This window comes from Nicotiana tomentosiformis, chromosome 2 (genome assembly GCF_000390325.3).
Source record: "Nicotiana tomentosiformis chromosome 2, ASM39032v3, whole genome shotgun sequence".
NCBI classification, from domain to species: domain Eukaryota; kingdom Viridiplantae; phylum Streptophyta; class Magnoliopsida; order Solanales; family Solanaceae; genus Nicotiana; species Nicotiana tomentosiformis.
Window position 1 is genome coordinate 13,566,532 of NC_090813.1, and position 71,692 is coordinate 13,638,223.

The 71,692-nt window shown below is 35.6% G+C and overlaps 6 protein-coding genes, 1 long non-coding RNA gene and 1 other non-coding gene across 31 annotated transcripts; 2 read left to right on the plus strand and 6 right to left on the minus strand.

Annotated features, from left to right (window-relative positions):
- The first annotated feature begins 7,557 nt into the window (after window positions 1-7,557).
- On the plus strand, window positions 7,558-13,799 carry LOC104098774 (calcium-dependent protein kinase 20-like). The gene is made up of 7 exons (XM_009605594.4): window positions 7,558-8,833; window positions 10,941-11,084; window positions 11,184-11,336; window positions 12,328-12,443; window positions 12,791-12,958; window positions 13,117-13,341; window positions 13,468-13,799. The coding sequence occupies exons 1-7, from the start codon at window positions 7,948-7,950 to the stop codon at window positions 13,546-13,548; spliced, it is 1,773 nt and encodes a 590-aa protein (XP_009603889.1). The 5' UTR covers window positions 7,558-7,947; the 3' UTR covers window positions 13,549-13,799.
- Window positions 13,800-14,572: 773 nt separating this feature from the next.
- LOC104098775 (prolycopene isomerase, chloroplastic) lies at window positions 14,573-21,343 on the minus strand. Of its 2 annotated transcripts, none has more exons than XM_009605595.4 (13): window positions 20,679-21,343; window positions 18,924-19,130; window positions 18,728-18,827; window positions 17,809-17,891; window positions 17,665-17,721; window positions 17,440-17,592; window positions 16,525-16,603; window positions 16,238-16,386; window positions 16,024-16,158; window positions 15,803-15,916; window positions 15,541-15,651; window positions 15,333-15,441; window positions 14,573-14,998 (listed from the first exon to the last, which is right to left on the minus strand). In XM_009605595.4, the coding sequence occupies exons 1-13, from the start codon at window positions 21,147-21,149 to the stop codon at window positions 14,925-14,927; spliced, it is 1,842 nt and encodes a 613-aa protein (XP_009603890.1). In that variant the 5' UTR covers window positions 21,150-21,343; the 3' UTR covers window positions 14,573-14,924. The 2 variants fall into 2 exon arrangements, with proteins under 2 accessions (XP_009603890.1, XP_070051095.1); XM_070194994.1 differs by having other exon boundaries at window positions 14,755-14,990; window positions 15,324-15,441; window positions 20,679-21,283.
- A 12,144-nt stretch (window positions 21,344-33,487) lies between these two features.
- On the plus strand, window positions 33,488-41,061 carry LOC104121433 (sucrose-phosphatase 2). Its single transcript, XM_009633433.4, has 9 exons — window positions 33,488-33,629; window positions 35,734-35,816; window positions 35,886-36,185; window positions 36,353-36,454; window positions 36,624-36,818; window positions 36,919-37,209; window positions 38,515-38,701; window positions 40,437-40,483; window positions 40,566-41,061. Exons 2-9 carry the CDS (start codon window positions 35,757-35,759, stop codon window positions 40,659-40,661), a joined length of 1,278 nt encoding a protein of 425 aa, XP_009631728.1. The 5' UTR covers window positions 33,488-33,629; window positions 35,734-35,756; the 3' UTR covers window positions 40,662-41,061.
- Window positions 41,062-41,536: 475 nt separating this feature from the next.
- LOC104121435 (uncharacterized) lies at window positions 41,537-42,455 on the minus strand. The gene has a single exon (XM_009633436.4). It carries the CDS (start codon window positions 42,357-42,359, stop codon window positions 41,718-41,720), a length of 642 nt encoding a protein of 213 aa, XP_009631731.1. The 5' UTR covers window positions 42,360-42,455; the 3' UTR covers window positions 41,537-41,717.
- A 1,558-nt stretch (window positions 42,456-44,013) lies between these two features.
- On the minus strand, window positions 44,014-44,604 carry LOC104121434 (pectinesterase 1-like). Its single transcript, XM_070192856.1, has one exon. It carries the CDS (start codon window positions 44,602-44,604, stop codon window positions 44,014-44,016), a length of 591 nt encoding a protein of 196 aa, XP_070048957.1.
- Window positions 44,605-45,959: 1,355 nt separating this feature from the next.
- On the minus strand, window positions 45,960-48,677 carry LOC104121436 (uncharacterized). Of its 23 annotated transcripts, none has more exons than XR_011413688.1 (6): window positions 48,521-48,677; window positions 47,575-47,630; window positions 47,351-47,433; window positions 47,002-47,262; window positions 46,834-46,909; window positions 45,960-46,221 (listed from the first exon to the last, which is right to left on the minus strand). XR_011413688.1 is itself a non-coding variant. In XM_070194999.1 (6 exons), the coding sequence occupies exons 1-4, from the start codon at window positions 48,606-48,608 to the stop codon at window positions 47,091-47,093; spliced, it is 303 nt and encodes a 100-aa protein (XP_070051100.1). In that variant the 5' UTR covers window positions 48,609-48,677; the 3' UTR covers window positions 45,960-46,221; window positions 46,834-46,909; window positions 47,002-47,090. The 23 variants fall into 23 exon arrangements, 5 of the variants coding, with proteins under 5 accessions (XP_070051100.1, XP_070051096.1, XP_070051097.1 ...); XR_011413687.1 differs by having other exon boundaries at window positions 47,575-47,640; XR_011413680.1 differs by adding an exon at window positions 47,828-47,912 and having other exon boundaries at window positions 47,351-47,630.
- Window positions 48,678-61,839: 13,162 nt separating this feature from the next.
- On the minus strand, window positions 61,840-61,911 carry TRNAC-GCA (transfer RNA cysteine (anticodon GCA)). The gene has a single exon. It is a non-coding gene; the product is annotated as a tRNA-Cys (tRNA).
- A 6,707-nt stretch (window positions 61,912-68,618) lies between these two features.
- LOC104085832 (uncharacterized) lies at window positions 68,619-71,257 on the minus strand. The gene is made up of 3 exons (XR_683960.3): window positions 70,954-71,257; window positions 70,101-70,240; window positions 68,619-69,235 (listed from the first exon to the last, which is right to left on the minus strand). It is a non-coding gene; the product is annotated as an uncharacterized lncRNA (long non-coding RNA).
- Between the last annotated feature and the right edge of the window lie 435 nt (window positions 71,258-71,692).

Here is a 71,692-nt window from a genome sequence, read left to right on the forward strand (position 1 = left end):
GTGAACTTAAGAAATTGATATCCCCTATTAAAGGGTTGAATCTAGAGATAGTAAGACCCCACTTGAGCAGTTATCACTTGTTTTGTGCAATACCCATTTGGACTTGAGAAAGTCAAATTGGGCAAAACCACTAAAACTACCGAGAGGTATAGAGTGGGTAATTGCGTGTGATTGCTATACTACAACCCCGACCAATCAGGCTTGTCCTAGAGTTTTCAACCCATTAGGTAACAACTTAGGTGGAAGTCATGACCCTAGATCTTTTATCATTTGAAAAATAACCAAAACCAAAAATATTGTCTTCTAGTTTTATAATTGTAATCAATAGTTTAAAGTAGAAGTAGAAACAACAAAAAATAATGTGGAAGTGTAATCTAAGGCATATTGTACAATTACACTAAATATATACCTAATCCCAATTCTAACTCCCTGAGGATTCGACCCCGACTTGCGTTGGGTTTTATTATTGCTTCGACCGCCTCACTACCTATATTTGTGGTGTGAGTTTGGGCGATATCAACATACAATATCTTCTTCCGTGGCTACACTTGCATTACTATCTATATCATTATACTTGTCGAATATTTCAGCAACTTGTATTTTGAATATACAATCAACAGTTGTATATTTGAAGTTTGTGGTATGGTTGTACTTTCCCTTCTTTCTCAGGTAGTAGAATATAACATCAATATGTTGTATATAAAATTGAATAAATATCGTCAGTAAATGTTGAATACATGTACTTGTTTAACTGTGCATACATGTTAATACATACTGTTAAAAAGTACTGCAGTAATTAGTGTATACAGTTAAATACATACTGATGAATACATACTACATATAACAAATTGCTAGAAATAACATTGAAAAACAATAAAGTTTGAGATAAAATATTATCATTGATTATAGTGCATACATCAAAATACAGTGAATTCAATGAAAGCATAGAATGCACTAACATACATTGAATACAGTATGTCAATGTATTTCTGTTAAGTTCGAATACATATGAATACATTATGTTCAGATACATGAATAACATGAATACAGACTTTATATTAGAATAACAAAATAGTGAAACACAATGTATTGACAAACCATGTATCAAAATATGAAATAAACTGAATGTACAAGTGTTATATCTTACATCGTCATTCCATAGTTGACCGTCAAATGAGAGAAGGTAAAATTAATTTTTTGAAGTGACTTCATGAACTCCAAAATCCAACTGTATATGCAGTGTTGACTTGTGTTTCTTGTAATGGTCTTCTTTATCCTTTCTACAATGATTTGAAAAAAAATATTACATTCACATAATAATTGATAAAACACATACATTGTAGATCGATGAAATTAACTCACTTTTGATCATGTGTAGCCAAAAGACCATCACGAACCCATTTCTCAAATTCTTGAATGACTAACGTATGATGTGGCCCCGATATTAAATCATCTTCAAAGGGGTATTTCTTATCATATATGGCAGTCAACTTTACTAAGGTACCTGTAGTTCATCGTCGTTATTAGTAGCTACATTTAATTATAGTTATCATGAGAAAATATATCAAAACTTTATAAAACATAGTTTTTGTATATGTATTTACTAACCGGCCGAGTCGAAGTTTGACTTGTAAGGCGAAGAATACCATCGACTTGGACGTCGAGTCCTATGAGAGGGTAAAGGGGTTGAATCAACAACTGTTGTTGCTTGATGTATCATAATTCGAGTGTTTGGAACTTGACTTGAAAGGTACTCATCCGCTAACTCAAATTGTGATACATGTATTTCTCTGGATACATCCTCGTCAGTTTCAGGTGGTATAACAAACGGCACCTCCGGTGGAGTAGGCCCTTCCATTCTTACTTCACCACATACAGGATTAACATCAGTAGATGCAGCTAAAATGTCACCACATACAGGATTTACCTCATTAGATTGTGGGGGTTCATCGGCAAGAATGTCGATGTTCAGCTTCCTTTCCATAACCTTATAATACCCAATATAATATATTAATATAGCACATGTTTTACAAGAATGTCTTTGTCAGATTAGTAAAAAACAAAGAATTTTTCACAATTTCATAGTAGGCGTATAGATGATGATTCTGTTAATGTATTTCCATGTATTGGAATGTATTCTGAATAATGTATTTTGATGTACACTTGAATAAAATGAATGATAATGTATTCTGAATAATGTATTTTGATGTATTTTGTATTATGAATCATGTATGTTGTTGTATACATGATTAAGCTGAAGAATTATGAATGCTGCTTTGCAATATGTATTTAGTAAATCATGAAACATGTGATATTGTATGCACATGCATATAAGTGTATTATGTAACATGTATTGATATACATATAATATTATATTCACATGTATATAAGTGTTTTCAGATTATATTTACACAAAACATATACAGACTTGCATATATATACTAAAGAGGTTAAAAAATATTAACCTCAGAATTCTCCCCAATAGGTATATCATGTTGTGTTTGGCATTTGGAATTATTATGCAAGTTGGCCTCGGTTGACATTTGAATACCACCATCATGTCTCCTAGTATATTTTTTCCTTTGGTAAACCATTTCTGTATTCTGATTGGCTTTTGCATTTTCAAAGAGCTTTTTGAAATTTTCGTTGATCAATGTTCGTAGAGAAGTAAACTCACCCATCACCTAATGAATACAAAAATAATTATAGATGGGTTAGAAAAATATATGAAAGTTAATACATGAATGGTAAAATTTAATATGTTTTAACAATACTTACATAATCCTTGAATGAATTTAGATCCTGCCTCAAAGCATACAAATCATCAGATTTAGAATCTGCCGGCTTCTTAGAACTCAATACAGTTTCCTTGAATTCAATCTTATCAGTAGGAGAAAACTTTGTTTGAGGTATTGCAGGCACATGTGGGATTGGACTATCTGCAGTTGAGGGGTCACTTAACTGATGTTTGCGCTTTTTGTGGGGCGGTGATAAAGATGGACCAACGCTTGCATCAAGTTTTTTCTTAGGTTGAAGAGGCGGTGTTGGACGAAAGTCATCAGAATCATTATCATTGTTGTCTGAAGGAATAAGACTTTTCTCTACATCAACACCATCCGGAGTAACCTGAATAACAACAAGCTTTGTAGCGCTAGGTTGAATGTTGTTGTATTTCATCTAAAAACAGGAACACACTCAATGTGAGTTGTATTATATATTCTAATGTATTCCAGTAAAACAGAAAAATTGTGATACAGTTGTATGATGTATGCAACTGTATTTAATTTTTAATTTCAATATTGTGTCATGTATTCAACTGTATTCGGCTTGCTTATGAAAACAGGGACATAGATGTATTATGAATGCAACTGTATATAATTTTTAGTTTCAACATTGTATTATGTATTCTTTTGTATTCGATTTAGTTATGAAAACATGGGCATTGATGAATGATGTATGCAAATGTATTTGATTAAAAATTAAAAAAAAATTACTAACAGAAATATATGTTTACTAAAATAACATACAATTAAATAATAGTAACTTATCAGATTTCCTTGATCATTGAACATGTTGTTCATCAAGTAAGCATAAGTTGGCTGGTTGACTGTAGATTTTTAATTGAGTATTTTGGGCATTCGGTTATCAACTCGGAGTGCAATTTTGGGGTCAACCTTTGAACAGCACTCATAAAACCATACTTGCATAGCAAGAGGTATCCCAGCTATCCTGTAGTACTTTTTCTAAGAATCCATCTTCTTGCTAATAGATCTGATAAGGGCCTGGAATGCATCCTTACCCCATGGATAATCAGAATATCTCCCGCTCTCGACCAAGTCAAAATGTAGTCTTGGAATGGTTGAGCAGTTCTTCTCAGAGGATAATATGAAAGTATGAATGAAATACAACAAAGCTATATTAATACCATCCCCATCGTTATCATAACCCCAATTCTTGTCATCAAATCACTTCACCAAATCTTTCTTCTTGACATTCTTTGCATCGCCAAAGTATGGATCCACAATCCTATTAGGCTTCTTTGTGTTAAACCGAAAATCTTCAACGTCACTAACACAATTGAGACCAGTGACTACCGCAAACTCCCTGATTGAGAAGCATAATTTTGTACCATTCATATATATTGAAAATGAATCATCATGGCTTTCTTCCAGATGCAGAACCATGAAGCACCTGAACAATTGATGTTGAACCTCGCAGTGCTTCATTTCGATGAAACTTCCAAAATAAGTATTACAAAATAATTTGTACTGCTCTGGTGTAAGCTTCTCTTTGAGGTCGGAGACTATATTTGTGTTAGTGAAGGAACTGATATGTGGTGATACAACATGCGGGTGTTTAACAAAGAGTTTTATTTCCTGCATACAACAAAAATTAAAAAGATAAAATAAATGATTGAAAATACATATGAATACATATATTTGGTATACATAACACATTCATGATTTACAAATATAATGTATTGATAATTACCACAAAAAATGAGAGATATGACAATGACTGTTGTTCTAAATACAACAGAATACAGTTGGCTTGAGAATGATGATGAGAACACTTAGTTGGAATATATCACTAAAGCTAGAACAACATACATCTAAATACATCTAAATACAACTGTGAAAGTCACTGTAATAAATATTTATCAGTGTTGGCACTATTGAATACATATAAATACATTAAAATACAAAGAATAAAAAAATAGTGTATATGGTAATAATCAATGTATGAGGACTAAAGTACATATAAATACATCTACGATTACCTTTTCGCTCAGTATTTCCGAGCTAATTCCTATATCGACCTCTTTTCTCTTAACCCCTGAATCGTCATCCATAAGTTTTCTTCTCTTTTTCGCATCATGAAGTGTTGATTCTTTCGGAAATTTCTCAAATTGGGCTTGTTTCGATGTGTCATTGCATATTTTTGTTCTCTTTTCCGCAACTGTATTTACTGCTGAACCTGCAAATACATGTTCCTCTTGAGTGATTTGTAAATCGAAAGATAGCCCTTCGAAATTGAGTGCTTTGGTCGGTATACCTCGGATAACCCTCTTGTAAGGAGTTGAATCAGCCATTGGAGAAGAAATTCTGAGTTTTCTGTAAAAGCATAACAATGGTGATTATTTCTAAAAATATAGTACAGAGATACAGAAGAATACAGGTGCCAGCGAAAATCTAACAAGTTTAACACTTACAACAACTTTTTTGAGCAATCAATTTTGAAAATTGAGAGAGAGAATGAAGATGAATCAGTTGATAATGGTGGTTGTATTCGTGGGGAAGATACTGGGTTGGGAGAGAGATCGTGGCTTTAGCAAAATTGCATACAATACCGGTGTTATTGGGAGAGAGAGAAAAGAAAGTAGGAGACAGAAAAATATTTCACAGCGTATTTAATGGCTTAACAGTAGGAAGTGACCATAAATACATAATTTGCTATAAAACCTAAAAGGTAGCTATAGAAAATAAATTTTTAAAAAGGTATTTATTTATAATAAATAAGGTTTAAAGGTTTGCTATAGGAGGTAAAATTTCCTTTTTAAATAGTTCATTATCTGACCCATATTTTAGTGGATAATATGGGTGGTTACCTGTTTGAGTTTTTTTACACGCTTGATCCTTTTTTAACTATTATTTAAAAGAATAGCATCATTTATTGTTTATTCCATAAAGAGTACTTTTTTTTTTCATTATTAGCATATTATTAAAATTAAGCTCAACATTTAATAAGTTAACTGACTCACTAATCACAGGAAGTACTTTTTTTGTCCATCTCCATTCTCCTTTTCCAACATTCATCTTCTTCATTTCATTTTTGAAAATCTGATGCATATGTGAATGCCACCTAAATTCAAGATGTATTGATTTATACGTCTTTTTTACTTTGTATATCAAGTATCACTTTAATTCAAAAATGTATATAATTTTTGTATATTTATTTGTATAGTGCCATCCTATTTTAAGTTGTATTTTTAATGTACATTTCAAATATATTTTATATGTCAAGTGCCATTTTAATTCAGGATGTATTTTTTATATATATTTTTTGTATATTTATATGTCATCTTAATTAAATTTAAGATATATTTTTTTATGTATATTTCACATGTCTAAGTGTCATCTTAATTTAAGATATATTTTTTATGTATATTTTATATGTATTAATTCAATGTATATTTTTGATATATATGTTTTGTATATATTAACGTATATTATTATCGAAGTAAGATCTTTATGTTAAGAAATGAAGAAATAAAGAAAGAAAAACTTAAGAAAGATAATTAAAAAGAAAACGAATGGAACAAATTTAGAAAATATATTGGCTTCGGCAGAAAACAAAATTAAGAAGATGAAGAAAAAGAAGGAAAGCTAATAGATAAAGAGAGAGAGAGAGAAAAAAAGGCATGATATTTGTACTTAGAATTATTGACTTTCCATTCAAATTGCTTATGATTAGGGATTAATAATTAATATTCTTATTTTAATGGAACTGTGTGCTACAAATATAAATATTTTCCTGTCACGGCTGTAATATTGGATTTCATGCTAAGAATTTGTTATATTTCTTTTAAACTGTGATAGTTATGTAAAGTTCCCTAACTGTTTTCTTTTAACCATTTTGTCACTCCTAGGTGATCTCTTTAGAAATTTATTTACTACATTCACAATTAAACGCTTGAATGTATTTAGTATCTAATACCTTTGAGTTAAATATTATTATGAAGCTTGCATCTTAAAAATGATAGCATTCACATCCTAAGAATTATTTTTAACTTCACGTTGCAAAATATATAGATATAAATAGTCGTGGGGCTAAAATTTTTATTAGGGGCCCAAAATATAAAAAAATAAATTTACAGTGTAATTTTTCGACGAAGGGATGTCGGTTGACATCCCTTGGATCTTGATTCTTGAGTGCATGTGGCTCTGCCACCGGATATTAGACCGTACCTACCATAGTGTCACGAGTTTGCATTTACTCTAACATCATATTTCTCATTAAATTCACCATAACCAATACCTTGTTTGGATTCAAAATGACTTATCCATCGTCTAGTTTCAACTTGCATTTTCTTATAAATAAACTCGTATAAGTTATGTGGGAATTATGTATTATTTTATTTGGTATAAAAAGTAAAATATATTAGACTATTGAAAGACAAAAATGATTTTAAAGTAAGTACTTCTTGTTTAATAATAATAATAATAATAATAATAATAATAATAATAATTTCTTCATTATATATCAACTCATAATAATTCTTTCATTGTTCATCATCACATAATAATCATATTATTTATTACTACATAAAGAATCCTTACTGCATAATAACTTGTTTCCGAACTAAAAGATCCCTTATATTGTCTCTCTGTTCTATTTTTAATTGTGTGAAAAGGAAAAATAAAAAAACTTTACGTGGCAGTAGGTTGAAAAATGTGATTGCATGCTAATTCATGCATGACAAAACACTTCTCCAATCATCAACAGAATTAACGAACTGATCATCAATATTATTCCGATTGCCAAATCTATCCATCCGATCCATTTCATCTTTCTATTTCCTCACCATTTCCAACAATTTCCTCTCATTTAATTTCTCCTCAATTTCTTCCAAATCCCTAAGATATCATTTTCATTTGCCAGCTTCGATATTTGAGACATCTGTTGTTCAATTCTTAAATTTTCAGAAAATTCAGATTTTTGGTACGTTTTTTGTGTCGAGTGATTTAACATAAGAGTAGTTCGGTTGATTTTGATTTTAGTGGAGTATTTAATTTTTGGGATAAAAAAATTAGGGCTTCATTAAGGGTTCTGTTGAATTTTTATGAATCAGCAATGGCATGTTTAGATGGTACTGGAATTTGGGAAAAGTTGAGATTTTGATTTGAGCTAGCAGTATTTGTTTTGGTATTTTTTTTATATTTTTGGATGGGGAATAATTGTGTAGGACCCAAATTGGCTAACAATGGGTTCTTACAATCTGTTACTGCAGCCGTTTGGAAACCTAATCAATCTGAAAATTTACCACTCCCAAATGAAGGGGATAAAAGAAAAGAGAATTCAGTTGATTCATCAAATACAAATGATGCAAAGGGTTCTGATTATAACAAATCTTGTATTCAAAGTAATCCACCTCCACACCTTATGATAAATGGAGATAATACACAAATGAGTGTTAAAGAGGAGGTTAGGAATAACAACAAGAATGCAGATGCTAATGATAATGTTACTAATAAGCCCGTGGAGGGCGTGAAACAGAACAAGCCCGGTCATGTTAAGAGAGTATCGAGTCTGGGGCTTGAGATTGAATCTGTTTTAGGACGAAAAACGGGTAATTTGAAGGAAATTTATAGTTTAGGGAGGAAGTTAGGACAAGGGCAATTTGGGACGACATTTTTATGTGTAGAGAAGTCGAGTGGGAAGGAATTTGCATGTAAGTCCATAGCTAAGAGGAGGTTGAATACTGAGGAGGATGTGGAGGATGTAAGGAGGGAGATTCGGATAATGCATCACTTGGCAGGACAACCTAGTGTTGTACAAATTGTGGGGGCTTACGAGGATGCTGTTGCGGTTCATGTTGTAATGGAGCTTTGTGTGGGTGGAGAGCTTTTCGATAGGATTATACAGAGGGGGCATTATTCAGAGAAGAAAGCAGCTGAACTTGCAAGGGTAATAGTAGGTGTTGTAGAAGCATGCCATTCCTTGGGTGTTATGCATAGGGACCTCAAACCTGAGAACTTTCTTTTTGTCGATCAGCAAGAGGAGTCGCCCCTGAAGACGATTGACTTCGGGTTATCAGTGTTCTTCAGGCCAGGTATTCTCTTGAAAACACAATTTCCTAAATACTGGCATTAATATCACCAGTGGCGGAGCCACCTTATAGGAAGGGGTGTCATTTGACACCCTTTCGCGGAAAAAATACACTGTGTAGGTAGGTAAAAAAATAAATTATAGTATGTATATATACTATGTATTGACTCCCCTTAATTTTCTGGTATGTTTACTTTTATATATTTTGACACCCCTTAACCAAAATTCTGGCTCCGCTACTGTTTATATCACCCCCCCCCCAAGTCTGTCAATTATCTGTAACTCACTAGAGAGTCTATAATCTAATTTAAATGCTTAAAGATACTCTGCAAGGCAAAAAGTGTTTTCTTATTAAATTCTTGCGTTCAGTGAACTTTCTGCCGCCAGTACTGCTTATGCCTTGGCTCTTTCTCCAATGTATGAACCTATGATTGCTTTGTAACACCAGAAGGGGATTGAATTATTACACAAGAGTGGGTTACATTTAGGTTTAAGGCTTTCTAATATTAAACTCTTATTACCACACCTGATAGGTGTTCCATCCATGTGTCCCTAATAGCTGCAGGAGTTGTTTTTGAAAGAATTTACAAACCAATCTTAGAAATCTCTATACTTTGTTCATTGTGGGAAAGTAACTTCCCCAATGGATCTTGTGAAAGGGAAAAGAATTCTGAAAAGACTTTTATTGAAATTGGTTATTAACAACGTACAAGAGAGGTTCTTATTGGAGCTTTGAGTCACAATAAGTGTTGCTGAAAATCTTTCTTGCCAGAAAGCAACTGGTAATTGCACAGCAGAAAAAGTGATTCTCACTGCACACAGAAAACATCTATCCTCAATCAATGGAAAGACAAATTGTGACTCGAATCTCCAGGATATAGTTCGAATTGGTGGCTGAAGAGTTTCACTGGAGAAGTTGTTTGATGATGCCAAATGACGTTGGCTAAAGACACGATACCACCGAAAAGAGGCACGGTCCAGTTATCCAGAACAGTTATTGTTGAGAGGATGACTAGATTATGGGTGGAATGCTGGTCAGAATAGGAGTTGTGTCACCAGAATATTAACGAAAATAGGCATGGTGTTGTTGGAATAATTATTAGAAAGTGGTACAGTGCTACAGGAAGGATTATCGGAAAAAGGTGTGGTGCTGCAAGAAGGATTATCAGAAAGAGAAGTAGTACCACCAGAACCGTCATCACAAAAAGATAATAATAGTATAACTATGACAAGAAAATAAAACCTTATGGCATAATTCTGGTCATTAGTAGGAAGGCACTCCGCAATTTGAGTTTTGAGATTGAGGTGTAGTTGTTGTAGGCAGATACTACTTAAGTCTCTACCAAAATTGTAAAGACTCTAATACCATGCGAAAAAAGAAAAGAAGAGAGCAAAAAACTCTTTTTGAAGTTGGTTATTAACAACATATTGAAAGTTCCTATCTTAGGAGTTTTGAGCTCCACGATATGAGGAAAATTCTCTAATTCTTGGGATTATTAATTATTATGAAATACTCATTAGAAATATTCTAAAAAGAATCATTATACTTAAACAATATTGTTAATGATTTTCTAGACTTTCCACCATAACATAAACATTAAACATGTTCTATACACTGTTCTTAATGATTCTTTTAAGTTTCCAATAGTCTAATCCTGATTTAATAGTAGCAAAGAGCATGAATGTACTTATAAAGACATCCTTGAAAGTAGTGAAAAAGTCTAAAATGGAGAAAATGGTATTGCTCTTTGTTAGCATTTACTTGCTTGATTTTCGGTATGTTAGTTTGGGCTGTTCTATCTTGTTTCGTAACTTAAGAATTGTAGGGTGTCTGCTTGACATTGCCTTTTCTTAGAGCAGAAGCCACACAATAATATGACCTGCTATTTTCATACCTATTTTCACATTAAGCTTATTAAGGCAGAGTGTTTACTGTTCATATAATAGGCTACTATTATTACTTTCATTTTAATCTTATCTTTTAGTTTTACTTTAGTTATTACAGATAAAATGAAATTATAAGAATCAGTTGCTGTTCTTCTGGTTTCCTCTAGCTGTTTTATGAGCTGTATTCCTTCACCTAATCAAGAATACAAATATGGTGCACTCAGGTGAAACCTTTGGTGATGTCGTTGGAAGTCCTTACTATGTGGCACCAGAAGTGTTGCGGAAGCATTATGGTCAAGAGTGTGATATTTGGAGTGCAGGAGTCATTATTTATATACTACTTAGTGGTGTTCCTCCATTTTGGGACGGTAAGTTTTTTTTGACCTTTCTCCTTTGCAATTTGATTTTATAATCCTTGAAGCAACATGAAGACCATGCGGCTTATGAATTTTGATGTTTTGCACCAGAGACGGAGCAAGGAATATTTGAACAGGTTTTAAAAGGGGAACTCGACTTTGTGTCAGAACCTTGGCCTACTATATCAGAAAGTGCAAAAGATCTAGTCAGAAAAATGCTTGTGAGAGATCCCAAAAAGCGGTTGACAGCCCATGAAGTTCTTTGTAAGATGCAGTATTCACCAGTCTGATCCTTTATGCTCTTCTCAGTGTTATGTATGTTTTCAGTATATAATGATGCTTCTCATCCTTTCTTCTCTGCATCATATGGCCTTGTCCTCTGGATCAATTGCTTGCTAAGATAGATTATCAACTGTCTCGATATGCTTCTAAAGTTATTCTTATTATATAACTTACTTAAAAATTCTTCTGTACTTTTGCTGGAAATATATTCTTATCTGTTGTTGAAAAGTCTTTGTTTTACTATTATTTCCAATGTTATTTAAAGAAAATGGAAGATCACTTAGTTTTGATGAAAGTAACTGGAAATGCCCAATAAATTTAGTTCTTGGAACTGGTAGCACTCAGCACCGACAATAGCTTTTCCTGATTGCAGCATCTGCTATATTAAGGAACCAGATATATTTAAGTTCTTGCATTTTCTTTCTGGATACACATCCGCTCATGTGCAATATGTGCATTGGAGGATATGTAAACATCAAAATTTTCTTCTACCTCTTGAAATCAGATAACTTTAAGAAAAAAAAAAAGAATTAAACCAGTGGTATATCTCAAACTCAGGTTTTGTGCAGCTTAGAGTTTATAGATTTGGAGTTTGGCCAAATTGTTGGCTCGTTGAGACTTGAGACGTGTAATCAGAGGACCTATGTTCCAGGAGTAATAGCTTCTTGCTTTGTTTTTTTGACCTTTTATTATATGTTAAAAAGGGTTACAGTATGAAGATGATTTCAGATCTTCTATATGAGCTTCTTTGAGTGAGATTAACAGAGACCAATATATTGTGTGTGTGTGTGTGTGTGTGGTGGTGGTGGTGGTTGGGGGGGGGGGGGGGGGTTGGTGATGGAAGAAGCAGTTGTATATTGGTACAACTAAGCTTCTCTTTTAAAAGAAAGGGCATCAACTTCTGCTTGTACGCTCAAGGAGCACACTAAAATGCTATTTTACATGAATGACATATATGTATTATCTATGTCAGGTCATCCATGGGTCCGTGTTGGTGGGGTTGCTCCAGATAAGCCTCTTGATTGTGCTGTCCTAAGTCGTCTCAATCAGTTTTCTGCAATGAACAAATTAAAGAAGATAGCAGTCAGAGTAAGTTATTCTAATTGTTCAGACCTATCATCGCTGAATTTACCTGAGTAATGGCATTCATTGCATTTATGCAGAAAGACAAGGGCGACAATCCTTTCAAGAAAGAAAATGTCATGGCTAATCTAATTAGTAACCTTTCCATTTTCTTCCTAATTGGCTTGTATTTGGAAAGAAAATGCCAGCTATATATATATATATATATATATATATATAGCTGTTCCATGCTTATACACATTTCTCACTAATTTTTAAATGAGGAACAGGAAAAGGACATTGAAACATATTACTGTATCAAGTAATACTGGTTTTTAGTTGTTACACTTGAGCAATCTCTATTTGCTTTTTAGGTAATTGCTGAAAGTCTGTCTGAAGAGGAAATCGCAGGACTGAAGGAAATGTTCAAAATGATAGACACCGATAACAGTGGAAATATTACGCTAGAAGAACTGAAAAAGGGTTTGGAAAGAGTGGGTGCCGATCTGATGGATTCAGAAATAGTTAGCTTAATGCAAGCGGTAAGTGATACTTTTTATTATGTTCCAGAGCATGCTTATGTACATCATAGACAGCTTTAAATAGCATTGCAAATCATGTTGGTATATCAGATCTTCTTAAAAATAAACTGTCAGAAAAGATCCTTACTAAACAACCTTTCTGTGTTTGGATAATTCAGGCGGATATTGATAATAGTGGTACCATTGACTATGGCGAGTTTATAGCTGCTATGCTCCATTTAAACAAAATTCAGAAGGAAGATCACATGTATGCTGCTTTTTCATATTTTGATGAAGATGGTAGTGGATATATCACACAGGATGAGCTCCAAAAGGCTTGTGATAAGTTTGGTTTGAGCGATATCCCCATTGAAGAGCTTATGCGTGAAGTTGATCAAGATAATGTAAACCCTATTATTCTTATCTTCAGTGTTCCTTTTTCTAATATCTTGCAGATATGTAAATGTGCATTGTCAAACATAAAAGCATATATAAGATCATAACATTCATGTACCTATTTTCTTTTCCAGGACGGATACATCGATTACAGTGAATTTGTAGCAATGATGCAAGACACTGGCTTTGGTGAGAAGAGAAGCAAAAGAGTGTAAGCATTGGTATACCATAGGCCTTAAAGCCTGGTAAGCTTGATGTCACTGATTACACATAAACTGCTTGTGTATATCATCCACGTAGGTATGTGAAACAAGAAACTTCGATTGCATTATGCTGTAAAGATTAGTCAGGCATTGGTATTACATCCACAGGAGTATGTGAAACAAAAACATGGATTGCATTATGCTGTAAAGATTAGTCAGGCATCAGAGATGAAAGCGAACTTTTATGATCCTTCTTAGCTCTCCATTTTGTATCTTATATTTTTTGTTTCTTTCTGTGGAAAGAATCAATATTCATAAAATCAGCCCACTTAGATTTATGCTTGCTCATCCAGTTGATCACCTTCTTAGTGTGGATTGAGCAGAAACAGTTCAGACAGAACTTTATACCTCAAGCCCGGCTACTTTGGTTCAATATGTATCTTCAACAGAAGTTGTGGTACTGCTACTTGCTCACAAGGATTTTCTTTCCTCTACATGCAGCCATTTATAGGTCCCTCTTTTACCCACCTAGATGATTTTGGGGCAATAACTTAGCTTTCTTTCGTTTAGTAGTATGAATTATTCGTTTCTGTGGAGTTTAACTTTTGTTGCCAGCTAAAATTGGTCTGATGATGTGTAGTAGCTGTTCTTTTTTTTAAGATTCTGATTAGTTGGATTAGGTTCTGAACTGTACATATATAAGTCAGAAATAACATACCCTGTTTTAATTTCAATTTTCCTACTAGGTAGCTAAAAACACACATATAATGTGCATTCAATACTATTTCTTGTGAGTACCTCATTCTAGGGATCTTCTTGAGATTTAGACTTGATTGCTAGGTAACTTGCAGTCATGGTGATTTAATGTTCCTTTTGGAAGATTAACCTTTTGATAATGTACCAGAACAGATGCCAAGTGGACTGAAGGGTGTATTCTTATTGCTATTTAGTACCTCAGTAGTTGAGTAGTTTAGCTACATTTCATAATTGATTCTCATAGAAGAATAACGTTTGCATCAATGTGATATACAACATATACCTGGAAATTTTCTTTTGTTCTATAACTATGGATCTGATTGTTACCAGAATGTTATAGCAAATGATCCACAATAGACATTGAATAGATTTGCAAAATCAAAACAGCTTTTAGTATCTTATGACCTGAATTGGATCTCATTTCCGGCTCATTTACATAAGAAGATAAGAGGTAATAACCCATTGAAGTAAAAAATTTGGCACTAACCAATGCATTGCCCAACAAAATAAACATGTGCCTTATATTAGATGTTTCTGGCAGAAGCCAATCACTTGACTGCCAAAGTATTGTCATATGATTTTTTTTTTTGAGAAGTTTGTCGTATGTTTATTTTTAGCTTAACGAGTAGATATTATGCTAGTGTCCTTAACCAACCGAGTAGTCTAAGAAGACCACTGTCCAGCACCTCTGATTTTTTCTCAAATCCTGTGACAGAAAAAAGAGGATATCAAAATCAGACACAGTTACTTTATGGTGATATGGATATAAACTAAACATAAGGTACATAAATTCCATATTGTTGAGCATATTGTATTAGATTATTGGATGTCAAATAAAACTTTTCATCAATAAACAAAGTAATAAGACCACTTATTGCCGATTGGCATATATTAAGTCGATACCTCCCTAGCGGGAACCTTTTGAAGGCCACAGAGCAAATTATAGTAGAGCTAGTGATATGTGTAATAAAAATATCGCGACAAATGCAATCAGGACTTTCAAGTTCTGAAAATTGAATATCTTGTCAAACCATGTTTACCTAAGTCAGCAGCAACTCGGTGAGCACACATTACTCCTGAAAAGGCAACAGCTATAACACCTTGTCCAGGAAAGCAACTATCGCCAACACAATATAGACCATCTATAGCCTGTAAGCTCAGAAACCATACGGAACAGTTTATTCTGTGCGCTTCTATTTACCAGTAGAGCAGTGAAGCAACTAGATACAGAAGGAATAATTAACTTACAGTGGTATTGAAAGGCATTCCAAGTAATCCCTTTGGAGTTCCGCGTGGCATTGGTCCATAGGTACCACTATCACGAGCAAGGTATCGTCTATGTGTCTTTGGTGTTCCCACCTACAAGAGTCCAATCATTATTATAAATGGATGAAGCCCCAAGGCACGAACTATTTTAGCAAGCATAAGATGCGTGTCGATTTGGTACTGAAGAAAGCTAATTATTGTTCACTATGACCAACTATTCAGTTCATAAAATCATGACTTGTACCTCTTTAAAGACGATAGATGACTTGAGCCCTGGGAAGAGTGTCTTTTCAAGTCTGCTTATAATTCTTTCAGCAACAAGCTCTTTCTTTGCTTCATAGTCTTTCAGAGAGAGTCCCTAGTAAGTAAAAACACCTCAACTTCAATTTCCATTTTTAAAAAAAAAACGATGACAAAGATACACAAGAGGTTACTTTCGACACTGAAGGCATATAGTAATTTTACCTCCCAATCTTCTATGCTTGACGTTGTAAAAATGTGAAGAATATGGTGTCCTTCTGGGGCCAATGATGAATCAAGAACTGTAGGAATGCTCAAGAATATACTTCCATATGGTTTCTCCAAATTTGTCCAATTATCCTGTAAAATCAAGGGATTGTGAATGTGAGCTTTAAACAGGAAAAAATAAACAACAAACCCATTGAAGTGCCAATAGTACCTCAAGGGTAAAATGGTGGCAATCAGTGTCTGGCGGAAGAACATCTGCTTTAACGCCCAAGTGAATAGAAAGAAAGGAAGGTGCTTTTACATAAGCTTTCTGGAAAGCTTCTTCTTCTTTTGGCAGATTCTCGGCTTTTAAAAGCTTTCCTACAATGTACGACACTTGACATGAGAAGACAAGATTTGAAGAGAATCAAATGTGTGCAAGAAAACCGCAGTACTGGCTCTAAGACAAAAGAATCTTAAGAAAACACATGAATTATGCTGGCTTCCTGGAAAACTAACCAAAAGTATCCCATCTGGTGGCATTTGATACTATGGTTTTAGCGTAAAACTTCCTTCCATTGGAAAGCTTCACTCCCACCTAAAAGAAAAAGAAGAGTTTGAGAAAATGGCCTGGCATGCACACTGGCGAACACAACATTGACAAATGCGAAACAAGACATGATTAGGACATTGAAAAATACAATTTCATTATATTGTTACGTAATTTGGTCATGTATGTATAAATACGTAGACACTTTCTGTATAATAATTTCAGGGGCGTAACTGACATCCAACTAAAGGGGATGTAGGACCTACCCAAATGATAAGTAAAATATCACAATATATATCAGTTACAATCAAGTATAGAAACGTATAACATTTTAACATACAGATGTTTGGTCTTCCCTCTTCCTTCGTTGTCGTCACACTTTTCATCTTTTACTATATACTACTACCCAATTTTAAAAATATTTTAACATCCTAACATGCTAATATTACCTTAAATCTTAAAACGGCTCGTCTAGATGCAGTTAGGCATACCGAGGACCTATATAGGACAAGTGTTTTTGATGGTCAAACAGTGGAAAGACGATTTGACGATAGTTAAAAGTGTGTGTGACATGTGTTACTGTATGTCTAACAGAGTGTCGGCAAAGACATGTCCAATACGAACACCAGAACAACAGTTTTGCATATCACAATAGGAATAATCACTCTAAACAATAATTTCACAATGGTTCTAGGACCAAGACTCACAGTGGAAAGACGATTTGACAATAGTTAAAAGTGTGTGTGACATGTGTCACTGTATGTCTAACAGAGTGTCGGCAAAGACATGTCCAATACGAACACCAGAACAACAGTTTTGCATATCACAATAGGAATAAACACTCTTAACAATAATTTCACAATGGTTATAGGACCAAGACTCACAGCTTTGCCGTTGTCCAAAATGATACTTGTGACATTTGCCCTATAAAGTATCTGACTTCCCTGATTAACCAAGCCTTTTGCTAAGGATTTGGCAATCTCGCCAACTCCACCCACGGGATAGTTGATTCCTCCAAAATGTCTGTCACATAGAACCTGCAGAAAGCAACTCATGAGAAAATGGATATCAATAAACACAAGAAGGCCTAAGGTTAAATGCAGAATTACCATGCTTGCATTGATCATTGGTGTTTGTAATGCATTAACTGTGCTCACAATAAAACACTGCAAAAGAGAAAATATAGTTGAATTCTTCAAAAGGTAAAGAAATCATCAAAACTTTTAGTAAGTTGTACAGATTATTTGCCTCACCTCTGCATCTATGAAGGCCAGCAACCCGGGATCTTTTATATACTTCCGAGCAATGTCACCAGCATTCTGGGGCAAATAGTAGGCTGTGATGAATAACATTGGCATAAATTAAGATTCAATAGAAGGATATTCAATCATTCTGTGCTGCACAAATGTCAGCATGAAAAAATGACCCTATAATTGGAGAGTTATTCTTAAATTAGTCCGCAAGATGGATATTGGCAAATGCCAATAATGACAGGAAGAACCTATCATAAGTAGAACGCTTTTGGGTATTAACACATCTATGAAGGAATTTTCCATGATTTATGAGCCATCAGTCGGACTGCAAATTTAAGTAAATGCACTACAAAAATTTAAAGCATGTAAATCAGAACTGTTAAACACAAGAAGGGTGATTTGATAGCATAAGATCTCATTATCTTTATGCAAAAGGATACCAAGTTAATTGGCGTTATACAGTGGAACGAAGTCTGTGTTTGATCAGCGAAAATGACAAAAGCCACCTAAGATGGGAAATGTTACAATCTTTGGTCATGAATTTCTTGATTATTGAGAAAAAGGTCAGAGTAAAAAATCAGAGTAATCTGTATTCAGAACTGTATTAAATTTTGGCAACTACTGAGTTCTACAAGCTTTTTCAACACTATCACTTGAACATATGTTTAATTATGCAACTACAGTTATCGTGCGAGATACAGCATCTCTCTGGACTTGTCCTGCTATTAATGTAAATTTGTATACCAATAAAAGGACATGAAACAAAGTCAATTTGAAACAACTCTCTGCATCCATTTCTAGCATTGCGGGAGCTTAGTGCACTAGACTGCCTCTTTTACCCATTTCTAGCACTAGGACTGAAGGCACAGCTAAAGAAATATAACATTTGAAGTTAAAAGGAAAAGAGAAAAGAAATTACCGAGAGTCAAGCATTCGAGGGGCTTCTTAAAAAACTGGCCAAAAAGGTAGATGGGTTCCTCCAAAGACTTCAGTTCCAAAGAATTCAGAGAATTAAAGATCTGTGCATCCATATTCAACAAATGATTTTGAGTCTAAATCAGGAAGTCCAAAATTTAAAGCAAGCTGCAGTCACCTTAATGTTAATGACCACAAACCTTCCAGCATTCACTGTAGAATTTGATAATCCCTTCTTTTTCATGTGGAAATTTACTCACAAGCTCTTGAATGAAGTCATCATATTCTCGGTGTACACGGACAGAAAGGTCATTGGGTAGGTGGAAATGCACAGTTGTTGGGTCAGGTATAACTTCTAATTTACATCCTACTGCTGCCAATGCTTGAGTTATCAAATTGAGGTTTCCCTGTCAAAATATGTGAAACATCCAATCACATGTAAGCACCGCAGACCACATACAACAGAACAAAGCATACACCACTGCCAGTACAAATTATGTTAATGACAGAGTTATCATAGGTAGTTATTGGGATGACATTCTTCAATTGAAACAGAGTCTCTTCCAGCATTTTCAGACCAAGAAGCTCGGAAAAGATTGAGATACTTCCGAGGCATCAACATGACCCAATCTAGAGCATAAAACATGCATCAGACATACTCGAGGAAACAGGGATGGAAATATTTGACCACTCGCACTTATTAAATCTAAATTTAGAGCTCCAGCTGGGGTAGAAAAGCCCCTCATAGATCCAGATTAATGTAGATAGATGGTCGGCAAGGTGGAATTACCTCACTACAACCCAACCTAACAATGCTTTGTTGTGAACATTGTACGTTGGTTTACGAATTCCCATGTGATATTCAATAGGATGTTATTATTTTCATTCTTGTACACGTCTTCCAGGAAATGAACTACTCCATAGTATGGTCATACAAAACATGAACACATTGTTAGCTATACTAGTGCAGACTTGGTACGTGCACCTTTTGATAGACGTTCCAACTATGGGTATCGTGTGCTTGTTGATGGTACCATGAAAAGTAAGAACTGAAATATAATTGCCAGATAAGGACTATGGTAAGATAACAAGTGATGACAACAGCAACATGTGAACTGATGCAATGAAACAACTATTCTTGGGACTGAAGTTTGAAGAGATAGATCGGAATAAGAACATTATATGCACTACACATACATCAAATACTGGAAGGACTAACCACATAGGAGAAAATATGATATTTGGGGACATCACCAGCTTTGTTAAATTAACCAACCAACTGCAGACAATTACTTGAAGTCTCTTGTCAGTCTGTTAATTAGTTACATATACAGCAAGCTTGGGACATTTGACATGTATGCACCAACTTGACCCAAAATGTTAAAGAGTATATGCACATGGGTAAATAGGTTTTCTACAGTGCTATTCTTCAGAATTTTGTTACTCTATAGCATGGCATATATAAAAGCACGAGGCATAAAGCATTGTATCTGCGAATTGTCAAAATCTATTCTCTTGTTTTTGCAATGTCATCACAAAAGAAGGCTGGGGGCAGGAAACCATATGGGAAGAAGACCTTGTATCATAGTTTAACAGTTGTTATCAACCAAATTCTAGGAGGACCTAAATTTGGGAAAATGCAAGGAAACTTATAACTGATCCGTCCTTAAGTATCAGATATTTCTCCTAGACTAGTGCGTCATTCAAACGGATTTACAACTAGAAAAGTTTGCAATATTTTCTTCTAAACCAGCAGATAATATTTCAGGTGTAGTCCCATATCATCCAAAAGAGGAATAGTTAGAAGAGTACTTGTGTATATAGCTAAGGCACCCAAGAAAAACTGATTTCAAGAATCAAACAGCAGATGACAACATGAGAAATATAGAGGTACTATTCAGTATGAAGGACTATGACTGAATCCAAACAGAAAGAAAGTATACAGACAAACTAACCTTATCACTGAATCCAAACATGACTGAAGAACCAACATCAAAAGTATAACCATCCCTCTGGTAAAACCCAGAGCTTCCACCAGGAATAACATACTTCTCCAAAACTAAAACCTTAGCTCCCTTAACTGCTAGCTGTGTTGCTGCCACTAATCCGCCTATTCCTGACCCTATTACAATGGCATCATAGCAGCAACTCTCATCTATTTCTACATCACTACTTCCATAGCTCTCCACTCCTTTATCTACAACTGCTTTCAACTGTGAAACAATACCCCATTTCCTTCCCTTAGTCTTATTCAGCCCCAAATTCAAGCCATGAAGCTGCTGGACATCAGTACAATTCCCAATTCTCAAAGGGTCAAAACAAGAACTTATCTTTTTACTGTTTCTGAGTTTGCTACCACCCAAGGCTACAATCTTGCAGTTACCATCAAGAAGTGAATTGGGAAACATAAAATTCAAGGTACCCATTTTTGTATTTCTCAAAATTTGGGCTTTAACCAACAAAGACTTGAAATTTTTGCCTTCAATTCTTCACCACTGTAACTGCAAAAGCACTGAATATTACAAAATCTTGAAAAAATATTTTCTTAAAAAATGTTCAAAATCCAAGATTACAGGCACCAACAACTATAAAAATTGAATCTTGACAATTCTTGGACCTCAGGGTACTCAAAAGGCTAGCTGAATAAAGTGTATTAGCAAAGTGAGAGAAGTATTTAGGTGGATTTTGATGAGGTGGGTATGAGCAAAGTGGAGGGTTCTTCACTTGTCTGTAGTGCTTGAAAACGAAAGAGAAGTGGATTGGCATGATTCTACTTTTGTGATTCCCAGTGGAGATGAGACAATATGGTATTTTTTGCTGGACAAGTTTTATTGAAATGTTTAGGTGCTTGCTGGCCAATTTGGTTAATGGTTAGTTATTTGTTACTATGTTAGGTTTCTGCTTGTTGGGGTCTTGGGGAGTGGATTGTGATTATGTAAAAAGGTTGGAGTTTGTTAAAGTCCCAAATGGTCCTGAACTATAAGCATGATGCTTTAATGATCCCATAATATTACTTTTCTTTCCTAATGGTTCATACTCATGTAGCTGCAAATACCGGTTAAATTTATCAATGTAACGCGAGCAACATGAAAGGATTCATATAACTAATCTCAATTTACTTAGAACTGAGATGATATAATAATAATTTTTATTGTTTATGACTTTATGTGACATACAAATGATAACATTAAGGGTTACCTTGTTAGAATCGGCAAAAAATATTTTTATTTCAAAAACAACTTATCGCATCAACATAATCACTTTCACTTTCCATAACAAAAATAAAATAAAGTCAATCTATTCCTGAAATTGTGGTCAGTCTCGCTACCTCTTTAGTACTCTATCACTGAGCAAAAGGGCCTTTTTGATTTAATTCCAGAATTATTCACTATGTGGATAAAATATCTATAAGGTTGGAAAATAGTACGCCCGGTTCACCAGGTTCTACTACTGCAGAGCCATCCGTCTTCTCCTCCTTTCTATTGACGTTGACTCACGTGTCATTTTCAATCCCGGCGTATTTCGGATGCTTGAAGGACCCGAGGACTTAAGCTTTGCTAACAACTTGTTTGGATGGTTGTTAGCCATCGTTTTATAATATATTGTATTGTATCGTTTTATGAATATAACATTTGAATTGATTGTACTGTTTACTGTTGTTAAATAATATTTTGTTATTTGGTTTGACTTTATCGCACTAAACTGTAATTGATAAGTTTACTAAAATAACCTCAATTGTTTAAATATTAAATTTATCAAGAATTATACATAAAAATAATTTAAGAAAATCCTTTTTTACTAATTTATCACCAAATATGTCTTATAAAGAAAGGAACGAGAATTGCCATAACAAAGGAATAAGGAATTGGAGTTAAAATAATTAGAATTGGAGTTAAAATCACATTAGGAGAAAAAACGAAACAAAAAGAAGGCAAACCCTATACCTTTTACGTTAGAGTTGGAAGCCGCAGAAGTTCTGGAAAAAAGGACGAAGACAAAGTAGGTTATAGATTGGGATTTGGAGTTAAAATTTTAAAAAGGTAAAGGGTAAAATAGAATTATGGAGTAATAAGTTAGGGCATAATTGGAAAGAAAAATAGGAAACAATCCTGCCATAGCAAATCAATTGTTTTAAAAAATGGGACTTTTCATTGTTCCGAAATAATGGATTTTACAATACAATACAACCAATTTTAATGAAACAATCAAAATAAACATTATTTTGGGATAACAATACAATAAGATACAATGGGTAACACCCATCCAAACAAGTTGTAAAGCCGTGGAAAGGAGTGGACAATTGTATTTTGGCCTAGTTGGATTGGTTCTCAAGTAAGTTACAATTGAACCATATTGACAAGAATTAGAATTCCGGTAATATTTTGATTGGTGTCGTCTGTAGTAGGGGTGTTCAAAACCAAACCGAAAATCGAATCGCAAAAGTGGATTAATGATTTATTGGTATCGGGTTAACGGTTTAACAGATTGAAATTTTTTTATTAACGGCTTATCGATTTGGGGGCGGATTATTTAATTTTCTTAACGGATAATCCGTTAACCCGTTAAGAGTATATATATATATATATATATATATATAATTTATCTCGTTTACTGCTGCTCTCTAAATATATATTTATCCATATGTTACTATGTATATTAAATAATAAAAATCTCTTCCACACTTCCACTTATCCAGTACTGGATCAGTGTTACTCTATTAGAATTTGGGAACTTACCTTTTAGAAATCTTAAGTCCCTAATAACTCAGCGGGCAGCCAGCTAGCCTCTCATCTCTCGAGTCTCGCCTCTCCCTCTTCCTCTCGCCTCTCCCTCTCGCCGACTCACTGTCTCCCTCTCGCCTCTCGCCTCTCGCCATAGCCAGAACAACAGATGGTAAGTTTCTTTTCTTGTTGATGTCTTCAAAATATTCGGTCCTCACTGTTCTTTACACCTTCAAAATCAGAGAGCATCTCAAAGTATCCAGCCATTTCATGGATATGAAAATAACATCACTCTTGAGGTATCTGTTAAGATTATTTTTGCATCTAGTTTCGTTCTAGTCTGCAGTTAAATCCCTGTAGTATCACATGTATGTTTGGCATTTGCTGCTTGGCATGAAATATTTCTGTAGATAATCCTCTGAACTTTCTAAATTAAAATAGAAAAGGCGATGTTGTATGACCTTATTCTTTTGTATTTACCATTGTTTGCCATTGAGTTTGTCAGAAATATATTCTGGAGGGGTGTGGCTTGGAGTTGGGATATTTCTTTTTATAATTGTTGTTGGAAAAAAAATTGACTATTTAGACCAGCTAGTATAATGTTTGGTAAGGCTCATTTATTTTTTCCTATCTGAACAAACCTTGGTTTGAGTCTTTTAGTTGAGGGTTTTATCTCTTTTAGCTCCTTGCTAATCATTTCCTCAAACTAACTATTGTTTCTGTCTTAATGTGATCTTGTCTTGTGTCTTTCTTTAATCTGTAGTATGGATGAAAATATACAAAGTAATAAGGTGATGGGTGAAAGTGGGGCTTCTAATTCAAATGCAATACGTAAAGCTGAAACAACGGAGTCAAATATAACCAAGAAAAGGAAAAAAGGCATGTTGTGTGGGATGATAAGCCGAATGTGGGTTTAGTACAGAAGGACGTCTTCTTGATTCATTAAGGAGTTCATTAACTCCTAAATTGGAGCAAGCTCTAGTGTGTCTTCAAGATTGGCTTCGAAATCCTAAGTCCCTAATAACTCAGCGGGCAGGCAAGCAGCCTCTCATCTCTCGAGTCTCGCCTCTCCCTCTTCCTCTCGCCGTCTCGCCTCTCCCTCTCGCCGACTCACTGTCTCCCTCTCGCCTCTCGCCATAGCCAGAGCAACAGATGGTAAGTTTCTTTTCTTGTTGATGTCTTCAAAATATTCGGTCCTCACTGTTCTTTACACCTTCAAAATCAGAGAGCATCTCAAAGTATCCAGCCATTTCATGGATATGAAAATAACATCACTCTTGAGGTATCTGTTAAGATTATTTTTGTATCTAGTTTCGTTCTAGTCTGCAGTTAAATCCCTGTAGTATCACATGTATGTTTGGCATTTGCTGCTTGGCATGAAATGTTTCTGTAGATAATCCTCTGAACTTTCCAAATTAAAATAGAAAAGGCGATGTTGTATGACCTTATTCTTTTGTATTTACCATTGTTTGCCATTGAGTTTGTCAGAAATATATTCTGGAGGGGTGTGGCTTGGAGTTGGGATATTTCTTTTTATAATTGTTGTTGGGGAAAAAATTGACTATTTAGACCAGCTAGTATAATGTTTAGTAAGGCTCATTTATTTTTTCCTATCTGAACAAACCTTGGTTTGAGTCTTTTAGTTGAGGGTTTTATCTCTTTTAGCTCCTTGCTAATCATTTCCTCAAACTAACTATTGTTTCTGTCTTAATGTGATCTTGTCTTGTGTCATTCTTTAATCTGTAGCATGGATGAAAATATACAAAGTAATAAGGTGATGGGTGAAAGTGGGGCTTCTAATTCAAATGCAATACGTAAAGCTGAAACAACGGAGTCAAATATAACCAAGAAAAGGAAAAAAGGCATGTTGTGTGGGATGATAAGCCGAATGTGGGTTTAGTACAGAAGGACGTCTTCTTGATTCATTAAGGAGTTCATTAACTCCTAAATTGGAGCAAGCTCTAGTGTGTCTTCAAGATTGGCTTCGAAATAAAAAAATTAAAATAACCTATTAGTGTTGAGGAAGATCTTGATAAAATCGAGCAGCTTGAATAAGGTAATAATATTATTACTATATTTGTTGTATATAAGTATTGTGGATATGCTTATATTTATCGCACGACTCGTTATTTTAATTTATTGTCTTCAGATTTAGCTATCAATGGAAAAGACCTTTCCGTAATTGACGTGTAGTGTTAATATATCTGGTAAGAATTCGAATTATGGATGTGCATCAGTCATATTCCTTCCCTATGGTTTATAGCTCTGTGAAGCATATGTAATGGCTAATATCATGATAAGTGCAAGTTTATAACTCTGTGAAGCATATGTAATAGCTCTATCTAGCTTGCATTTCTTACCCATATTGGAGCCCAACAAAGAACTTTTTCCGTGTGGCACTTCTTTTATAGTATGTAGTAAACATGGCACCTACCGAGACACTTTTACCTTTAATATTTCAGTGATGGCCTCTCTTTCAATGGTGATTCACCAATTAGCAATTAAGTCTCGTGGTGAGAGTTAATAGGCACGATATAAGTACTAATTATAACGTACCTGGAAAATGATCTGTTGTACTTGGTTTCAGTCTAGTCTTACCCTTTAGATGCAAATCATGATTCTTCTGTATTATTCTTCAGAGAACAATTATGCTTCTAATACTCAGTTTAAACTGCACTACTGCTCTTGTTATCTTCTAAAGTATTCTAAGGTATCCTATCTATGAGTTTGCTGAGAAAATATTCTAAAGTTCATACAATATACTACTAGTATTTAGGCAGAATAGTATTCGATTCCTTTTCTTTTTACTTTGTTTGACAGAATATCTGATTTCTGGACTCAATTTGACAGATGTAATTGCCATGTTTGGAGAAGTAAGAAGAAGTGACAGAGAGATGATGAGGTTTCTCAGAGAATAGTCGAGGGTTAATTAGTTATCTGGGCAGAGGGTTAATTAATTATTACTCCCAACTTGTATAAATGACACATTTAACTTTGAGTTTTTGACCTAACAGGCTTGTTCACTCAGTGAACTTCACCGGAACGAGTTTTATATTGAAGAAAGGTCTCAAACGTGATGCTGCTGCTGGAACTCGTGCATATCCGAAATGCTATCTCTCTGTGTGTCTTAGATTTTTACTTCGGTTTATTACACGATTTACTAATTAAAAAGGCACAATTTAAACCGATAATAGCTAAACAGATACCAATCCGCCCGATATCTTATCGGGTGGCTAGCAGATTAATATATTTAAAAACCGATAACCGATAAATCAAACCGTTAAGAGTAAACAACTGTCCGATCCGCCCGATAAGCAGCCCTAGTCTGTAGACAATAAATTACGCCGACAAAATAAAATCAAGACAGAAAAAATTGTAATAATTGTAGTATTTGATTTCAAATAGTTTGAATGTTACAATCTCTATGGTTCCTCTCATTTTACTTTTCCAATATAAATTCAAGGGCATTTGAGCTTGATCTTTAATTTGAATTTAATTTATCCGTCGTGAACGCTTTGATTGTTGCCATGAATTTTATCACAAACAAGTAGCCTTGATCTTGAATGCCTTGTATTTGATTTGACTTTGTTCTTGATCTTGAATACTTGAAATTTTGTGTTGAATTGCTTGAATGCTTGAACACTTGCAGTTTGCAGATAATTGTGACCTTTGATCTATGAGCTCCCTTGTGTCTTCTTGTTATAACTTTTGGTACCTTTTCTAAATTATGAAGACCCCTCCCTATTTATAGTTGTGGGAGGGAAGAATTGTGATAAGAACAAACTTTTTTCTCACCAATCAGATTGCAGAGTGGCACGACCACATTTGATTGGCCAGAACATGTCACTTGCACATGTGGCGCAGTTTTATTGGCCTTTTAATTTGGCTTGGCATGCCTTATCATTTTGACATGTGACACGCTCCTATTGGCTCTTTCGTTTGACTTGGCATGCCACATCATTTGACATGTGGCACCAAAGTGGGCGTCTAGGGATGACATCTTGAGCTTAATAAAATTGGCTCATCATTTGTAGCCAACTAAATGGGCTAGCCCAGTCAATATTTATTGGACTTAAATAATTAATTTAATTATATTAGCCCATAGTTTATTTGGACTAGTATATGTAAAATATAATTCAAATTATTTATTTAATTTGAATCGAATAAAATTTACATATCTACAAATGCCCTTACTTCGAAACTTGTCATAGTGTCAATATAATGACTAGGCTTGAAGTATGATTCTGCCAACATTTAATTTAAACATTTTTATCCTTCTCTTTTGAAAAGCTTACATATGACCATTATTGAATAATGTTTCAACAATAAATTCATGAACTCGTATGCTCACGTGAGACAATTGTCATCGTACCAAGAATTGTTCTAAAGTCAAAGTACCATATCCCTTTGTTACCTTTTTATATGAACACGTGGATATCAAATAAACATACTGCTTTGTCTCCAATCTATATTTGAAGCTTTATCTCCTTCATTTAATTTAATTCACATAACATAAGATCCTTTTCCTACATAAACTTGGACAATTTACTGGTCCAATCCTCCAAAGAAGTGAAGCCGTAGTACTGTCACAGCTAGTCAAATCCTTTTAGGATACAAATCGCAACCATCCCACATCGTGCATAGCTTATTAGTGCCTCCTCTCCAAAATATATATAAATCCCATACTACTTCATCAATTAATCTTTGGTTCTTGCAAGCCGCTTTGAAAAGCATTAACGAGAAGGTAATTTCTTTTTGCTTTTTTTCTTCTGCATTTTCTTTGCTTGTTCTTTTTTTTTTTTTTTTTTGTAAGCCAAGAAAAGAAAAGTTGTCGAGTGCTAAGTTGACGGGGAACTTCATGATATCCCATAGAAGGATAAATTCATCATAACATATAGATAATTAAATTCTCAACACCATATAGAAGGTCAAATCCATCGCAACATATAGAAGGAAAAATACATCTCAACATATAGACGAATAAATTCATATCAGCATATAGACGGACAAATTTTCATCACCATATAGACGGATAAATTCACATCATTATATAGACGGACAAATATATATTATTATATAAACGGACAAATCCCTATCACCAGTAGACGGACATATCAATATCAACATATAGACGGACAAATTCATATCAACATATAGAAGATTAACCCCATGACAACATATGGAAGCAAAATTTCTTAATCGCATCTAGAAATTTGCCTAAAGCACAAAGGACTAGAATTTTCTCCTCCTTTTGTCAATTGTCATTGCCAAACAATATTTTAAAACCAACTTTATATTGCACCATGCTGTCAATTTCAGATTTGTACAGTCTCATAAAATAATTCGTATCTTGGTGTAGAAATGTCGAAAATACGAACCGTTTGATTTTTTGGAACTAGACTTCAAAATCTAAGACATATCTAAAATTCAGAATCAAACACTTTCAGAATCGTACCAGATATTATTTTGAAACTAACTTTAAATTCCGACATGTTGATAGTTTCAGATTTGTGCGGCTTCACCAAAAAAATTGTATCTTGGTGTAGAAATGTCAAAATCATGAACCACATAATTTTTCGAAAATTAGACTTCAAGATCTAAGACATATCCAAAATTCGGAATCAAACACCCTCAAAGTTGTCCCAGATAATATTTTAAAATTAACTTTAGATTCTGACACGTTGACAGTTTCAGATTTGCGCAGCTTCACCAAAATATTTGTATCTTAGTGTAGGTATATCAAAATCATGAACCGTTTAACTTCAAAATCTAAATCATATCCAAATTACAAGATTTAATACCTTAAGTATAGTTTCAGATAATATTTTGAAATCAACTCAAAATTCCGACACACTAACAATTTCAAACTTGCACGATTTCACCAAAAAACTTTATATCTTGGTGTATGAACGTCGAAATCACGAACCGTTTGATTTCTTGAAAACAAGACTTCAAAATATAAAACATGTCCAAAATGTAGGATTTAATACCTTAAGTATAGTTTCAGATAGTATTTTGAAATCAACATTAGATTTTGATATACCGACAATTCTGAATTGGCGCGACTTCGCCAAAACTTTTATGTTTTGGTATGGAAGCCTCGGGATCACAAAACATTTTTCTTGCTATCAATAAAAATTCAAGAGCTCCATTCTCACAAATATCTTGGGTTCAAGTCTCACTGAATTTGAAACATTGTGCCAAGTAATCTTTCGTCTTATAGTTGTGTCCTTTTGGCGCCTCTCTTCTCTTCCCTTTTTTTAGGGCAGTGAGCGGATATGAAGACTAACAAACTTGAAAGTTATGCGAACATGAAGACATAGAGAATTTTCAGACTTCAATGTAAATACTTTGTAACCTCCTAAAAGACTATAATCATTTTATTGAAGACACCAATTTACCATAGCGGCTTCCCTCCCTTTTAATCAAACGGGATCCAAAGTTTAACAGAAGAATGATATCTCAGCTCGATTTTCAAGTGCTGAGTGAATAGATTACATTCCATCATACTTCATTCGAACAACAATTGTGGCTCTATGTATCTTTCGAACTCATGCGACTAAACTTAGAATGAAACTCTAAACTGCCTACGTACCTCGGTAAAGACGATCAAGTCATACCGTAGTTCAGAATAGGTGAGTTTTCTTTTTTCCTTTACTATTATTATTATTATTATTATTATTATTATTATTATTATTATTATGTCCTAACAATTGCCTAGGCCGCCTCTTTTGATATTTTAAACCTAGAGGACTTTATTTTTGGTGGGCCATACACAGTTTAGATTCATGCGGGCCAGGAGTGACATGCAGTTTATACTCTTGAAAGTTTGGCGTAGTGACTTGCAATTTAAGCTCGTATTTTGATAAGCTTTGCAACTTGAAGATTTTGCTCAAATTTGAAGAGCTTCATGACATACGGTTTAGGCTCGTGCATCCAGGAGCATTGTAACTTGAAGATTTTGCTCGAATTTGAAGAGTTTCACAACTTGAAAACTTTGCTCAAATTTTAAGAGCTTTGCATCTTAAAGTTTGGCTCAAATTTGAAAAGCTTTGCAACTTGAAGTCTTAGCTCAACTTTGAAGAGCTTTCTACTTGAGTCTTTGCTTGAATTTGAAAAGCTTTGCAACTTAAAGACATTGCTCGACTTTGAAGAGCTTTACGTCTTAAAGTTTGGCTCTAATTTGAAAAGCTTTGTGGCTTGAAATCTTCGCTCGACTTTGAAGAGATTTCGACTTGGGTCTTTGCTCGAATTTGAAGAGCTTTGCAACTTGAAGACTTTGCTCGAATTTGAATAACTTGATGTCTTAAAGATTTAGTTCAAAATTGGGGAGCTTCGTGACATATAATATAGACTCATGTGCCAAGAAGCATTACAACACGCAGTTTAGGCTCGTGCGTTGAGAAGCATTATAACTTGCAGTTTAGGCTCATGCATTGAGGAGCATTATCACTTGCAGTTTAGGCTCATGCATTGAGGAGCATAGTGACATACATAGACTCTTCGATTTTATTTCAGATGAAAAGTTGCCCCCATCCTTGCCTTCTTGTTTTTCTTCTTCATCGTCGTAAGGCTTAAAGACAGGTTTGGTCTCCACTTGTGGCCATAATTAGTTCCATATCATGGGCACTAGTTTCTAGTTCTTCGAATATTTTGGGCTTTATGTCTTGTAATATATAGCGAAGACCCCAATGTATGCGTTGAATGCACATTTCGATGCCAGAAGTTTCGCTAAGGAGATCTTTGCAGTTGAAGCTTAAGCTCATCCAATGGTTAATGAAGTCAATAACAGGCTCATCCTTTCGTTGATGAGAGTTTGTGAGTTCGATCATGCTTACGATACGTTTTGTGCTATAGAAGCGATTGAGAAACACATGCTCTAACTACTCCCAACTATCAATGGAACCAGATTTCGAGATCTGTGTACCAATCTAATGCATTACCTCTAAGAGATCAATCAAATTGTTTGACAAGATAATCACCATACGTTCCAGCATTGTTGCAAGTTTCAACAAAGTGTGCTATATGTTGTTTCAGATTTCCCTTCCCGTCTAATTGTCGTAACTTAGGAGGTTGATAACCAACATAAATCTTCAAGTTATCAATTCTTCGCGTATACGGCTTTGCATACTAAATATTTTGGGCGACGACTCAGGAATCAGGGTTATCTTTGATCCACGAGCTCCTGTGTGTCTTCTTGTTATAACTTTTGGTTCCTTTTCTGAGTTATGAAGACCCCTATTTATAGTTGTGGGAGGGAAGAGTTATGATAAGAACAAATTCTTTCCGACCAATCAGACTGCAGAGTGACAAGGCCACATTTGATTGGCCCGAATATGTCACTTGCACATGTGGCGCAGTTTTATTGGCCTTTTAATTTGGATTGGCATGCCTTGTCATTTTGATATGTGGCACGATCCTATTGGCTCTTTCGTTTGACTTGGCATGCCACGTCATTTGACATGTGACACCAAAGTGGGCCTCTAGGAAGATGAGTAGGCTCATCATTTGTAGCCCAATTAAATGGGCTTTGGACTTAAATAATTAATCCAATTATATTAGCCTATAATTTATTTGGACTAGTATATGTAAAATATAATCCAAATTATTTATTTAATTTGAATCGAATAAATTTTACATGTATACGAATGTTAGGTCTTCCTTATGTTTTTGTTAATTATAACTTTAAAAAAATATTGCTACCTTTCCCATTTCTCTTTCCTAATGTTACTTTAAAAGTTAATTTTTTTTCCTTTTAAATAAGATTTTCTCAAATACCTTTAATATCTTTTAACATTTTATATGGTTTTATCTGATTAGTAATGGTTTTGATGTAGTTCTTTTTATTTTTAAATTTTTAAATTTATAATTTATAAAATTATATAAAAGTGATTAAATTGATCCCCTTGACCACCCACTTTTCTTTCATTCTAGTGAAGAAATTAATGGACGTCACATATATAGTCATTAAAGTAGTAATGGATGTATTAGATTATGGTCACTAATAGGTGTAATAATCTTTTCTGTCTTGTACAATGATTAAGAGATGAAAATTTACATCGTAATTGTTTGATCCAAAAACTAAATTTGGAAGACATAATTAAACTTATATTTTGAGGTCTCTAGCAATTAGTCCGATCCAAAAGTTGAACAAAACGATCGATAATCGTAAATAATGAATGAGATAAAATAAAGATAAAAAAAAAATTAATCTTATTAAATGTAAGCCTCGATGAGCTATAATAACAGTTGCGTTAACAATCTACGGGGTAACTAAACAAAGCTTACAACAATATAAGAAGAGCCTCAATTATATTCTTTTTCCTTTTTTCCTATGCTCCTCTTTCGAGATACAAAGGTGATACTTATAGTCGTGGGGAGGAGGATCGTTGCCGTTACGAGTTTTGAACCAGCACGTCGAGAAGTTAGGTAGTGGGGAGCGAGAATCTCGATAATGGTAACCAATTTAACGTAACGTTCGATGACCACACAATATCCCGGCGCGGTTGACTGCGTCTTCCAATATACCTTTTTTAAATTTTATTCTTATCCCATTTGATCACCTTTGTTGGAGCTATTGCTCCTTTGGTGAATCGAATCCACAACCCTGAACTTGTAGGTGAGGGTCCGGAGCAATCCCCTCTTGTCCCAATACACTTTTTTATTCTTCGAATACTACGTGGAGAAGGTAAATTTTATCAATACAATAATATCACAAGTTCCTCACTTAATTTTCTAAAAGAAATAAAAAAAAATCATCTATTAATAATTTTTTTTATTACATAAATACATCAGTTAGAAATTGAAAGAGAGAATTTCAATAGTGAAAAATCAAACTTATACATATTCCCTTTATCAAACTTATACATCTATTGTGTAAAAAGTTTGTATCAATATCACTACTACAATAAGCATCACTGATAATAAACAAGCATATTCCCTTTTATCTGAAATTAAGATTAAAAGAATTTGTTTGGCCAGGAATTAAAATAAAATGATCCCTTTTGGCTTTTGGGTTGGGTTACAAAAGAAGCGCCAAACAATTTGGATCCACTTGGCTATACGCAAATAACTGTCCATTCTCTCTGTTACGCTAAAAAGATTTGGAATTTCTGCTTCCCTTTCACTTCACATTACAATTTCATTCTCACTCTCCGTTTCAATCCACCCCAATTCCCATTTCAGGTAATTCTCTCCCTCTCTACATCTGTATACATTTTATTGTTATCTAAGTATCTGCTGCCTCGTACCAGCATAGGTTGGTTAAATTTGTCCACCAAGGTTTAGAAAATGGTTCTAGATATGTATATATACACCAATTGTCTGTTCAATCTTTATTGGGTTTTGTGGGATTTCTTGCTAGAAACCGTTTTTTGATAGAATCTGACGGTGTCCGTATAAATTTGTGTATATAGAGGGAAGATGTGATAATCAACTTAATTGATTTGGATCCTTTTTTACCCATAACTTGAATGTTGGTGTTGCTCCACTTGATTTGGAGTTTCTTTGGTCCCTTCTAGGAAAGATTGTAATTTGATTGTAACTTGGGGTATAATCAAATTTTAGCCTTAAGTTTTTTCGCAAGTACTCATATCCTGTGCCTTTAACTGTATGCAATTGATTAAGATTACAAGTTTCATGCGTAGAGGATTTGGTACTTTTACACGATTAGTTTGTGAATCTGTTAAATATTTGCCAAATTCAAGCTTGTTCAAGTAATTTCTATATTGAAGTAATCTGGGCTGTGATGTTGAAATGTGTCAAAATTTTGTGCTGTTGTGGAATTTGCCCCCAGATATTTAGGTTTTTATGGTCGGAAATGGATAGCTCATTGCCCATAGACCTGCATTACACTGTAGTTTCGAGTTAGGCGTGAAAAGTTTGAACCTTTTTGGCGCATTTCCTACTTTTTGAGAGTAAATGATACTGGCGCTAGCTAATTCAATTCTTTAGTTTGTGGCAAAGAGTTTTAGAAGATTCTCGGTTATTAAGTCCTGATAGCCGTTGGCGTACTAAGGAGTTACGTATTGGAGCTTACATGTTTGCTCCTACGGTAATGAGGACGGTCCGACGGGGGGATAAATAATTTTAAGTTGGGAACTGAAAAGGCCAAAGGGGTAATTAAAAAGAAGGCTGGATTTAGTGAGTTGTTTTTCGTCATTAATGACAAGTAAACAAGATAGGTATGATAAAAGAAAGGGTTTGTTTTGCTCTAGACGAGTTTGCATGAACATGAAATGACTGAGGCTCAAAAGGTTATAATATATCTTTTTGTCTCTCTCTGTCTCTTGTTTTCTTGTTGGTAGCCATCTTTTTATGTGGGATGCGTTGAGTTCGATAGAGCTTATACATTTGCTTGATATGCAAAGGACTATTACTCGCTCCAGACAACTTCTCATTCTCTGGGTTCTTTTGGTTTCTGGATAATATCATTGAGACTCATTAACCCCACCGGTCCTCATATGATTGAAGTATCTTGTATTTGGGGATTGTGTTGGGATTCTATAATTCCACTATTATGGATTAGGGGTGACAATCTGCCCCTTCTCACTGTCGCTGCATGCTTGACCCTGAAAGCCTATTGTGTCCTTCATGGGTCAATTTCTTTTAATTCGGGATTCATTTTTTTTTGTGTGGACTGAAACATGTTATAAAAACGAAAATATTCTATCCAGTAACCCATATCTAGTTGTATAATCCTGCCAAATCCCAGTCATGAACCAAACAATTCCCATAGGTTTTTCAAATAATTATGGACAAGAGTGGGTTGCTCTAGTGGTGAGCACCCTGCACTTCCAACCAAGAGATTGTGAGTTTGAGTCGCCCCAAGAGCAAGGTGGGGAGTTCTTGGAGGGAGGGAGCCGAGGGTCTATCGGAAACAACCTCTCTACCTCAGGGTAGGGGTAAGGTCTGCGTACACACTACCCTCCCCAGACCCCACTAGTGGGATTATACTGGGTTGTTGTTGTTGTATGGACATGCTGTAATCATGGCACAAGAATACATAGTGCTTTATAGGGAAAAAGTTAGCTTCTATGTGCTAATGGATTTCTGTTATGGGCTTATTTGTAATTAACAAGCTTTTGGTCTTGCTTTCTTCAATGCTATTTGAAAGATGATAAAACTATAAGCCATAAAGAAAATGTGTCTCTACTATCTAATCTAATACTGCTTCTATCTTTCATTGCTTAGTTTTCCTTATTGTTGCATGTTCCAGAGGATAGGCAAGTTTAGCAACAATTCTGAACTTCGTCACCTTACTTTCCTTTTTCCCCACTTCTTGTTTCAGAGCGAAGCTAATTTACATCACTCATGGATCGCCTAACCAGTGCTGCACGTCTCATGATAGTCTCAGATCTAGACCATACAATGGTGGGTTTGTCATAGTTGTCATTTCTCCTGCATATGCTGCTGTAACTTACATGAGATTTTGCTTTACAGGTAGATCATCATGATGCCGAGAACCTTTCTCTGCTTAGATTTAATGCTTTATGGGAGGCGAATTATCGTGATAACTCTTTGTTAGTGTTCTCAACTGGGAGATCACCTACACTTTACAAGGAGTTGAGGAAAGAAAAGCCCATGCTAACCCCAGATATTACTATTATGTCGGTGGGAACTGAAATAACATATGGTAACTCTATGGTGCCTGATGATGGTTGGGAAGCTTTTCTAAATAACAAGTGGGACAGAAAGATAGTAACAGAGGAGACTAGCAAGTTTCCTGAACTCACTCTACAGGTACACTTATGGGTTGACATGAGATCATTTGTTACTTCAGTTTCGATTACAAAGCTTAAAGTTAATAGTAGAACTTGAAAATCAGTTATGTTTAAAAATAGTATGTAAACTGAAACATAACTTCAGCAACTGATATCTGTAAAAGCAACTTCTTTTAATCCCTGCAGTCAGAAACGGAGCAGCGACCACACAAGGTCAGTTTCTATGTTCAGAAAGACAAAGCACAAGATATAATGAAAACTCTTTCCAAGCGCTTCGAAGAACGTGGGGTACGACACAACTTTTGCACTTCAGATTTTGGCATCAATATGAATAAGTTCATACAGCAAGATGAGAGCATGTCATTCTTTCTACGCTTCAGTGAACTCAATTCATTTAGATTCATATTGAGTTTCATTTCTTTTCTATCTGATTTTTTCTGTCTTTTGTGGTCATCAGCTGGATGTCAAAATAATTTACAGTGGAGGCATGGATCTAGATATATTACCACAAGGTGCTGGCAAAGGACAAGCACTTGCATATTTGCTTAAGAAATTGAAGAGTGAGGGAAAATTACCAAACAACACCCTTGCCTGTGGTGACTCTGGGAATGATGCTGAGCTATTCAGTATCCCAGATGTGTATGGTGTAATGGTTGGTGGTTCAGCTGTTTTCCAATATATCCTTATAATCCGGTAATATATTTTCATGTTTGTGGTCAAAAGTACTCTCTAAGTGTACAGTCACTTTGCAGGTAGCTAATGCACAGGAGGAATTATTGCAATGGCATGCTGCAAATGCGAAGAATAATCCTAAAGTAATTCATGCAACAGAGAGGTGTGCTGCCGGTATCATACAAGCTATTGGTCATTTCAACCTAGGTCCAAGTACCTCCCCTAGAGATGTTATGGATTTGTCAGACTGCAAGATGGAGAACTTTGTTCCCGCCTATGAAGTTGTCAAATTTTACCTATTTTTTGAGAAATGGAGGCGTGGAGAAATTGAGCATTCTGAGCATTACCTGTCAAACCTTAAAGCAGTGTGTGTATGTTTTAGTACCCTATACCTACTGTTATTTCATTTTCTTATGTGTATTTTGTGTTAGGAATTTGACTGCGGATTCTAGAAATCTTCCCTCCCTAAGTACTCCCGACCCTACACCGACCCTACCCCCTCCCCCTCCTCCCCCCCCCCCCCCCCAAAAAAAAAAAAAAGAAAGATTTTCCCCCCAAGTCTGAACAGAATATAGGCACTTTTAATTTTTTTGGTATCCACATGTATGAATTTTAAATAACAAACTGAAGTAGTATCTTATACTCAATAAATAATTAAAAAAAGTGGTATCTTGTACTCTCCATGTACTCTCTCTCTCTCCTCATGGTTTTGATTTCTGGTTGAGTGGGAGGGCGAAGGTGAGTGGTGGGTTTAAACCAGGTGATTATTTTGTCATTGTGGTTAGCGATCGTATCGGAGCTTGATGAAGATGTCACGCATCATATCGGAGCTTGATAGATGAAGTGGAGGCTCGCTTCCAGTGTCTTATGTGATAAGAATGTGCCGCTGAAACTTAAAGGTAAGTTCTACAAGATTGTAGTTAGACCGACTATATTGTATGGAGCAGAGTGTTGGCCGGTCAAGAACTCTCATACCCAGAAGCTAAAAGTAGCTGAGATGAGGATATTGAGGTAGATGTGTGGGCATACCCGGTTGGATAAGATTAAGCATGAAGTTATTCGGAAAAAAGTGAGAGTGGCCCCTGTGGAGGATAAGATGCATGAGGCGAGGTTGAGATGGTTCGGGCATGTTAAGAGAAGTATAGAAGCCCCAGTTAGAAGGTGTGAGCAGTTAGCCTCGGTGAGCGGCATGCGGGGTAGAGGTAGGCCTAAGAAGTCTTGGGGAGAGGTTATTAGGCGGGACATGGCGCAGCTGGAGCTGACTGAGGACATGACCCTAAACAGGAGGGTGTGGAGGTCAAAGATTAGGGTAGAAGGTTAGTAGGTAGTCGAGCGTTTCTCTTTGTCTTACTAAGTTCGCTAGCATTAATGTTAGTAAGTTTTCTTTTATTCATAGATGGCTATTATTACCTAGAGTTTGATTGCATTCTTGGATTCGATCTTATTTCATCTTGCTGTTATTCCTGCTTGTTGCAATTACCTTTTCTTTTTCGGTCATTCTCTAGCCGAGAGTCTATCGGAAACAACCTCTCTACCCTTCCAAGGGTAAGAGTAAGACTGCGTACATCTTAACCTCCCCAGACCCCACTCGTGGGAAACTACTGGGTTTGTTGTTGTTATTGTTATTGTTGTTGTTGGTTAGCGATCCTTATTTGCCAACTCTTCTATTACTGCAGAGACCATCTGGTACTTTTGTCCACCCATCTGGTGTTGAGAAATCCCTCCAGGAATGTGTAACTTTATTCGGGACATGTCATGGTGACAAACAGGGGAAACAATTTCGTATTTGGGTCGATCAAGTTTTACCTGTACAGGTTGGTTCGGACTCATGGTTAGTGAGTTTCAAGAAATGGGAGCTCTCTGGTGAGTATCTTTTACCTCATGCGATGGTCTTTCATTTTGCTCTCAACTTTGTACATGCTCCTAGAAGTCAGTGTGTTTCTCTTCACTTTTATAGTCTATCACATGCTTTTCCCAGACTGGGCCTTTCACGTAATAATTCGACCTCATTTACTAAATTCTGTCCCTCCCTTGGTGTTTTTGTGTGCTAAGTTGCTCGAACTCTTCACTTTCGTTCCGCACCCGTGTTGACACGACGTGGGTGCGGGATCCGTACCGGATCTGGTCAACCGGTTGTTTTGGGTACTTTGATCAAAATCGACGGAGAAATTTGGGACAGATACAATAATTTTTTAAATCAAAACAAAAGCTAGGGTGAAATTGAAGAAAATGGAATATCTTGTATATAGAAATTGCAATGTCATTCCTTTTCCTTTTATCTCCTCGGATTCTCCTCTTGATCAATATATTATCCTTCTAGGAATACCTTGTAAATTATCCACATAGTGTCACATAATTTAGACATATTTTATAACTCTAATTTTAGATATTTGGACTATCTTTAGCCAAATCCCTACACTCATATCCGTACCTGAATCTGTCTCAAAATTTAGATCATGAAAGGATCCAACCTCTAGATCCACAACCGTATCGGACACTCGTATCCCATTCCGAGCAACTTAGTTTGTGTGGCTCAAACACCCTTTTATGTGATTTTCCTCCATCTTAATGTAGATGTGTTTTTCTTCCTTCAATGGTAGTGAAGTAATTTTCTGAATAGGCTTAAGGAGGAGCTGAGTATCTGTAGTTATTTATTGTAACTTGTTATTAGACCTGCTTGCATTTCAAATTCTATCTTAAGCTTTCGAAGGTTTTTGAGTTTTATTAGTTGAAGAACAAACTAGGAGGAGGGAAGGTGTGGGGTAAAGAGATATTACTTACGTTGTTGAAATAGAAATCTTTTGTTTGCTTCAAGCATGCAAACATGTTGTTTGAAGTTGTGTTCCAGCAACAGAGACGAGCCATTTGGAACAGTTGATGTCTGAAGCCATACTTTAAATATGCGTCAACGAGATAATAATTTGGGTTCTTTCCTTTTGGAATACTTTGGCTAGCTATCTCAATCGCACAGCAGTTTTATATACTCATTCCTGCAAATCACAGCCACAGTCTACCAATTGTGCACTGATTCTGTTCCTTGCCTTACGAGACTTCTTGAGCATACACCAAATCCCACGCTAAGCCCTTACAAAACCAATTGAAGCTTCAGTTGTGAACATTAGTAGTTGGAGCATTATAATGAGTGAAGTATCTAGCCTTTCCATTTTCGACCTTAGGTGAGGTTTAGGTGCTTGTAATATTTGAGCCCCTAATCTTTGGATTACAGTGCCCACACAGCTTTGGTCTACTAAGAAGTCTAAAAAGAATAGTTCTTATCAGAAAAATAAAGTCTAAACAGAACAGTCTTGCAACCAAAGAGTCTCCCTATTTTCCTTTCTGATTTCGCAGTAGGAATAGATAAAAAAGGGCAACCCGGTGCACTAAGCTCTCGCTATGCGCGGGGTTCGGTGAAGGGCCGGATCACAAGGGTCTATTGTATGCAGCATTACCCTATATTTCTGCAAGAGGCTATTTTCATGTCTCGAACTCGTGACCTCCTATTCACTGGCTGCTTGCCTTTTCCCACACCTGCATTTTCGTTCTCATAGCTCTTTTATCATTTTCACATTGCTATCTTATAAGTTGCTTATTCCTGCAGGTGAAGACAGGCGATGTTGCATAACTACAGTCCTATTAAGTTCAAAGGTAAAATTTCAAATTTGCAGACTAAGGATTTTTCCATGTAAATTTTGCAACTGAAGCCTAATATAATCTGTCGTTGTCCCAGAATAAGACTGTCGCAGATGGACTCACTTGGACCCACGTACATCAGACATGGCTGAATGGAGCTGCAGCAAGTGACTCTACGACCTGGTTCTTTTAGATTGTCATCTCAGTTTAACTCTGAAAAGTCAGTACTCCTTTTACCAATTCACCCATAATAAACACAAAATACAAACTATATCAATATGCATCAGTGGCCGCTGGTGGCTTCCGCTTCTTCCTGGCCCATTCTTGTCTCACTCTTCTTCATTGATAATCAATGTATAACCATCTACAGTCTAAACCGTGAAGATGGCTTCATCTTTTGTAGTATAAAAGTTTATATTAGCTGCAACAGTTGTACTATTGACAGTTGTAGCTGTCATTTCTTATTCACACTGAGATTGTTACAAATTACTGCATAGTAGCCTGTGTAGGTTGTGGTATCATCTTTAAGCCTGGATTACATGTATGTTTACTACGTAAGTTATAGTGGCTTATAACATACTTTGCCTCCCTAATGATTTTTTTAGTCACCTACCTCGAAGAAACGCAAGGTTAAACTTTAGTCATTACAATAGCTTTGCACTAATCTTTCGCTATGCGTGGGGTCCGGGAAAGGGCCAGATCACAATGTTTATTATACACAGTCTTACTCTGCATTTATGTGAGAGACTGTTTTTACGGCTCGAACCCGTGATCTCTTGGTCACATGGAAGCAACTTTATTAGTTACGCCAAGTCATTACAATAGTAAAGTAAAAATATTATCTTTTGTCATACTAAGGTAACTGAACTTTTTCCGAGTGTGTCTCATCTTGAGAAACATTGACATTGTACCGAATGCGCCTCCCCCTATTTTGACAATGACACCGGTAATTTCTTAATTCTCTTGAGGAAATTCTTATTATTTTTCACTAGGAAAAGGAATTTTGCCTAAACAGGATTGATATCAAAGCATGCGAAAAATTCATGGGAAAAACAAAAGGCACCACGGTTTGGAAATAGCAAATTAAAAGATCAAACACTACTAATTATAGTGTTCCTTCATTAATTCCAAGTGTAGGTTAAAAGATTATTTATCGCCAAATCTTTCCATGATTACAACGCAAAATACAATTTATAGAAGTAGAAAGAGTTGATAACAAACTCTTGAAATATTAAGATCAAATACCAATTTAACTGCTTTGGCCAGTAATCTTATCAAGGCAATCACTAGCAATCCCTTGTGCCCAATTGTCAAATTTCTTGAACTCAGGATCAAATCCATATATAGAAGTAGCACATTCATTGCAAGTATCAATGTTTGTTGACATTGCACTAACATCCACATTAGCTTTGTACATATTTCCTGCTTTGACATCTTCCTCAGTCCTCTTCATTGCATCCTTTGCATCTTCAAAGACAGATTTGCATGTCTCAAGACAATCCTTAGCATAAATATCTGTGTTTGGTTCAGCCAAACGTTTGTCAATGACTTTGGTAATAAATTCGTCGGTCTTGGACATTGTTGCGTCCATGATAGCTTTTACAAATATCGAGACATCCCCTGTTGATACAACGGGGATGTTTTTTGGAATTTCAAAAGTTGTTGTAGAGGCTACAGAAGCAGTTAGGGACGACAATGAAGAGGCCGAGGCAGAGGATGAGGATGAGGATGAGGATGAGGTCGAGGTCGAGGAGGAGGAGGATTGTTGTGGGGAAAGGGCAGGTGCATGGGATTGTGATGGAGTGGGGTAATTTTTGTATGCCTTAGAGGGGAGGGTTGTAAGGAAGAAAGAAATGGCGAAGACAAGAAATATTTGGGTATAAAACGCCATTGTCCTTTTTTTTAAAAATTTATTTAGAAGAGAAAAAAGATGGCAAAAGACGATGGGGAAAAGAAAGTGGTGAATTCAAGGAGATTCATTGGGTGTTTTTATACGTAAAATTGAGTTATAGCTTCATTGGCTATGCTAAAATATAGATTTTCAAGTGCATATTAACCAGCATTTGACAATTTCGTTTTAGAGATTCTAGTTCTCTAATTTATTATTGAAGGATAGAATTTTTTGGCCCCATAACTCACCCGGCCACACAACGTTGAATCGAATTACAAAATACTTTGTGCATCAAACAGTTTGATTCAAACTGCTCTTTTATTATAGATAAGTTAAAAGAATTAGACAAAAACTTTGTTTTTTTATGAATGTGGGTATATTGTATTAATACTAATATTATTCAAAGCTATTACAGATCATAGTACTGCCTCTTAGGGTATTTTCATTGCCAAGTTCAATCAGCCTAGTACATGCGTTATATGTAATTAGTTTAACAAAGCATTTCCCACTAATTATGTTGATTAGTTTAAATTAATTAGAATTTGGTAGTTTATGTTATGAAAGAAGTTATGCCGGGATAACTTTTGTGTAAATAACACGATATCTATCATTTGAAACTTTATATTATTTTATTGAAGTGACCTAATAAATTTCAAAATAAAGACTTTTAAGAAAGATAATGTAGGTCTTTAAACTCATAAACAAATTAGCACTTTAGTTTTCAGACACATTAAATAACCTTATCATAACTCTATTTGTCACCCCTAAGCTTTTGAAAAGAAGAATACTCCAATTTGAAGGCAAAAGGTTTTCAAATGACAAAAAGGGGATATATTTACTAAACTTTTCATCCAGATGAAAAATTCACATAAAATTACATAAAGCTTTTTAGCACTTGGTTCTCCTACAGCGAAAGCCCAAAAAGAAAAATACTATAAGCTAGACTTGAGTGACAAGTCAAAGATCCTTACACTTGTGGCAATATTTTTTTTAAGCTTCGTGTAAAAGACATATGTCATGTAATCATTTGTTTGGTTAATACAATGAGTTTTTTTCCTTTCCAAAATAAGGTTAATTATCTTCTATAAACTGTAGTATAAAATAATTTATAAATATCAGGTCATTCTAAAAAATAATTGCTAATCAACCATATAAAATATGATTAGTACCTGAAAAGTGATATAGGTTACCAACTACAACATGTCAAATTATGCTAATAGTATAAAAATTCTTTACAATTATCGGTGCATATAAATTAAATCCTTTCAAATTATGGAATGCTTGATATGTAAATGATCTAACACCAATTTTGATTTCCAAATTGCTAAAACGTGTGTTTGAGAAATTTTTAATCAAAGAAGAAAAGAAATTACAGTACAGCAAAATTGTTACCAATATAATTATTAGTTAGCCAAGAGTCTTGACCAATTCTTTCCCCTGAATTACAAACCCAACAAGGTAATAAAAGAGAACACTAATTAAATAAACATTAGCCAGGTTATTAATTATTAATATTCCACCCAAACCACCTGAATCCTCAGCTATAAAGAACAACCATATAAAAATTGTATCTTTATGAATTAATAGTCTTATATTAATTTAACATATGCACTGACTGTCAATGCATATAAGTTAAATCCAGTCTTTTTATAATTTAACTGCTAAAGCCCACAATTTTTTCCAAGGCATCTTCAGTAATTTTCTCTGCCCAATCATCAAATGACATGAATTCTTGATCATCACCATATATCTCCTTAATACAATCCATACAAGTTTCTAAATCAGTAGTCAATGCACTAAGATCAACATTAGCACTGTAATAAGAACCTCTGTCAACATCTTCAATTGTCTTTTTCATTGCATCAACTGCATTCTCGTACACTTCTTTGCATACCAAAAGACAGTCTTTAGTAAAAGGATCAGCTGCTGGATCAGATAATCTCTTTTCGACAACGGTGTCAAGGAAATCTTCTGTCTTAGACACTGATTTTTCCATTAGTGAATCAACATAATGGTTTACAGAATCTTTGTTTCCAAGTGAAACTTGATCATTTGTTGGAATTTCAAGATTTTCTGTGGATGGTGAAGGAGATGGTGATACATTTGGTGATGAAGAAATGTAAGAAATAGGGGTAGGGGTAGGGGTAGGGGTAGGGGTAGGGGAGGGGGTAGGGGTAGCAATGTTGAGTTGAAAAACAAGAAAAGAAAGGGAAATGAGAAGCAAGAGTTGGTTATGAAGAGCCATTTTTTTTTTCCTCCCTTTTTCTTCTATTTTTATTGATTTTTCAAGGAAGAAAAGGGGAAAATTGATAATGGTGTTTTATTATGAGGAAAGATGAAATGCTTTAACTAGGGTTGTATTTATATTGTAAAGGCAATGAGAAGTTTACTTGGCGATCCAAGAAAATAGATTGTCTAAAGGTGAATATTTGTCTCTTTGTAATACAAGTGTATGTTATAGGTCAAGGTGTCGTTACAATTTTCAATCTGTTTGTTACTATAAAATTACATGGCTAGTAGGATTTCTCTAGTGCAAGTTCAGCAAGTTTACATGTGTCAAAACTTTCACTATACTTTTTTAAATTGTCTAGAAATAGAAACTTCTTTTATCCATTTAATTCTTGGGTGTTATGGATATATACAACAATACGAGTTCACGTAACTTCTGCGTATTGACAGTATAATTAAACATGTTAGGGTAAAATATTCTGTGCATAGCTTTTTTCCACTCAAATTAGCTGTATAAAAAAGCCTAACTTGGTAACGTGGATAATAAAATAAATAACCTTTTGTAATAAGTAAAAAAATAGTGATAGTATAAATATTTTTTAACAATCGGTATTACTAGTATAATCTAATTGGATTAAGACGAACTCACAAGGTTTTCGTTTTGCACGACGCTACTGCTATCCTGTAACTACAAGCCCACCCCACAGCAGAGAGAATCTTAATGAAAAGTGAAAGTATAAACAATTTTTAAGTCAATATATTTATTATACTAGCAATGCGATAATACATTTATTGAAAATGCATAGACATAATAGTTTTGAGACCAATTAGCTTAGCATTTTCTACTCCTATTGCTTATATCCCAAGGGCGGCTCAAGCACATACAGGGTCTAAAGCCATAGTTTTTTGAGGCCTAAATTTTTTTTAAAAAGTTATAAGATATATTTTTATTTGAAGTCTATTCTACTAACTTTTTGATATATCTACAAAAAAGGCTCATTTTGTGGGGCTTTTTTTTGTCAATTTGTGGCAGTTTTCAACCTCCACAAAATGAATTGTGGCGGTTTTAAAAAATGTCATAGTTATATTCTCCACGAGCATTTTTGTAGCAGTTTTCTAAAACCTCCACGACGACCGCCACAAAATAAATTTTTAATTTGTGGCGGTTTTCAAAGGCAATTAGTGGTAGTTTGTAACCCCAATAATATGATCTTAATGTTTAAGAAAAATTATTTGTGGGGATATATAACCCCCACAATTTAAACTCAATCGTTAAAAAAATTATTTAATATTGGCAATTTATAAATGTCGCAATACCTATTTCAAGATTTTAATTTTAGGATTCAATAAATAACTTTACTAAATAACTCATACAACAAAAATCAAATTTCATTAAAATATCTATTGTAAGTTTTTAACAAACATTACAAATCAAATTGAAATAAAACTAAAGTTATACAAACACATAAAGTATATAATAACTTTAATGTTAGACAATCTAGAGTAGTTCCTCAATGAATAAATATACAAAAATCCAAAGTACTTGCTTGGTGATTCACTAATTTGTGTTGCCGTCACTTGATGATACTCTTACACCCACGGGTGAAGCAGACTCGCTCTTCACATCACTATGCTGAAATAATTAAACAAAAACATTCGATGAATAAGTTATAAACGAGTAGCATAGTCTAACAATAGCATTATACACAAGTTGTTGGACAAATCAAGTTACATAAATAAACAAAAACTCCAAATCTTCTAACAAATAAATCGGTCACTTGGTTTAACAAGTAAAAACAGCATTAAACAGAAGTTGCTAGATACTCTCACATGAACAAGAACTAAAGTACAAAGTTGTTTCCTCGTATATTATCACAAAACTTACAAATTATTCTACTCGGCGGCATAAATTCTAGCTATATATTCATGAAAAAGACCACATATGTAACTATTAAAGTATAAGTCAACCTCGACAGGTCTTCTAACATTAGAATTAAGAAAATAAAGTATAAGCTTCAATCCAGCCCCATGATTAATAGAAGTTAAACTTGTACCAAAGTTGACCGCTAACAACACTGGAACAATGAAGTAAAAGAAATAAACTGATAAAATAGGAGGGGGAATAATAATTAGTTAAACAAACAAACGAGTTTCAAAATCTTATGGAGCTAACTTCAAGCAAAAGAAGCAAAAAAAGTGCCAAAACTTTAACAAAAAATGTAGAATTTATATACTACCAGCTTACTTGAACATCTTGTTTCTTGAGGGACTTAATCAATCTTCTAAGGCATGAATTCTACTAGAATCTGTATTAGCAATAACTGCAAAAGAATATGAAACAAAGTGCTCTTACTTACTTAACATAACCTTGGGAAAAGAAGTGCAAGGATTGAAAATGTAGGAGGTAACTTACTTGACATCTCAACAATTGAATTCCAAAACTTTTGTTTGATTAGTTTCTTTAAGTTGTTCTTCTTCATCGGTTAACCATCTCAATATCCATTAAAACTTTAGGAAAATAAAATTAAACCCGGACAAAGTTAACCATCCTGTAGCCACATATATAGCAAGATGTCAATGAGCCAATTGTGTTAATTGTTCACAAGGCTACCATTTCTTTGTAACTTCAACTGGTGTTCAATGCTGCAAATGTTTTTCCAATAATTGTAGCTTCCTATAATGCAAGAAGTTTGTTATATAAAAAGTAAACTTTCTACGAAACGAATACTTGGTCAAAAGACAAGTTACGAAGCATAACTTACCCATCAATACTATCATATCAGTAAACAATCCTGAAACTTTTGCATACATATTCACCAGCGAAATATATTCCTTCACCATGCATCTTTGCACCGAACAGATCATGCATTATAAAAAGGGAAATGGGAAGGAGTATGATAGAAGTATTTCTTAAACTATAGTAACAAAAATCACAGATTCAAATACATATATCATAACAAATGAAATATATATACAACTAGCTTACTTCAACATCTCATATATATCTTGAGGAACTTAATCAAATCTTCTAAGACATGAATCCTGCCAGTATCTATATCAATAACAGTTGTAAGAGAATATGAAACAAATTACTCTATAGTACTTAATGCAACTGATATTCAATGGAGCAAATGGTCTTGAATTATTGTAACTTCATGTAATTCAAGAAGCATGTTATATAAAAGATAAGTTTTCTCTTAAAAGAGTGTCTTGCCAATAAATGAGTTAAGAAAACTCACCCATCGGTGCTATCATACCAACCCACCAATCTCAAAACCTTTGCATTGGTATTAGAGCATTTAATCTTCGATGGATGTGCATCACCTTGTCATTACAACTAAATAGAATGTAAAGCACAAAGAAAAAATGACTGATAAAATAAGAATCATGATAAATTTAGTTTATCAAAAACTCATAATCTGAACACCATATCTTTTAGTATAGAAGATAAACACAAGGAGTGCCGAAAGATTAAGAAAACTCAACGGAACAATTGCAGGCACCCAAAGGTATTTCTATTCTTCTTTCGCTGCTCAATAATAATCTCCCCCCCCCCCCCCCCCCCCCCCAATTTCCACACATCCTAAGAAAAGTTATGGGCAATCAGTCTGTGATGGTATCTAAGATGAACTCACATGATTTCCTGTTATTAAAATCTAACTATCTGAAGCAAAATTGAAGAGCAAAACACATAGTAAAAAAATCTAGGCTTTTAAAAGTACACACTCAATTGTAATCACGAACTCGAGAACAATGGACCACACAATAATGAATCACAATTTAACCCAAAACCTGTAATAATATACAGATCCACAAGAATATTTAAACAATTTCGGTTACAAATTCTACATCGAAAAATAAACAAAAAATACCGTAACAGAAAATAAGAAAGAGCATGACAATTCTTTATTTTTTGAATTGCACCGACTTACTATGTAGAGAAGATGATGAAGAAGGGGAATTGAGCCTCCTGAAAGATTTCGTGAGTTGGGGAGGGGGAGTTGAGCCCTTCTGAAACATATCGTGCCCTGTGAAAAAATGAGGGAGAAAAAGAGAAGGAATTTTGCCCGCTTAGTTCTGAAATTTTTGAGGATGATGTCCAATATTGTCTTTTAAATATTTCTTTTCTCTTTTATTTATTTCTTTTTTATCTATTTAAATATAATAAAATTTAGGCATTAAAGCTAACTTATTACTAATAAAATATACTTAAACATTATTGACATATATACTACACACAAAAAAATAACACATCCAAACAAATAATAAATTAAAATATAGAAAAAAATCACAAAATATCATTAAATTAAATCATTTAATTAAAATTATAAATATCCTTTATTAAATGTAAGAAAAATTTAAAATTACTACTATTATTTATTTAAATTCAAAACGTCTAATATTATGAATATGAGACATATATTTTATAATTTTCTTTTAATTTTATACTTATGGATTAGTGTGTATGTAGGTTGACGTAAGACATTATTAAGCCATCTGAAGCTACCTCTCATTTGATCCTCAACATGTGCTACGTGCAACTTTTAGTGAATGTAATCATTTTTATCTAGTCTAATCTTGTTTGACCGTCGTGCATCTTAATATTCGCATCTCTCCAACATTCATCTTGGGGATATATTGGGTTTTAGTGACTTAACACTCACTACCATACAATATTATCGATCTTATAACTATTACTTACCTTTCACTTTGATAGATATTCTTCTATCACATAATATGTAGCACTTCTCCATCATAACAATCTGATTTTAATTATATGAGTAACATTTTATCTATTATTTCATTCTCTTGAACAATGAACCTATATATCGATATTAAATTGTTAGCATTTTAGCACCGCAATCTCGTCTAGTTTCACCTCAACTTCGCTCTTCACATGCTGATTAAAGTTATAGTGCGTATATTCGCTCTTATTTATATTTATCCTAAAATATTTGCTCTCTAAGATGTTTCTCCATAATTCAAACTTTTGATTGACATCCTAAATTGTGGGGTTATTAAACACCACAAATTGTATTGAATTATAGCATTTTAAAAATCCCCACAATTTGATGCAATTTGCAGAGGTTATAAAAAACCTCTACAATAAAATCGCCACAAAAAGAAATATATAGCGGGGGTTAAAATAAATGCCATAAAATGATCTTATAGTGGGGGTTCTTATAACTCCCACAAATAAACCTACGCAATTTAGCTTATTTCTTGTAGTGATATAAAGTTGTTAATAATTTTTTTATAATCGATTTTCTCTAATAGTTCATGTTCCATTGATAATATAACCAACTCATTTAATCTTTCTTGAGATATTATTGATCTTAGATAAGATCTTATAGAGTAATAGAAGTATAGAACTATTGGAAACTTAAAAATATTGTTGAACACTTGAACTAATGAAATCTTTGAGAAAGAAGGTGAGTAAGAATATCAAAGAAAAAGACTGAAAATATGTAGGTGTCACGATCCAATTTCACCTATAGGTCGTGATGATACCCAACACTATAGCTAGGCAAGCCAACTAATAAATTAAACATGTATAAAAAAAATTTAAATCCAAGAAAAATAATAAGACACCAAATTCTACTATTGTGTGTGCCAAGATCTGGTGTTACAAGTATATGAGCATCTAGTAGATTATACAAAATCACTAATACTGTCTGAAATAAAAATAGATAGAATGAAAAATACAAGGAGAGACAGTGGTAGCTGCAGAACGGCTCAGAAAGGCAGCTCACCACTATGCCCCTGGATAACGTGGGTGTAAGACGATAGGTCCCCCACTAGTACTTGCCTCAGGTCCTACACAAACAGTGTAGGAAGTGTAGTATGAGTACGTAAACAACGTGTACCCAGTAAGTATCAAGCCTAATCTCGAAGTGGTATAGACGAGATGGCCGACTTTGACACTCACTATGGGTCAATAATAATAATTGAAATAAAACTAGAATATCTAGATCTACATGATTCACAGAATATATCAATAGTTTAATTAACCAGCAGAAATAATTATATTTCTTTCAATTTCAATAAATTTCTAAATTTATCAATTAGTCTCATTTACAGGAATAACAATAATTCCTTAACAAGTAGGAATAATAATTCATTAAATTTCAAAGATTTTCAATTCATCAATTAGCTTCACAAGCTGCAATAAACTATCAAAGTATCATGTAATAATTATTATTAAGTACGATTTCTACCGAGGTCGTACGGCCCGATCCAGAGTTTCGTGTACATTGCTGAGGGACGTGCGGCACGATCCATAGATGCATCTATCCTGCCGAGGCGTTCGGCCCGCTTCACAAGAAAGGAGTACATTTTCTTATGTACCTCCGGAATGAGAGTATATTTATTATAAGATAAATTAACGAGGAAGAACAATTTCTCTTAATAATTAATTAATTTAAACAGAAAATCAAGTATATGAGATTTTCATCCTTTAATATTTTTAGCTAACAATTCACAATATATATATATATATATATATATATATATATATATATATATATATATATATATATATATATCAAGTAATATTAATTAAACAAGGAATACAATTTACACAAGTAATTCATGCTTTGAGTCCTAAACTACCCGGACTTTAGCATTAATAGTAGCTACGCACAGACTCTCGTCACCTCATGCGTACGTAACCCCCACAATTAGTAATAATTATTTAATTTTAATCACCTATGAGGTAATTTCTCCCTCACAAGATTAGACAAGAGACTTACCTCGTCTTGCTCCAATTTAATCCACTAGAAGGTCTTTTCCACGATTATCCAACTCTGTCTTGCTCGAATCTAGCCAAAATAATTCGATACAATCACTAAAAATATTATAGGAATCAATTCTATAAGAAAATACTACACTTTTAATAAAAATTTCGAAATTAATTAAAACTTTTTCCGTAGGGCCCATATCTCGGAATCCGGAGAAAGTTATGAAATCCGATAACCCATTCAATTACGAGTCCAACCATACTAGTTTCAATCAAATCCGACTCCGAATCGATACCGAAATCTCAAAAATTTATTTCTATGAGATTTCTAAAAATTTCCCAAATTTCAATCTCAAAACTCTAATTAAATGATGAGAACAATAATATATTTGTGTTTATAAACCAAATCCGAATTAGAATCACTTACCCCAATGTATTTTCTTAAAAATCTATCTAAAATTGCCTCTGCTCAAGCTCCAATTTGGTAAAAATGGTGAATGGGACGAATTGCCTCTTTTTATAAAACTGCCTAGACAGCCTTCAGAACTGGGCCTCGATCGTGGCTTCGATCATGGCCCTCGAGCCTAGGCCTCGATCGTGGCTTCGATCACAGGCTCGAGCCTGGACCTCGGTCATGGCCTCGATTATAGAATCAAGCCTGGTCCTTCGATCATAGCCTCAATCATGGCATCGAGCTTGAGCCTTTGATTGTGACCCTCGATCTTGGGTCTCGATCCTGGCCCTCGAGCCTTGCCTTCGATCATGGCCCTCGAGTTGGACCTTCGATCATGGCTTCGATACACAAGCTCGAGCCTGAGCCTCGTCAAACCTGGGCTCGATACCTGGGCTCAATATCTGGGCTCGATACCTGGGCTCGATATCTGGCTCGATATCTGGGCTCGATCACAGCCCAGAATGTCCAACAGAAGAGGAAAAATTGCAGCAGCTTTTTAAGTCCAACTTTTGATCCGTTAACCATCCGAAACTCAATCGAGGCCCTCGGGATCTCAACCAAATATACCGACAAGTCCTAAAACATCATACGAACTTATTTGAAACCTCAAATCACATAAAACGACGCTAAAATCACGAATCATGCTCCAATTCAAGCTTAATGAAACTTAAAATTTCCAACTTCTACATTCGATGTCGAAACCTATCAAATCAAGTCCGATTGATCTCAAATTTTGTACACAAGTCATAAATGACATAACAAAGCTATAAAAATTTTCAAAACTGGATTCCGACTCCGGTATCAAAAAGTCAACTCCCCGCTCAAACTTCCAAATTTAAATTCTTGCTTTAGCCATTTCAAGCCTAATTTCACTACGGACTTCCAAATAAAATTTCGATCACGCTCCTAAGTCCAAAATCACCATACAGAGCTGTTAGAATCATCAAAATGCTATTCCGGGGTCGTTTGCACATAATTCGACATCTGGCCACTATTTGAACTTAAACTTTTAATTTTTTATCAAAATTTCATATCTCGGGCTAGGGACCTCAGAATTTGATTCCGGGCATACGCCCAAGTCCCAAATCACGATTCGGACCTACCAGAACTGTCAAAACACTGATCCGAGTTTGTTTGCTCAAAATATTGACCAAAGTCAACTCAGTTGAGTTTTAAAGCTCTAATTCATATTTTATCCATTTTTTACATAAAAACTTTTCAGATTATTTTACAGATTGCGCACGCAAGTCGAGGAATGATAAATAGTGCTTTTCGATATCTTAGAACACAGAATTAATTATTAAATTTAAAGATGACATTTTTGGGTCATCACATTCTCCACCTCTTAAACAAACGTTCATCCTCGAACGGGTTTAGAATAATACCTGGAGTGCCAAATAAGTGTGGATATCTGCTCCGCATATTTTCCTCGGCCTCCCAAGTTGCTTCCTCTACTGGTTGGCCCCTCCACTGGACTTTTACTGCAGAAATCCTCTTGGACCTCAACTGGCGAACCTGCTTATCAACAATTGCAACTGGCTCCTCTTCATAACCTAAGCTATTATCTAGCTAAACTGTTCTGAAGTCTAACACATGTGATAGATTGGCATGATACTTCCGGAGCATAGATACATGATAAATCGGATGAACTCCCGATAGACTGGGTGGCAATACAAGCTCATAAGCAACCTCCCCAACTCGTCTCAACACCTCAAATGGGCCTATAAACCTTGGGCTCAATTTTCCCTTTTTCTCAAATCTCATGATTCCCTTCATCGGCGAAAATTTCAAGAGAACTTTTTCACCTATCATAAATGATAAATCACGCGCTTTCTGATCCGCGTAACTCTTCTGTCTGGACTGTGCTGTAGGAAGTCACTCCTGAATCAACTTTACCTTTTCCAAGGCATCCTTCACCAAATCAGTACCATATAACTTAGCCCCACCGAGCTCAAACCACCCGATGGGCGAACGACATCGTATAAAGCCTCAAATGGAGCCATCGCGATGCTGGATTGGTAACTGTTATTATAAGCAAACTCGGCCAAAGGAAAGAAACGATCCCACTGACCTCCAAAGTCAATCACACATGCCCTGAGCATATCCTCCAAAATCTAAATTGTCCGCTCTGACTGCCCGTTGGTCTGCGGATGAAAGACTGTGCTGAGCTCTACACGGGTCCCCAACTCACTCTGTACTGCTCTCCAGAAATGTGAATTAAACTGAGGGCCTCTATCTGATATGATAGAAATTAGCACACCGTGTAACCGAACTATCTCCTGGATATATATCCGGGCCAACCTATCTGAAGTATACGTAGTCACAACAGGAATAAAATGTGCCGACTTGGTCAGCCTATCAATAATGACCCAAACTGCATCAAACTTCCGCAAGGTCTGCGGCAACCCAACTACAAAGTCCATAGTGATGCGTTCCCATTTCCACTCTGGTATAGTCATCTGCTGAAGTAGGCCACCTGGCCTCTTGTGCTCATATTTAACTTGCTGGCAATTTAGACACCTAGCTTCATACTTAACTATGTCCTTTTTTAATCGCTTCCACCAATAATGTTGCCTCAAATCACGATACATCTTCGTAGCACCTGGATGAATAGAATACCGAGAACTGTGTGCATTCTCTAGGATCTTTTTCCTCAGTCCATCCACATTAGGAACACATAGACGATCCTGGAGTCGCAGAACACCATCCGCTCCAATAGTAACTTCCTTGGTACCACCCCGTAGTACCATTTCTCGAAGAACCATTAAGTGTGGATCATCATACTGGCAAGCCTTGATCTGCTCAAATAGTGAAGATTGAGCTACAACACATGCAAGAACTCGGCTGGGCTCTGAAATGTCCAATCTCACAAGTCGGTTAGCCAAGGATTGAATATCCAAAGCTAATGGCCTCTCCTTTGCTGTAATGAAAGCCAAACTATCCATACTCTCCGCCTTTCTACTCAAGGCGTCTGCAACCATATTTGCTTTATCCGGATGGTATAGGATAGTAATATCATAATCTTTCAGTAACTCAAGCCATCTGCGCTGTCTCAAATTTAGGTCCCTCTGCTTGAACAAATGCTGCAAACTGCGATGATTAGTGTAAACTTCACAAGACACCCCATAAAGCTAATGCCTCCAAATCTTAAGAGCGTGAACAATCGCAGCTAACTCCAAATCATGTACCGGATAATTTTGCTCGTGGGGCTTCAGCTGACGTGAAGCATATGCAATAACTCGCTCTTCCTGCATTAATACACAATCCAAACCAACGCGTGAAGCGTCACAATACACTATATACATTCCCGAACCGGAAGGCAATGCTAACACTTGTGCTGTAGTCAATGTTGTCTTGAGCTTCTGAAAGCTCACTTCACAATCATCGGACCATCGGAACGGAGCACCCTTCTGGGTTAATTTGGTCAAAGGTGCTCCAATAGACGAAAAACCCTCCACGAACCAACGATAATAACATGCTAAACCCAGAAAACTCCCGATCTTAGTCGCCGAAGTGGGACGATGCCAATTTTGAACTGCCTCAATCTTTTTGGGATCAACGTTAATGCCCTCGCCCGATACAATATGCCCTAAAAATGCTACAGACTCAAGCCAGAACTCACATTTAGAGAACTTAGCATATAGCTTTTGTTCATGCTATGTATGAAGCACTACTCTCATATGCTGCTCATGCTCCTCCTTACTGCGCGAGTAGATCAAAATGTCATCAATAAAGAAAATGACAAACGAATCAATATATGGCCCGAATACCCTGTTCATCAGATCCATAAACGCTGCCGGGGCATTAGTTAAATCGAAGGACATCACCAGAAACTCATAATGACCATATCTTATCCGAAAAGTAGTGTTCGGAACATCCGAATCCCGAATCTTCAACTGATGTTACCCCGACCTCAAGTCGATCTTAGAGAATACCCTAGCACCCTGCAACTGGTCAAATAGATCATCAATACGCGGCAACGGATACTTGTTCTTAATAGTGACTTTGTTCAGTTGACGATAATCAATACACATCCGCATTGTTCCATCCTTATTCTTTACAAATAATACTGGTGCACCCCAAGGCGATACAATCGGTCTGACGAACCCTTTGGCTAGTAACTCCTCAAGTTGTTCTTTCAATTCTTTCGGAGCCATGCGATACGGTGGCATAGATATAGGCTGGGTATCTTAAACCAAGTCAATACAGAAATCAATATCACGATCAGGTGGCATACCTGGAAGATCTGACGAAAATACATCGGAGAATTCCCGAACTACAGGCACTGAATCAATAGCCGGAGTCTCTGCAGCAGTATCCCGAACATAGGCTAGATAAGCCAAACAACCCTTTTCAACCATGTGTTGAGCCTTTATAAAAGAAATAACTCGATTAAATGAACTAACAGGCGAACCATTCCACTCCAGCATAGGCAAAGATGGAATAGCCAAGGTAACAATTTTGGCATGACGATCTAGAATAGCATGATATGGAGATAACCACCCCATACCCAGAATAATTTCAAAATCGGTCATCTCGAACAATAATAGATCTGCTCTAGTTTCATAACCACAGAATGTAATAATACAATACCGGTAGATCCGGTTCACAATAATAGAATCGCCTACAGGAGTGGACACATAAACATGAGTACTCAAGGACTCACGAGAAATACCCAGGAATGGAGCAAATAGAGATGACACATATGAATACGTAGATCCTGGATCAAATAATACTGAGGCATCTTTGCCGTAAACAGAAATAATACCTATAATCATGGCATCTGAGGCCTATGCATCTGGTCTGGCTGGAAAAGCATAGAACCGAGCTGGAGCGCCAACTGGCTGGCCTCCGCCTGGCTGACCTCCACTTCTAGGACGGCCCCTACCCACCTGTCCTCCACCTCTTGGTGGTCGAACTACTGGTGGAGCAACTGGTGCAGTAATCATAGGCTGCTGACCCTGCTGCACTGGTCTACCCCACAGTCTGGGGCAAAATCTCCGCATGTGACTGGGGTCCCCGCACTCGTAACAACTCTTCGGTACGATGGGCTGCTGACTAAGTGGTTGGCCCTAGGGACCTGAATACCCACTGGAAGGACCCTGAATAGCTGGTGGGCGATAAGAACTCTCTGGTATAGCACTGAGATAAGGTCGCACTAGAGCACCTCGAGGAGGCGGTGGTGCTGGATATGGGGGCCTGCTGGACTGCCCTCTCACGAACTGACCTCTGCCCCCAGATGGAGCACCTCTGAACTCTCCAGAATACCTAAACCGCTTATCTCTCGTAACCTGCTCTCGGCTCCGCTGACGTACACCCTCAATCCTGCGGGCTATCTCCACGACTAGCTCATAAGAAGTACCCATCTCAACCTCTCGAGCCATAGTGGCCTGAATGCCAGTATGTAAACCCGCAACAAACCTCCGCACTCTCTCTGCCTCAATAGGGAGTATCATAAGTGCATGTCGAGATAAATCAGAAAACCTCGCCTCATAATCGGTCACTGACATCTGACCCTGCTGGAGCTGCTCAAACTGAAACCTCAACTCTTCCCTCTGGGAGGGTGGAATATACCTGTCCAGGAAGATACGGGTGAACCTGTCCCAAGTCATAGGAGGAGAGTCTGCTGGTCTGCTAAGAATATAAGACTGCCACCATCTACGGGCTCTGCCCTCTAGCTGAAAAGTAGCAAAGTCTACCCCATGAGACTCCAATATCCTCATGTTGTACAGTCTATCCTTGCACCGATCAATGAAATCTTGGGGATCCTCATGTCGCTCACCCCCAAAGACAGGAGGATGTAGTCTAGTCCATATGTCCAATAGTTTCTGAGGATCGACGGCTACAGCTGGCATGGGCTCAGGTGTAGCTGCTGCCACTGACTGGGCTCCACCCACGGGTAGTGCACCATGGGTCTGATATACAGCAGCTGCATGTCCATGGGCCAGTGCGGTAGGGGTCTGTGCTCCTCCACCCGCCTGAGATGTGGCTGGGTCTGCCGGAAATAAACCGACCTGAGTCATATTGTCCATGAACCGCAGCATACGACCCATGACGTTCTGAAATCCTGGTGCATATATGAAATCCACCGGAGCTGGCTCTGCCACAGGCACCTCACCCTATTCCTCAATAATGGGATTCTCTGTTGGACCCATTGGCGGCATAACTGGAACAGTCCTGGGACGTCCTCCCCCTCTACCACGGGCTGGAGCCTTCCCTCGGCCTCTAGCAACTGGGGGAGTAGCTCTTCCCTGGTCTAGAACCTCATTAGAGTGCGTTCTCACCATCTGTGAGAGAATAAGAGAAGGATATTTAGTATTACATTAATTGCACGATGGAATATGAAGAAAGATAGTTTCCTAACACCCTATAGCCTCTCGAAGATAAGTACAAACGTTTCCGTACCGATCCGCAAGACTCTATTAGGTCTGCTTATAACTTGTAAGAGCTACGTGAACCTAGAGCTCTGATACCATGTTTTCACGACCCAATTTCACCTATAGGTTATGATGGCGCCCAACACTATAGCTAGGCAAGCCAACTAATAAATTAAACATATAAAAAACAATTTAAATCCAAAAAAAATAATAAGACACCAAATTCTACCAATGTGTGTGCCAAGACCTGGTGTCGCAAGTGTATGAGCATCTAGTAGATTATACAAAACCACTAATACTGTCTGAAATAAAAATAGACAGAATGAAAAATACAAGGAGAGACAGTGGTAGCTGCAGAACGGCTCAGAAAGGCAGCTCACCACTATGCCCCTGGATAACATGGGTGTAAGACGATAGGCCCCCTATTAGTACTTGCCTCAGGTCCTACACAAAAAGTGCAGCAAGTGTAGTATGAGTACGTAAACAACGTGTACCCAGTAAGTATCAAGTCTAATCTCGAAGTGGTAGAGACGAGATGGCCGACTTTAACACTCACTATGGGTCAATAATAATAATTGAAATAAAACTAGAATATCTAAATCAGCATGATTCACAGAATATATCAATAATTTATTTAACCAGTAAAAATAATTAAATTTCTTTCAATTTCAATAAATTTCTAAATTTATCAATTAGTCTCATTTACAGGAATAACAATAAATCCTTAACAAGCAGGAATAATAATTCATTAAATTTCAAAGATTTTCAATTCATCAATTAGCTTCACAAGCTGCAATAAACTATCAAAGTATCGTATAATAATTATTATTAAACACGATTTCTGTCGAGGTTGTACGACCCGATCCAGAGTTTCGGGTACACTGTCGAGGAACGTGCGGCACGATCCATAGATGCATCTATCCTGCCGAGGCGTTCGGCCCGCTCCACAAGAAAGGAGGACATTTTCTTATGTACCTCCGGAATGAGAGTATACTTATTATAAGATAAATTAACGAGGAAGGATAACTTCTCTTAACAATTAATTAATTTAAATTGAAAATCAAGTATATGAGATTTCCATCCTTTAATATTTTTAGCTAACAATTCACAATATTAATTAAACAAGGAATATAAATTACACAAGTAATTCATGCTTTGAGTCCTAAACTACCCGAAATTAGCATTAATAGTAGCTACGCACGGACTCTCGTCACCTCGTGTGTACGTAGCCCCCACAATTAGCAACAATTATTTAATTTTAATCACCTATGAGGTAATTTTCCCCTCACAAGATTAGACAAGAGACTTACTTCGTCTTGCTCCAATTTAATCCACTAGAAGGCCTTTTTCACGATTATCCAACTCTGTCTAGCTCGAATCTAGCCAAAATAATTTGATACAATCACTAAAAAAATTATAGGAATCAATTCTATAAGAAAATACTACATTTTTAATAAAAATTCCGAAATTAATTAAAAATTTGTCCGTGGGGCCCACGTCTCTGAATCCGGCGAAAGTTATGAAATCCGACAACCCATTTAATTACGAGTCCAACCATACTAGTTTCACTCAAATCCGACTCTGAATCGATACCGAAATCGCAAAAATTCGTTTCTATGAGATTTCTAAATATTTCTCAAATTTCAATCTCAAAACACTAATTAAATGATGAGAACAATGATATATTTGTGTTTATAGACCAAATCCGAGTTAGAATCACTTACATCAATGTCGTTTCTTGAAAATCTATCCAAAATCGTCTCTGCTCAAGCTCCAATTTGTTAAAAATGGCGAATGGGACGAATTCCCTCTTTTTATAAAACTGCCGAGAGAGCCTTCGAAACTGGGCCTCGAACGGGGCCTCGATCGTGGCTTCGATCATGGCCCTCGAGCCTAGGCCTCTATCTTGGGTCTCGATCCTGGCCCTCGAGCCTTACCTTCGATCCTGGCCCTCGAGCCTTGCCTTCGATCATGGCCCTCGAGTTGGACCTTCGATCATGGCTTCGATATACAAGCTCGAGCCTGAGCCTCGTCAACCCTGGGCTCGATGCCTGGGCTCGATATCTGGGCTCGATACCTGGGCTCGATATCTGGGCTCGATGCCTGGGCTCGATATCTGGCTCGATATCTGGGCTCGATCACAGCCCAGAATGTCCAACACAAGAGGAAAAATTGCAGCAACTTTTTAAGTCCATCTTTTGATCCGTTAACCATCTGAAACTCAATCGAGGCCCTCGGGACCTCAACCAAATATACCAACAAGTCCTAAAACATCATACAAACTTATTTGAAACCTCAAATTACATAAAATGACGCTAAAATCACGAATCATGCTCCAATTCAAGCTTAATGAAACTTAAAATTTTCAACTTCTACATTCGATGTCGAAACCTATCAAATCAAGTCCGATTGATTTCAAAATTTTGCACATAAGTCATAAATGACATAACGGAGCTATGAAAATTTTCAGGACTGGATTCCGACTCTGGTATCAAAAAGTCAACTCCCTGGTCAAACTTCCAAATTAAAATTCTTGTTTTAGCCATTTCAAGCCTAATTTCACTATGTACTTCCAAATAAAATTCTGATCACGCTCCTAAGTCCAAATTCACCATACGGAGGTGTTGGAATCATCAAAATTCTATTCCGGGGTCTTTTGCACATAATTCGACATCCGATCACTATTTAAACTTAAACTTTTAATTTTTCATCAAAATTCCATATCTCGGGCTAGGGACCTCGGAATTTGATTTCGGGCATACGTCCAAGTCCCAAATCACGATACACACCTACCGGAACTGTCAAAATACTGATCCGAGTCCGTTTGCTCAAAATGTTTACCAAAGTCAACTCAATTGAGTTTTAAAGCTCTAATTCACATTTTAATCCATTTTTCACATAAAAACTTTTTAGAAAATTTTACGGATTACGCACGCAAGTCGAGAAATGATAAATAGTACTTTTTGAGGTTTTAGAACACATAATTAATTATTAAATTTATAGATGATATTTTTGGGTTATCATAGTAGGATTTTCTGAAATATGAAGAGATTAGAAAGAAAAAAAAGATTGACTTGGACAAATTAAGGAAGAGAGCAAAATTTTTAATGAAGGAGAAAAAAGTGAAAAACTTAAATGTTGGGAAAGCTATTCATCTATCCATTTTAAGTAAGTTAAATTATTACTTTATTTATATATCCAAAAAGTTTTCTTTCCTTTTATATTAAAAACTCTATTTTTATATTAAAAGTACTAAATATTATTTTTGAAATATTTATGAACTTATTATTTTTTTAAAATGGAGCCCCTAAATTTGGGGGCTAAGGCAGAAGCCTTACCCCTCGTAACTTTGGAGCCGACCCTGCTTATATCAATCAAGTCATCTTTTGTTTCAATTACCTCTAATAAGTTATAAACGAAGTTTTCGTCCTTGACTAACAGCTGAAAGAAAAAGAAAATAAAAGCATTTATATCTTCGCTAATTCAAATAAGGTACTTGTAACTCATTATTTTTGTCATGAACAATTTTTTTTTCTCCAGAAAAGAGGAAGTATCAAATGGGCTAAATTCGTTGTCCCAGTAAAATACAACCAGAATTTCTCAAGAAACTAAAAGAAAGAAAAAGGTAAACACATCGGCCGATTTAAGAAAATAAAAAGTAATGTAAAAAATCCAGCAATAAGGGCCCAACCGGGTTCGAACCGGTGACCTCTTGATCTGCAGTCAAATGCTCTACCACTGAGCTATGGACCCGTTGTTGAATGGTGTATTATTGTTATAATAAATATTAGATCTATATTTTTGATTTAATTCTTTCAGCTAGGAACCAGAAGCCAATTATCCAGGAAATGCTAAAGGTTATCTTTGATTAAGATCTGGTTTGATTTAATTACGCCAATATACTCCTTAAATAGTTAAATTGATTATCACCCCAATTACTCCTCCTTTAAGTTATGTTTAAGTTTTTTTATCCGGTCCCTAGAAAATTAGGTAATATTTAATTCCACTTTTTTCAACTTAAGTATTTTATTCATGATCCAAATGAGGACATATCTTATTTCAAAATTTGATTTTAAAGGGCAATTGATTGGTGATTTTGTAAATACAGCGTTTACTTTTACTCTCTAAATTTTTATTCTATGTATCTGTATTCTTAATACTTTAACATCTTTTCTTTCTGTTTAAAATCTATGTTATTGGGTTCGTGTAAGTAGATCGACTTTTATTTATAGAGGTAAAAACTTGAATAAATAAAAATTACATATTAGAAAAAAATTCTTTCGCCGCCGCCACCAATTTCCCACTCCTCCAGGAATATCACACAGCCCCATTTTCATCTTCCGCCGTGCAGGGGCAAAGCTACATGTTTTAAAGGAAGTCAATTGACCACCGTTCGTTAAATAATTATACTGTGTATATAGATAAATATTAGGTTCTAAAGGTATAAAACCTATAGTGAACACCTTTTTTTTGGAATTTTTTTAAATTTCTTTCAAATTTAAATATCTTTGAAAAAATTCCTAGCTTCGATATTGCGGCCGTGCATCTAATACATATCCACGCCGGGGAGAACTGAAGAATGGACCCATTGGAAGCTGGTGGCTGACCCTTCTACCCAAGACATCTCCAAGCAAAGACAACATAAATTTATATATTATTAAAATTGAAATAAATATATATCTGGACTCATTTAAAACTACAATAAATTGAATCATAAAAATCGAATCTATCAAGTTTACTATTGGATCTACCTCTAACAAAGACTCTAAGGTTGTGGAGTCGCCTTCGGGCACGACCATACAGTGATACAGTTAATTTCTTATAGTGACGAATTTAATAATTTTTGCAGTTCAATATAATTCAGTGTTTTAAGATCGAACTATATCTGAATCCACGCTTTCAACTCGGAACATAAAATCAAGAAAATATATGTTAATGTTGGATTTTTAATAAGGTGTTGTTGGATATCGGGCAGGTCGCTCATATGGACCAACCCAACCCATTTAGAAAGAATAAAGACATAAGGTTTAGAGAAGTTAAGAGGTAACTTCCTTAAGGAGAAGTTACAAAATAACACAGTTATTTTATTTAATGGTGAAAATAGATTTTATCATAGATGGGCTCTCTTCTCTTTTTTTGCAAGAAGAGAAACAAACGTCCCTTTTCTCTCCAATCAACAGAGAAGTGTTCTTCTCTTGTTCTCTGAAAACAAAACACACACATAAGAGAGATCTTTAGTTTGTGGCATTAAACTTCGTTTCCTAGTGAATCAGAGTTCGACTTGAGGTAATTATTTTGGCGGTGAGTTCAACAATCTCCGTTGCATTAAAAGGTACACAATTCGTTGTTCTCGCCCCTCAGTTTAATCTTACATTGGTATCAGAGCCATTGATCGTGTGTTCCGTTATTTTGAATATACTATCGAATATAAATCTGCTCCGTGATATGAATATCTTAAATTTTTGTTTTGGCGTGAAAGCTAATTCTGGTAAAAAGAAGATTGCTGAAGTTTGATTTTGTTTAAAAAAAAAGAAAAGAAAAATTGGACATGAATCTTCTTCAAAGTCTTTCGAAAAGGCCGGTCGAATTCGTTTGTAGGCTTGTGAGATTCAGAATACCGGCAACAAAACTTTTGTTTATGCCCGGCTCTTTAACCATCTGTATGGTAACTTTTTTTTGGACACCAATTAAAGGAAATATTGTTTCCCATGTATTTGAAGTTTTGAATACAAGTCACAAGAATTTTAGAAAACTCACGTTGCTTTTTTTTTTTTTTTAAATTATAAACTGTGAACTTTCTTCAAAGTTATGACACCTAACTATTCTTTAATGACTTGGCTATATTTTTACCATATTTTGGCAGAACTTTGGTTGTCAAAGAGAGTGCCGGCAAAAATCTTTTTACTGCCTACAAAATGTTGAAAGCTTCCTGAGAAGTTTTCTTTTAACTTCATTAACTTGGCTAATGGAGAAATTATTTTATAAGTGAAAAGAACAATGGGAAGAGACTATTATGAGTTCTCATTAGAATATTGTGTAATGACCCAACCGGTCGTTTTGAGAGTTGTAGTCCCGTTCCCCCATTTACTGCTCATTTATGCTTTATATCTGCTATGTGACTTGCCAGGATAGTTAATTCGGGTCCGGAAAGGCTTCGGAATGAGTTGAGACACTTAGTCTCAAGGTTGGAAGCTTAAGTTGAAAAGGTTGACCGGATATTAGAATGTGTGTAAATGGATTCAGAACGGAGTTATGATAATTTCGTTAGTTCCGTTGGGTGATTTTGGACTTAGGAGCGTGTCCGGATAGAAATTTGGAGGTCCGTAATTGAATTAGGCTTGAAATGGAGAAAGTTAGAAATTTAGAAGTTTGAACGAGAGTGAACTTTGTGGTTACTGAGCTCGGATTGAGGTTCCGGGAGTTGGAGTAGGTCCGTGGTGTCATTTGTGACTTGGGTGCAAAATTTGAGGTTAATCGGACGTGATTTGATAGGTTTCGGTATCGAATGTAGAAGTTAGAGGTTTAGAAGTTCATTAGGCTTGAATTAATGCGTGATTCGTAGTTTTAGCATTGATTGATGTGGTTTGAAGGCTTGACTAAGTTTGTATGATGTTTTAGGACTTGTTGGTATGTTTTGTTGAGCTTCCGGGGGCTTCGGGTGAGTTTCAGATGGTTAACAGATCAATTTTGGACTTAGAGGTTGGCTAAAGTTTTCTGGTGTCTCTGCATCTGGTTTCCTCTTTCGCGATCGCAAAGAAAGGGACACGATCGCGAAGAGTTGTTGCTGGCAGGTGGTGATTTATTCTTCGCGTTCGCGATATTTGGCCCGCATTCGTGAAGCTTTGAGAGTCTCAGGTCATCGCAAAAGCGAGAAGGTTCACACGTTCGCGTAGAGGAGTGGTCAGTTGGGGCATCATGCTTTTAGCCTATGCGATCGTGAAGAGTCAGGTCGGGTAAACATCGCGTTCACAGTAGTGTCTTCGCGTTCGCGTAGACTATTTTGGAGGCTGTGATTATTTGTTCTTCGCGATCGCGACGTAGGTTCCACGATCGCGATGCATAACGTCTGGGCAGAAACTTAAATATTTCAAAACGAGAGTTTGAGTTCATTTTCACAATTTGATTTTGGGAGCTCAGTGGGAGGCAATTCTTGGAGAGATTTTCAAAAGAGTGATTGGGGTAAGTGATTCTTACTTAGTTTTGGTTAAATTCCATGTTTATATCTATAATTTCATCATTTAATTTGTGATTTGGGTTGAAAATTGAGAAAAATGGAGGAAAGTCCTTGGATCGAATTTTTGGGGATTTGATCAAGATTTTGATATCGGATTCGAGTAATTTTGGTATGGTTGGTCTCATGGTTGAATGTGTATTCGAATTTCTTTAGCTCGTGTTGATTGTATCGAATTATTTATGGCTAGATTCGAGGCATTCAGAGGCCAATTCGCGAGGCAAGGGCTTGCTAGCGGAGTGATTTGAGTTGCTTAAGGTAAGTATCGTATTTAAACTCGGTTGAGGCATAGTTGCCTAAATTGTTGTGATAGCCACGTGCTTTTGGGTGCGCACATGCGTGGGGATGATCCCATGTGCGGGCACCGGAATTGTATATTCATGTTTGGATTGTTCTGAGGCTCCTATAAGCCCAGAAATGACTGTTAAGCTTTGAGCTTCGATATCTAATATGTGGTAACAATTTATGTGATCTAATTGAGCCATGATGAGTCTACTTAGAGGTTTAATCCCTAAACAAACTTGAGAAATGCCTTTCATTTATGAAATTGCCGGATTGAGCTACAATAACACACTTTGAACATGCCTACACTTTAGCATGTTATTTACACCAGTCCAAAGATAGGAGAAACTTATTTCATTCATTATATACATGTATACTTGTTTTGTTGCTTCTGTATGATATTTTGGACTGGGGCTTGTGGCTATGCCGGGCGGATTATGTTATTGACACGTGAGTTATCCATGCAGCACGTGAGTTATCCATGCAGATCTATGTATTGATATTATTGACACGTGAGTTATCCGTGCATCAATGGAAGAGTACATGTATTGATATTTAGTTATGGTCCTTTTTTTGTTTAGCAAATATATCACCAGGCATGCTGCCTAGTAGTTTTTATATTAATAATAACGGAAAAAACCACAATGGAAGAGTACAAGTAAGGGGGGTAAAAGCTTCAATAGTGTTGCCTCTATGCCTTGGCTATATAATCACTCCTATGCGCCTCACTTTGCCTTATGGTGGCAGCCTCATGTAGAGGATCATGGTGTAGTTGCCGGCAAAGTCTTACGAGGGCATATAATCTCATAGCCGCTTGAATACAATATCAAATGCATAGGACATAAGCAAACACCTACTGAGCTAGACCTTACCGTACAAATCCTATTGAGGTATGAACAACCTCGTCTATACTTGCCAGCATGTAAAAAAATAAGAACTAGAACAGACTAGATATTCTATGATCATCACAGAGTTTATAACATACTCTGTGATGATATTACAAATGATGATACTTAAAAATTGATAAAATAAAATAAGGTAAAAATTTGAGTCTTGCCCCTCATTCTTCAACCTTGTGTAATCTTCAATTTGTAGATACTTGGCTTCTTCTTCAAACCTCTTCAATATGTATTCAAAATTCATTATTAATTCTTGGAACGATTGGACCTCGTTGACGTTGTTGCTGCAGCCACCTTTTTTGCTTTGCAACTCGCATTGGGAGTTGCCTAATAACAATTCCTTCTTTCATGTTAGGTATAAAGGTTGAGGCTTGAGATTTAACATTTGTGTTGTTGTTCTTACCTGAAGATTGCAACCCTTGTGCACCTGCAGAGAGTGCTAATTTGTGTTGTGTTGGACTGTCAAAAGCATCTAAGATTGCCCTATCATGGGCTTGTGCCGTTGGTGATCCCACTGAAAATGGGCTGCCACCTTCAATTTTCTTGTCATCTCTATCTTCAAAAACGTCCTTTATCCAGTTTATGAGAGTTTTAATTATTTAAACCTGTTTTAGTATATTTTTCATTCAAAAGTGTTGGAAATGTTGAGATGTCGGCTTGCCTAGGCACCATCACGACAAGTTAAGTTTTGTGTCATGGCACATTGACATACTATTTGTTTACATTTTTGGTTCCGATGAATTATTTACTCTTGGAATATAAATATATTGTTTGTTTACAGTTTTAGTTCAGTATTTTCCTATGAATTTCTAAAACTTTATTGCGATTTCATCACACATTTCTTGGCCAAAAATTTGATTATTTGATTAATTGGTCAATAATGATCTCACTGTTCCTTAAGTGAAAGAATTTAATCCAAGACTTAATCATTCCTTTACTGATATATTAGTGATCATAGAAGGGTCGAATATTTATTTCTAAGTAAGTAAATGACCTTTAAACTTGATTTCTCTTCTACAAGTAATAGCGGCATACGTTATCACATAGAATGAGTTTGAAAAATCATTCTAATTATTTCCTTGTTCCCATTTCAAAAATGGCTGGACGGGAACGAGCTCGATGTACGCTAAATGAGAGTGATACTGAAAGTCGAGCAATGAGACAACGTAGAAGAGTGCATCGTCGAATGACCTATTTCAGTAACAATTCAGATTCAGATTCTGAAGTCATCAGGAATGATGTTCCGAGTTCGATACAAAACATCTTTAGGGATGATAAAGCTCGGTGTAGGGAAGGGAGAAGAAAATATGAGAAATTTAAAAGGTTCAAGATGGACGCATCTGCTACTATACCAAGTCATCTTCACCATTTTAGGTTGAAGCTAGCAGAACCGTTCTCTTATTATATATTAGACAATACATAGAGTGTTTTGGCTATATTGATGGATTCTCTCTCAAGTCATTGGGATGATGTATTGGCTAGTATTTATCATGATTTTGGTCCAAATGAGAACCTTTGAGTATACACTCAGGTGCTTGAAGCTGAGTGGGAGAAATAGGACATAGAAGCTAAAATTAAGAAATCTTGGCTTCTAAAGACATTTTTTAGGCCTCGATTTTATCAACCTTCTCCTGTAGACAAGCGTAATGAGGAGACTGACATCTAAATATAAATATATATATATATATATATATATATATATATATATGACTTGTAATTGTGTAAGTTCTAGTATGAATATTTATTTGTTTGTCTCTTCTATTATATTTTTTGTTGTTCATTGGTATATATAACAGAGTGTTGTAAGAGAATAAGACTTAAAGAATCTGTGTGATTCTAGTCACGGATATTAATATAATACATACTAAGAAATATTTTCCACTTTTGATTAAATGTTTGGATTGTAGATGATGATTGGAAACTATTTGACCTTTTGATTCTACACTAAATGTGAAGTTATTATGAGAACTTATTTTCTTGTGTGTGTATATCACATGCATTATTGATGGGTGATACTTGCATGATTGTCTCTTATAAGTATAACAAACTATAGCTTCGAAAAGTATAATTGTCGATCTGAATAATGATAATAAATTAAACAACAATTATTATTCTACATTGAGTCGTAAGATATGGTATGTATTGGAAGAGCAAGATGCTCTAGAGAATATAAATCATATGATGTGTTACTACGAGGAGGATAATACTACCAACATTGAGATCTTCTCAATGCTTATAATGCATAGATAAAGAAAGATCCCACTGCCCAGAAATAATTATAAGTTACAATGGCGATGATCTCATCCATGAATGTGAATAATATCTTATTGCTCATGCCACATGGGCACACTTACGAGAGACATATGGCAATACAACTATGACTCTCCTCAGATAGTTGATAATCAAGTTTGACACGTACACGAAATTAAATGATCATAGTGTCAAGCAACATCGTAAGGTGATGTTTGAAATAATTGGCCCACTTAAAGGTGTTGGTAATGTTCTCTCCGATGAGCAGCAAGTAGTGATCTAGTCTCTTTCCAACTGTTGGAAACATTTGAAGGTTAATATAACCCATTATGATAACATTATAAGCTTTTCGATGTTGCCATCATGTGGAGCTTGAAGATGAGTAGCTTGGTGCTGCAAAAGCTATACCTACTGCCTATGTGGAAGAATTAAGTGATAAAAAGCTTTCAGACCTCAAACATAAGAAGATTTAATAAAGGGCAGAAATAACAAAGATTTAATAAGAAGATATGGATCCTTCAAGAAAAAGTAACTTGTCAAATTCCAAGACGGAAAATGGCATAACAAGAAGAAAGATAAAAGTGTTGCAACTTTTAGCACTTGTTCTTCTTGTATAAAATTTCTTTTCTGCAGTAATATTGTCCAGAGTACACTAGAGTATGTTATCTATGGTTCTAGAGATATATGATTGTTTATTTATGTTAAATAATAATCATTCCATGTATGACTATTATTTGGGCTAATTCATCATGGCATATTATATTGAGCCACATATGGCAAGATCGAATGAATAGATTGACTAATGAGGGATATTTGGGTTTCTTCTCTAGAATAGACATGCCAACTTGTGAAAATTATCTTGCGTAAAGATTACACGTAAACCATTTGAAAAAGCTAATTTTCTATTGCAATTAATCCATTCTGATATCCGTGGTCCAAGGAATGTGAGGGCTAGGTGTGGTCCTTTATGTTTCATTACGTTTATTGATGATTTAACGCGCTTGGTTATGTCTATTTGATTTTTCATAAATCTGAAGCACTAAAATACTTTAAGAAATATTTGAATGAAGTTGAAAATCAATTAGACAAAAGGATTAAGACCTTAAGAACCGATAGAGGGCATGAATATCTATCAAAATAATATGAAGAATTGTGGAATAAAAAGGGCATCACTAGACAGTTATCTATTCCTTACACACCTCAACAAAATGGTTTAGCAAAAAGGATGAATAGAACACTATTGGACATGATAAGGTCCATGATGGCACAAACAAATTTACCTATCTCTTTTTGGGGAGATGCGTTATTGAGTGCAGCCTACATATTGAACAAAGTACCTTCTAAATCAGTTTCTTCCGGTCCTTATGAGCTATGGGCTGGTTACAACCAAACTTAAATAATTTATGACCTTGGGGTTGTGCTGCATATGTAAAAGATTCTTTTAGAAAGTTTGGTAAATTAGATCCAAAAAGCAAGAAATATACCTTTATAAGATATTCAAAACACTCCAAAGGGTATGTGTTCATTGGTGAATTAAAGGATGGAAGTGTTACTGAGATTGAATCACGAGATGTCATATTTCTGAAAAATAATTTTTCAAAGAATGGCGAGGTAAAGAATGGAGAGCCTTTTGATGAAATATTGAGCTCAAATAGTCAGCAAGTATCTTCTGACACAGTTGATAATCAAATCAATCAAGATCTTGTTCTTGATCCAAGTGGGAGTGGGAGTTCTCAATCCCAAAATCCTTATGACGAATTTGAATTTTAACTACGAAAGAATACCAAGAAAAATAAATACAAACATACTTATAAGATTAAAGATTACGTTTTTTTGGTATCTCCCACAGAAATGGATGAGCTAAAATCCATGACCGAGGCTTTATCGAGCCCTGGAAAATTTGAGTGGATGGAAGCAATGAAAGAAGAATTAGAGTCCATAAAAACCAACAAAGTCTGGATCTAGTTTACCTTCCGCCTGGGCGTAGAGTCATTGGGAACAAATGTGTTCTCAAAATTAAATGCAAAACGGATGGGTCAATAAAAAGATACAAGATACGATTGTGGCAAAAAGCTTTACACAAGAAGCTAGAATAGATTATAAGGAAATATTTTCACCAGTTGTGAAGTTTACCTCAATTCACTTACTTTTGGCTATTGTTGCACGTTTAGATCTGGAATTATACCAAATGGACGTGAAGACATATTTTCTCAATGGAGAACAAAACGAGAAAATCTACATGGAATAATTTGTAGGCTTTCATCGTTAAATGCCAAGAAAAGAAGGTTTGTAAATTGAAAAGATCTATTTATGGTCTGGAAAAATCTTCAAGGCAATGGTATTTGAGATTTCACTAGAAAGTGATCTCGTATGATTTCACCATGACCAATAAAGACCATTGCATTTATGTGAAGAAGTCCAATGTGATATTTGTAATTCTTTCTCTTTACGTGGACGATATTTTATTGGCCGAAAATAATTTGGAGTATTTGAAAACTATCAAGTCATGGCTTTCAAAATTATTTGATATGAAATATATGGGTGAGGCAGACTATATCCTTATAATTAGGATCCAAAGATACCGTTTGAAAAAGTTATTGAGTCTATCTCAAAAAACTTATATAAATTTTTTTTTGGAGCATCTTTGCATGAATAGTTGCAAACCCATGGGTTCTCCTATAGTGAGAAATGAAACTTTAAGACTTTAAATGTGTCAAAAATTAAAAATAAAAAGAAAGACGTCTCTCGAGTTTTGTATTGGAGCTTGATGAATGCTATAATGTGTAACGACCCAACCATTTTTTTGAGTATTTTAGCCCTGATACCCTAAATTATGCTTCCTCTATGCTATATTATGGTTATGTAATTTTTC

Coding starts and splice junctions, on each gene's coding strand:
- LOC104121435 (XM_009633436.4), bottom strand. CDS start 42,359: ATGGCGTTTTATACCCAAATATTTCTTGTCTTCGCCATTTCTTTCTTC.
- LOC104121433 (XM_009633433.4), top strand. CDS start 35,757: ATGGATCGCCTAACCAGTGCTGCACGTCTCATGATAGTCTCAGATCTA. Junction 37,210..38,514: donor CAAACCTTAAAGCAGTGTGT/GTATGTTTTAGT, acceptor CTATTACTGCAG/AGACCATCTGGTACTTTTGT. Junction 38,702..40,436: donor CAAGAAATGGGAGCTCTCTG/GTGAGTATCTTT, acceptor TTATTCCTGCAG/GTGAAGACAGGCGATGTTGC.
- LOC104098775 (XM_009605595.4), bottom strand. CDS start 21,149: ATGGGTACCTTGAATTTTATGTTTCCCAATTCACTTCTTGATGGTAAC. Junction 16,387..16,524: donor CACCAGATGGGATACTTTTG/GTTAGTTTTCCA, acceptor CGTACATTGTAG/GAAAGCTTTTAAAAGCCGAG. Junction 14,999..15,332: donor CCGAGTTGCTGCTGACTTAG/GTAAACATGGTT, acceptor TTTCTGTCACAG/GATTTGAGAAAAAATCAGAG.
- LOC104121434 (XM_070192856.1), bottom strand. CDS start 44,604: ATGGCTCTTCATAACCAACTCTTGCTTCTCATTTCCCTTTCTTTTCTT.
- LOC104098774 (XM_009605594.4), top strand. CDS start 7,948: ATGGGGAATAATTGTGTAGGACCCAAATTGGCTAACAATGGGTTCTTA. Junction 12,444..12,790: donor TAAAGAAGATAGCAGTCAGA/GTAAGTTATTCT, acceptor TTTGCTTTTTAG/GTAATTGCTGAAAGTCTGTC. Junction 13,342..13,467: donor GTGAAGTTGATCAAGATAAT/GTAAACCCTATT, acceptor TTTCTTTTCCAG/GACGGATACATCGATTACAG.
- LOC104121436 (XM_070194995.1), bottom strand. CDS start 48,608: ATGTTTCAGAAGGGCTCAACTCCCCCTCCCCAACTCACGAAATCTTTC. Junction 47,434..47,827: donor TGGTATGATAGCACCGATGG/GTGAGTTTTCTT, acceptor TTCGGTGCAAAG/ATGCATGGTGAAGGAATATA. Junction 46,993..47,194: donor AGTTACAAAGAAATGGTAGC/CTTGTGAACAAT, acceptor CAAGTAAGTTAC/CTCCTACATTTTCAATCCTT.